At 38.9% G+C, this 72089-nt stretch overlaps 2 protein-coding genes and 1 non-coding gene across 3 annotated transcripts in view; 2 read left to right on the forward strand and 1 right to left on the reverse strand.

The window, feature by feature from the left end:
* The first annotated feature begins 20326 nt into the window (after positions 1 to 20326).
* Positions 20327 to 38937, forward strand: EIF4G2 (eukaryotic translation initiation factor 4 gamma 2). Its single transcript, XM_088145093.1, has 23 exons — positions 20327 to 20410; positions 21421 to 21653; positions 22340 to 22447; positions 22972 to 23037; positions 24948 to 25073; positions 26454 to 26556; positions 27308 to 27439; positions 27530 to 27596; positions 27687 to 27838; positions 28485 to 28595; positions 28820 to 28903; positions 28982 to 29080; positions 29190 to 29331; positions 29440 to 29600; positions 33958 to 34068; positions 34550 to 34675; positions 35253 to 35357; positions 35803 to 36018; positions 36134 to 36392; positions 36562 to 36766; positions 37207 to 37418; positions 37787 to 37908; positions 38124 to 38937. Exons 1-23 carry the CDS (start codon positions 20327 to 20329, stop codon positions 38187 to 38189), a joined length of 3090 nt encoding a protein of 1029 aa, XP_088001219.1. The 3' UTR covers positions 38190 to 38937.
* Positions 34130 to 34316, forward strand: LOC112541759 (small nucleolar RNA SNORD97). The gene has a single exon (XR_003085715.1). It is a non-coding gene; the product is annotated as a small nucleolar RNA SNORD97 (small nucleolar RNA).
* Positions 38938 to 63900: 24963 nt separating the features above from the next.
* CTR9 (CTR9 component of Paf1/RNA polymerase II complex) overlaps positions 63901 to 72089 on the reverse strand; it is a 25686-nt gene continuing 17497 nt past the window's right edge. Inside the window, exons 19-25 of the mRNA XM_007429356.4 lie at positions 71658 to 71729; positions 70577 to 70712; positions 69962 to 70105; positions 68247 to 68401; positions 67570 to 67666; positions 66468 to 66580; positions 63901 to 65005 (exon numbers count right to left, since the gene is read on the reverse strand). Of these exons, the coding sequence (XP_007429418.1) occupies positions 64597 to 65005; positions 66468 to 66580; positions 67570 to 67666; positions 68247 to 68401; positions 69962 to 70105; positions 70577 to 70712; positions 71658 to 71729 (1126 nt within the window). The 3' untranslated portion in view covers positions 63901 to 64596. The remainder of the gene's footprint in view (positions 65006 to 66467; positions 66581 to 67569; positions 67667 to 68246; positions 68402 to 69961; positions 70106 to 70576; positions 70713 to 71657; positions 71730 to 72089) is intronic.

The raw sequence follows: 72089 nt of genomic DNA on the forward strand, positions 1-72089 counted from the left end.
TGTATCAAGTAACCATCCATTGATATCTGCTATATATCCTCTACAATATGAATTACTATTGATTGTCATAGAGATTCCCGATTTGGGCTATAAAATTCTGGACAAATCCTACATGGTAGCAGAAAACTCTACAGAAAACATTTACACCTTGCTACTATTTAGTGGCTGGATTTTGGCAACCTAGACTGGTAGATCTGAGAGAGATAGAAAGATAGACACCAGAATGACTCAATTTAATAATTTTTTTTTGCATTATGTTGAATATTTATAAAATATATCTTTAAATTGCATTCAGTTTAAATATATACATATATAACATTTTCTGTGTTTCTCTAATACCTACATGCGGATATTTGTCTATATTATCTAGGATCCTGATTAGGACATCACACACAGAAAGCATACGCACAGGTGTTTTTTACTCTGTGCAGTGCTAATGGTCTGGTTCACACAAAACGCAGTATAGGTTATATAAAACTATGTTTTATTCAAAAGCCTATAGTTTAAACCATCCTAGTTTAGGACCATATCTGAATGTAGCCAATACCCATTCACTGTGTGAATTCAGAATATTAATTGAACAGTCTTTTGAGCCTTTTAATGACTTTGAAATTGTAACCCAAGTACTTTTAACTAACAGAATTTCTCCAAATTCTAACCCATCCATCCGGTGATGCAAATGTAGTTTATGATGCCCTAGGTTTGAGAGTTTCTCCTGCCACTTCAGTTTTAGGGCATCCATTGTTGATGTTGGCAGTTAGTACTACTCTCAGCAGCAATATCTTGTCAAGTGTTGTCATTTTCTATTATTACACCTTCTTTGTTATTTTATTCACCCTCAACAATCCACAAAACCAAATCATATTAACTGCAGTGAAGCAAACTTACTTGCACGTTGCAGAGATTATCTGACTCTACGATGAAAAGCAAGCAAACCAATATTTTTGTCTTCTCTATGACTGTGTGAACTTTTATACCTTAACATTATGCTTTTGACCTGCACGTTAAGAAACATGATGAATATTCCATCCCTTAACTTACCTACTCATAAATCATCATCTCTGTCATAAATTCTATATACTTCAAATGTATTCTGTAATCAATTTTACAATCCCAGCACAGGAACATTTCCTCTAACTATTAAGAGTGCACAACTGTAAAAATTTTGCAAATGTTATGACTATACTCTGCCTTAATTATGTGTGTTAATAATTGCCTATGCAGAAAATAAATATTCTATAACTGAGAATAAGTTATTTGGTAACATTATATAGGATTTAAACTGTTTAATAAGTGCAGTGTAGGTAACAAGCCATTTTGTTAATGTAAACTTTCTTTGAAGAAAAACCTGGATATTTGTCAGATGTGTCAGAGTTATTTGAAGCTATTTGCCAAACCCTTCAGATTAGATCAGAGATGTCAGAACACTGAAAACTAAAGGGTGAGGCTCCAGAGTACAGATTGCCTAAATTAATTCAGCAGACCAAATGGCACACCCAAACAATATTTTAATGTTTGCTTCATCAATCCTGATACCTCAGAGAAAAATATAAATAGACTAGAACACTGTGTGTGTGCCTAATCTCAACTGTGGATCCCAAACTATTATTTCAATTGTCCCATCATTCAGGATTAAGGAATCACTTCAGGAATTATTAATTCATTCTAATGATGAAGAATTTATTGTGAAATTGTACTGATAGCTCCAGCATTCAGAGAGCATACATATACTAAAAGAAGTTTTCTTTACCCAGGTAGTCCCTGGGTTAAGAATGCCCGGTTTAAGGACGGAGACTACTGTAGCAAAATTCAAGTTAAATACACAATGATTTGAGTTAATTACATAATACTACTTATACAGTATTATACAATAATACTGTTCTGGCTTACATACAAATTCAACGTGAAGACAGACCTTTGGAATGGAACTCATTCTTAAACTGGGGATTACCTATAATGAAAAATACAATAGAGTTAGTTCCAGATATATAAACATAGAAGTAATCAATAATTGCTCTCCCATGGTAAACTATAAGCAGAAATTCAGTTGAGGATTTTATACTTTTTCTGTATGTTCATCCCAATATGGTTCATCCACATTAATGGGCATGAATACATGCTGTGAGGTAAATAGTCCATTCCTCCTGAATAGGTATTTGACCAAAAAAGAAATATTTAAAATCATTTTAAATAGGTATTTATTAGGTATTTATTAAGATGTGTGACTGCTCATTGTTATTCACGAAATATAGGTATTTATTAGGTATTTATTAAGATGTGTGACTGCTCATTGTTATTCACGAAATATAAAAAAGATTAAGCATTTTATCTTGGATTTCCACTGTTCAATTAAGTGAAAATATTACAGCAATGTCAGGGATAGAACTTTGTTTTAAAACAGGCATTCTACTTCTGGAATGCTTTAAAAAAAACACTGTTCCATAAAGGTTTTCATACTTAAAATACTTATCACTAATTAAAATATTTTTTAAAAAAAATTACTATTATAATATCCACATATCATTTTTTTTAATGAAAGTAAACTTCTCTTCCTGCCTTCTTCAGTGTGCCGGACTTTCAACAGTGAAAATTAAAGAGGAAAAAAATCTGTGGAGAAAATGGGAAATATACAAATAAGTAATAACATTTTCCATAACTTTTAAAATGTGAATCACCCTAAATGTTTCCTGTTTAAGCATGCCAAATATTCCACTATCTCTACAGACATACATATTTCCTCACATACACAAGATGGTATATTCATATTTTAACAGCATTGAAACTACCTCTACAAATGTAGCAGCAAAAGTAAATACAGCAGGCACATGTGACATGGGATAGTCTGTTAACCTAGCATAATGGCTTAATAAAATTTCTGAAGGAAGAGAGATAAATATATTAGTTTCAGCAGTTCCTTCAGAAGTGTTTTTACTACTACAGACTCCGTTCGAGTCATCTGCGTTCTTACACTGCCGTCTGTGTTTAACAGCTGAGCTGATTTATTTCTGGCTCAGCTGCAATGTATCCCACCCCAGAAAAAACTTTTAATTTGTAACACAAAGCTCTGCAAAGCTTGTGGGTGGTGAGCTTTTCCACTGGCAGGAACTATTACCTCCCTCTCCCTCCTGAATCATAGGCTTCAGCTGATATAGCCTTCTACTGTATTCATAGGTCTTTAAAGGGGAAAGGTCATTTGATGGTTTCAGAGATCTTCTTCAAAGCGCCGCAAGGGGAGAAAGGATTTTGGTTTTTCACTTGACAAATACATATACTGCCTTGCTGATTCCTCATCCTTTTCAAAAAGGATGGGTTGATTCTTTGCAGAGCCTTGTAACTGATTCTGCAGGCCCAGTAGCTCAAGCAAACAGAACTGTGGTAAGAATTCTGTTTTCCCCTTCTCGTTAGCAGGCAATAAGCAGCATGCAAATATTAGATTGCCTGGGAGGCATTAAGGTCTTATGGGTGAGATGGGTCCTATTTTTTTCTTTCCCTTTTGCAGAGAGTGGGGACATGATGTTATTTTTGGTTGCTCTAGGATCATCTCCCCTATCATTGCTGTGCTTGTAGACAATTTTCAGCATCTTGTTTCTGGGCTGATGGCTTTGGAATGGATCTCCTCTTCTCCAGCCACCACAGAAACAGGCAACTATGCTAATATCTACTGGGAAAAGCACCTGTTTGCATAATTGCCAGCATGCTATCCTTTCTCAATCACAGCTGACAAAAGGCCTTTAAATGCAACAGCGGAATTGTGGTTTGGCAGTTTTATAGCTACTGCTCAATAACAGAGCATTGGTTGGGGTTTTTACAAATACCCATACCAATATACACAATGCATTCTGGGAAAATGGTAGGGGAATTACTAGCCATTTTCTTTTCGCATTGAGTGGAGATGAGATTTTTAAACTTGGGTTTGGTACTGACTTTTTTGTACTGTCCTGTTGGACAGCACTGATTAGTTCATAGTGTTCACTGCACTTCAAGTCAGCAGCGCACAAGACATTGTAGGTTTGTTTCAAACTGGTTAGCGAGGGATTTGGCAGTGAATATGGTATGAGGGAAATGCCCTTAAATTGTCATAAATCTGATTTAGCAGTAAACAATGAATTTGCACCTACTGGTTCTGCTCACAAATTGATGTATCTAATGAGCTGATTGTGGTCTGATTAGGTAAGCCAGCCTTTCTCAAGTCGTAGGATACCTACTACCTGTGGTATGCAGAAATGGTCTAGGTGGCATGCAGTTCCCCTATCCAAATCGTGCAGAAGGTGAAGAAATAACGAGACCAGGCAACAGAGGAGAGAGCAGACCAGCCAGTTTCCAGTCAAGAGAGATGAAACGAAAGGAACTCAGCTTCTTTGTAAAACATCTCTGGGAAATAGAATTAGAGGAACCTCTCAGCACATATCAAGGGGTGCACGTTGACTTATGTCAATCATGGTGGTGGCAGGCAAGAAGAATAGTGTGAAGCTCCCAGTTGTAATCACGGGGAAATGCCACAACCCTGCTGGACAAGGACTGGAAAGAAGGCGGGACTTGAGGATAAGCTGCAAGCAGAGGGATAAAGTTGCTGGCCATGAGGTACCAGAAGATGCAGTCTGGGGTTTGAATAATTCTTAGGTAAGGGATGGTGTTAACAAGAGATTTTATTTCAATTGAAACAAGCACTACTAAATTATATTACTCTGGAGTGTAGGAGTTTATGAAGAACAGATTTGACTTTGGAACACTGTTTCCAATCTAAGTTTGTCTCTCATTATTTAGATGGGGGAACAGTGTGATGTGTATGTATGTATGTATATATATATATATATATATATATATATATATATATATAGTATTGAGAATTATTGTAAACTTGTATATGTCCTTTGGGGAATTTTTGTTTCTGTCTTGTTCACATTCTATGATAGATTGGAAGGAATTAAGATGTGAAAGGTTGAAAGCCACTGAAGTAAACCTGATGTGTGAATGTGGATTCAGGCTTTATTTGCTCAGAATAAACTAGAGAACAAAGTCATGGTTTAATTTTTGTTAGTGAAAAACTTGGTTCTATGACTTCTTGTGGAGAATTCAATCTGAATCCAATGTTTTCAAGCCACAAATAGGTGCTAGTGCCTATGTTTACCAATGGAACCAACCAGTGTATGCTATCATTAACCTACCCTTATAGCTCAGTATGATGTGTAAACTTTGGTACCTTTGTGTGATAGCAATATTGTTAGAAACCACTGCAGAAAATAAAACAAGATTGGAAGTTATTAGGAAAATTTGCCCATGATAAGCATACGACTATATCTTTTCCCAATTTGAACAATACTAATATGAAGAGTTTTATGTTATTTCATGGCTATATACTTAAGGAGCTCTAAACCATTATTGTATTAAAAAGACTATTTTTTACTTTAAAAGTGTTTTAAGAAAAAATAGCGAGTAAGAAAATATTGTTTCACATTTACTCATCAAAGTGAATTACACTAATTAATTAGGTAAAGCTTCAGAATGTCTTATTTTTACATATTTATAGCTTGTTTATATAACTGTTGAGATAAATATAATATCTTCTTAGGGTCATTTCAAGAACTTAAACTTAAAAAATCTATTACTTTTAAGCCCTGTTGTACTACAGAAGCAGAACATACAATAAAGAAGTTATTTAGCATAAATACAATATATCTAGTTATCAAATGAAAACTTACTACTTTTTCCCCCAATAGTTTCTGATTACTCTCTTCTTGTTCACTGCAGCTGCCGGTAGAGCTCTCCTAATAAGATGTGTGCTGTTCTGATATTCATATTTGATCTGTGAGAAAAGAATACGTATAAAATTTTTAAAAGACCTATTCAGGGCAGCTTGTTTATTTACAGAGTCAATAATCAGGCTGAGATATACCATGTTATAGCAGCCATTAGCTTCCTTTTCTCTCTCCAGTCCTGTTATTTTTTGCTGAGATTATGTACTAGCTTAACATTTTATAAAGAATAAACACATTATGTATCTAGGTAACCAATTCCAAGACAGAAAAGGGGAGGGGGACCACAGTTTTGATAAATATAGAAAGGTATAATTACAACATTTCTTAAATATGAAAAGAAAAGTATATTGTTTTTAAAAGAGCAGTTTAAGAGAAGGTGCTGACATTACTAGAAATGCCACTCCATTTTTCTTCCCATCTTCTTTATATCACTGGATCCCACCATAAGGGAACATCTGGCCTTCTGCATCCCATTGTCTCCACCTTTCATCACTGGCAGCAGAGCAAGGCATGATAGGAGAGGGTGGAATGAGAAAGAACAGCAACAGCTTTATGTCTGTTGGCCTTCACAAGCCAAAGGAGGAGAGCATAACAAAGAGAAAGGGGTGCCAAATACTTTAAAACATTTCTAAAGCAGATTATCCACGGGACAGGAACAAGTCTGAGAATGGAGAAATAAAGATGGGGATTTGGAAGCTTCTGTTTTAAATTATCAAAAGTAACATGAAACATGTGTAATTTCATGTCATCAGTTTTGTTGTAAAGATAAAATAGGAATGTATATTTGATTGAACTCCTTGGAAGAAAGGCTGGATATAAGAAACCGTTTACAAACAAATCAGTGCTGCATATGTGCACACACGCAAATGCACAATTTAATTCTATCCACTCTGCTTTACACCATCTCCGTCCAAGAAAACCTGGAAGCACCAAAACAAACAAAAAAAACCCAACCCACCCTCCTTCAAAACTTTTTCTTAGGAAACTAGGCACCTTAGGTGTTGCCTGGTGGCCAAGTTCTATTCCTTTTGCAAGATTGGAGTCTTTTCCCCATGACGCAATCTCATTGCATTGCAGGAATGGAAGGTGTGTGAGAGAAAGGGAGAGAAACACATGTGGACTTAACCTAAAGCGGCCTAAGACCTACACAACTTAAATATACATCACCTCTGATAGGACATAAATGACCTATCAATGTACTAAATGTATGTTAGCATTACTATAAAACTCATGAGGTTTCTCCCTGAAAATCCTGGATATAGAAAATTCTCAGAGGCCAGGATAATAATAGGTAGCCTTCCCTGAGTAGGTCTGATAAGTCAAGTGTAACAAAGCTAAGCTATGCCACTAGAGCAGGGGTTCCTAAACTTTTTGCCATCGCACCTCCCTTGAGTGTCATCTTAATGTACACACCTCCCCCAAAAATCCAAATACCAAAATGAACACAAATGAACAATGAAAATAATACAATGAAACTTTGGGAAAGATGGATTTATTGTAACAATGTAACTAAAAGGTTCTTTGCACCTCCCCTGGACTGTCTGCACTTCCCGGAGGGAGAAACACCTTACAATTTGGGAAACCCTGCACTAGAGAAATCAGCCATCTGCATTCTGTGTGGGTGGGTGGGTGTTTAATGAATGAGATAGTGAATCAGTATAGCCTTCCTCAATCCGAAGCCCTCCAAAAGTGCTGGGACTATGTTCATACTTGCAAAGCAGGAAGGATAATTAATGAATATTTTATTTTTATTTATTCAGTATTATGCAACCCAACTTCAAATGATTCTGGGTGGCTCACAATACACCAAACAAAATGGAAAAAAGATAACAGAAACAACAGACAACAAAATGAGATTCAGACAAAGAAAAAGAAGAGTAGGATAGTGAACCTGGCAAACCACAAAACATCCCACCAAGAATAAACATTCAGCAAAGGGGGCACCAACCACCCTCACTCAAGGCCTGGGAGGACAGCCAGGAATTCTGGCCCTTCCATAATTCTAACACCAACAAGGTAGAGCCATTTGGATCTCAGGGGAACCTCATTCCAGAGGGCAGGAATCTTGACAGAGAAAGCATATTTCCTGCATCTTCATAGATGATATCCTTTAATTGAAGGAATCCAGAGCATGCCAAGTCTATCATCTCAAATTGGCTAGGCAGCCCCCACAGAAGATACACAGTTCCTCAAATAACTGGGCCCTATGCCATCTAGGGATTTATAGGTCATAACCAGCATCTTGAATTGCAGCTGGAAGAAAACTGGCAAACAGTACAGCTTGCAGAGCAGAGGTGTCACATAGGCATACTGAGGTATGCCCATAACTGCCTGCACCACTGTATTCTAGACCAGTTGAAACGTCTTAGTAGTCTTCAAAGGCAGCTCCATGTAGAGTATATTGCAATAGTCAAACCATGAGGTAACTACAGCACGAGTGTCTGAAGGGCTTCCCAATCCAGGAAAGGGTACAACTGGTGCACCAAAGTTGTATAAAGGCCTTCCAGGCCATAGCTGATACCTGCTCATCAAGCAGGAGCTGTAAGTCCATGAAGACCCCCAGATTGCACACCACCCTTGAATGGGGAAATGCAACCCTATCCAAGGTCAAAAATGGAATATCCCAGAACCAGCTAGTTCCAAAACCCAAAGCCACTCAGTCTTGATAGGATTGAGCTAGAGGTGGTTCATCCCCATCCAGATTCACACAGCCTCCAGGCACTGGGATAGGACCACAACAGCCTCCCTCGACCAGCCTGGCGTGGAAAGATATAATTGGGCATCATCAGCATACTGATGATACTGAAACCCAAACTAGTGGATGACCTCAACCAGAGATTTCATGTAGATGTTGGAGGGAAGAATTGATCCCTGTGACCCCTCACAAAGGGGCCTAGGAATGACCTCCCTCCCCAATTAACACCAACTGGAACCAGCCCTGAAGGAAGAGGAGCATCATAAAACAGTGCCCCCATTCCTAACCCCTGGAGCTGGTCCAGAAGGATACTGTGGTCAGTGGTATCAAAAACTGCTGAGAGATCAAGGAGCACAAGGATGGATGCACCACCCCCATCCTGGCTCCACTGCAGGTCATCTACAAGTGTGGCCAACTATTCATGCCCCCACCTGAAGAAAAAAAGTATAAAGACTCAAGAACAAGGGCTGAATTAGCATTTGATTCAGGGAATTACCACATGAGATTCTTCACCAGTCTGAAACCACCTCTGAACCTTTCTATTATCACAATGTCAACAGCACTGGACAGCTGAACTGATTTATTTCTGGTTCAGCTGCAGTGTAGCTGTGTTTGTTTTGGTTTTTAGGGAACTCTTGTCTCACTTTTCTTCTTTCAGGTCCAGGAGTCCAGATGAAAATCTGTGGTGAAACCGACAAGAATTTTGTCCGTTTCCCTCTTTTATTCATGGCCAACCAACAGCCTACAAAGTGGCAGTCTATCCCTCCCTCCCTCCCTCCCTTCCATGTGGAGCACAGATGAGTAGATTTTTATTGCTGCAGGAGCTATGGCAACTTGGGGCGGGGTAGTGATCTCCACTGTTTCCAGTATTTCAAGGCAGAAGTGGAGACCATTGTGATTGTCTTCAAACTGCTTCTTAGCGTTTGGAGATTGAAAACTATAATGGTGTGGCTATGCTGTCAGGGACATACAAGCCTTTTCTCTGCATTAACAGTTCATCCCAACAGTAAGGGGGAAAGCTGAGTGGGGTTTCATTTCTCTCTCACACACACACACGCTATTACTCTGGGAATAGTCACTACAAAGTAACCCCATGAAAAAGGGATTTGGCAGCCCACAACTATCTGTTCCCACCATTTCTTCAAGGATGTTGGTTAGTAATGATCCAAGAATGATTTGTTTTCATCACTTATACAGAGTATAACAATGCTGTTATCAACTATTTGAGCCAGATGGACAATGTAGTTGACAGTGTATGGGTGGTGAATCATTTACTTTTAATAAATAGGGCTTACAATATTTTCAGGGTTTTTTTCTTTTTAATTGATGTGCTACACATAATTGTCTTTATAAAATCAGCAATTCAGAACACTTCAGGAAGTTTTAAAGTAGGACTCATATGGAAGAAAGTACCCTCCACTTAGATTATATATACGCACACAGAGAGACACACACGGAATATATAACAAATGCTATATTAGATTTGTTTTAAAAATCCTGAAGGAGTCATTGTCTGAAACTGTATTTGAAAATAATATTGAGGTCCTGGTTAAAAATCCACTGATACAAGTTGCTGTGGCAAATGGATATCATCTCTGGAAACATTTATTTATTTATCAAAGTTCTGCATTGCCTGACTCCCAGCAATTCTGGCTGGTTCACAAATAAAACAGAGCAATAAAACAATGCAATAATAAAAACAAGGATCAAAAGATGACAAAAATGGGCACAACAAGAAGCAAACCCACACTACCCAGACAGCCTTTAAACACACTCACCAATGGCCTGGGTGAAGAACCTGGTCTTCAAGGCCCTCTGAAACATCAGCAGGGTGAGGGTCCCCCTGATCTCAGGGGGAACCTCATTCCAGAAGACAACAGAGAAGGTGCACTTCCCAATAGATGCTGTTTAATTGAAGGAATCCAAAGTGTGCCAACCCTGACAGATTGAACTGGTTGGGCAGATACAATGGGAGAAAATAGTAAAATAGAAATATAGGTACAGAAGGGTTGTCCCATTGATTTTGTCTAATTTAATTTGGCTTTTGAATCACTGGGATGTGCTATATGCTAAATCAGTAATATGAAGGGGTTTAAACCTGGTCAGCAAGACACTAAAATTGCTCTTTATGTTGATGATGCATTATTGTTTATAAAACAATCAGATATAATGATTCCTAAATATATACACTGAATAGACAAGTTTGGAAAGAGTTCTGGTTACAAAATAAATTAAGAGAAATCTGTAGCTTTACTCTTGGGGACAACCTTCAATACATTCAGTGCCTTGGGATTGGCCATTTAAATGTAATTGGTCTACCATAGATTTTAAATTTTTGGAAATGGTGGTTCCTAAAAGGGCATGTAGCAGAGTTAATTTAAACCATAAAATTGTAGAACAGAGCACCACTAAGATTTAGGCAAGTGGCAATATTATTCCAATGAAAGTTCTGACTGTTTAGAGTAAAAATAGATGATTAACACTGCAAATGGCCAACCTTTTCAAACATTGTTCTTATATCTGTTACCAGTTACAAGACAGGAAGAAATTTAGCAGGAAAATCCAGATGAATAATGATTAATTCATTATTAATTAAGAATAGCCTAATCTGCTGGATTTATAGTTGATACAGATACAAAACAATTAGATAAAAAAATTCAGGGATCCTTCCATGACACTGTATAAATCATAGTTCTAGCTTAGTTGAACAGGAAGCCACAGAAATTTTTCCAGATTTTGGGGGGAGGGAGTTAGGTATAATTTGCATAGCATGCACATGCTATAACACAATTATCCATTTTTCTTGTATGTTTGTTTTGTTGCTTAGTGTTATTTTCCATCCCAGAAACACAGTGAAATAATTTAATAATGGCTTAATAACAATACCCTTTTAATAACATTGACAACTGCATGTAATTGGTGGGGCAAGGGAGAAAGTGACCAGTGACTCTGAATGGGAACATGAAGCTGTACAAGAAGTCCATGTCCATGTAGCTCAGAATAGCCTACAGTGATTGTGTTCTTACAACACATTTAGCCATAAAGTAGACAACTAAATTTTAACCTGTGTTGCATGAACCCAACCAGTATGGTTAGTTCAGAGTTCACTGAATCTCCAAAACTGAGTTACTTGAGTAAACTATGAGTCAGTTGACTATGGATTAGTATCCTGATGACTGTCAGCAGCTACCAGAACTGTAGACAGAAGGTTTTCTCACCCCTTCCTGAAGAATCCAAGAGAATCATTGGTATACACTATGTAGAGAGTAGCAGTGTATCTGGAGATTGAAGGTCCAAGAGGCTAAAAGTCCAAGAGGCTGGTTAAGGATTGTGCTTTTTAAATTTTTATTTAATCTCCAAGGATCATAGGAGGCATGGTATTTATTTATCACATGTATTTTTATAATAATTTCAATAATAATAATGAAAATGGAACACCATTTTTCATTGTTTGAAAAGGGACTAAGGGTCACATATGGCCAGAATAAATTCCACTCAATGAACTCAACTTTAACTTTGCCCTATTACATTTCCCTAAACATTGGAGAACCACTGGATTTCTTTGCAGGGTTTCCATAAATTATTTTACTTCCCCCTCCCCTCCCCAACAAAACTGGCATAACAACACTACTATGGATTACTTTGTAAGAGTTTTCATAACTAATACAGTGTTTAATAATGAAAGATACTAACTAGATTTTTTTTTTTTAGAAATATTCAGTTCATGATCCTTCAAATCCTTATCTTTATCCAAAACACTAAAATCCTGGATTTCTGTATTGCTGTTATGGGACAGAGTTTATTTCCCAGTAGGGAAGATGGGAGGGAAAAAGACTTGATTTCTAGGAAAAATGAACAAAGGATAATCTTACTGGTAAATATGTTAATTCTCCCTGTATCTGCATCTAATCACTGGCTAAAAATACCAAAAAGCAGGAATAAGTCTCTTTTTTAAAATGAATGGACAGAATATCAGCTTCTCTTTTGCCTCCTATCTTGGTTTCTAGAAAGCCAAGATAATTGCTGTTTAATAAATAAAAAAAATAACTAAGTGCAATCTGGGAATATGTCAGACTTGCGAGGTAGTTCAGACAAGAAGCATACCCAGGAGTACTAACTCTATCTTTATTGTAAGGTTACATTAACAGAATCTTGAAAGTCTGAAAGTACAGTACAGTGCAAAAGTTTTAGGAGGTGTGAAAAAATGCTATAAAGTAAGAATGCTTTCAAAAATATATATTGTAATTGTTTATCAATTTACAAAATAGAAAGTGAGTGAACAGAAGAAAAACTCAAATCAAATCAATATTTGGTGTGACCACCCTTTGCCTTCAAAACAGCATCAATTCTTCTAGGTACACTTGCACACAGTTTTTGAAGGAACTCAGCAGGTACATTGTTCCAAACATCCTGGAGAACTACCACAGATCTCCTGTGGATGTAGTCTGCCTCAAATCCTTCTGTCTCTTCATGTAATCCCAGACAGACTTGATGATGATCAGGGCTCTGTGGGGACCAAACCATCACTTCCAGGACTCCTTGTTCTTCTTGACGCTGAAGATAGTTCGTAATGACATTGGCTGTAAGTTTGGGGTCATTGTCCTGCTGCAGAAGAAATTTGGGGCCAATCACATGCCTCCCTGATGGTATAGCATATACGTATCTGCCTGTATTTCTCAGCATTGAGGACACCACTGATCCTGACCAAATCTCCATTTGCAGAAATGCAGCCCCAAACTTGCAAGGAACCTCCACCACGCTTCACTGTTGCCTGCAGACACTCAGTATTGTACCGCTCTCCAGCAAACAAACTGCCTCCTTCTGCAGCCAAATATTTCAAATTTTGACTCGTCAGTCCAGAGCACATGCTGCCATTTTTCTGCACCCCAGTTCCTATGTTGTCATGCATAGTTGAGTCACTTAGCCTTGTTTCCACATCAGAGGTATGGCTTTTTGGCTGCAATTCTTCCATGAAAACCACTTCTGCCCAGTAGACGGGTGTACCTGGGTCCCACTGGTTTCTGCCAGTTCTGTGCTGATGGCACTGCTGGACATCTTCCAATGTCAAAGGGAAGTAAGTATGATGTGTCTTTCATCTGCTGCATTAAGGTTCCTTGGCCAACCACTGAGTCTACGGTCCTCAGCATTGCCCGTTTCTTTGTGCTTCTTCAAAAGAGCTTGAACAGCACTTCTTGAAATCCCCGTCTGCTTTGAAAATTTTGCCTGGGAGAGACCTTGCTGATGCAGTAGAACTACCTTGTGTCTTGTTGCTGTGCTCAGTCTTGCCATGGTGTATGACCTGTGACATGAAACTCTCTTCCACAATCTCACCTCAGTAGCAGAGTTTGGCTGTTCCTCACCCAGTTTTAACCCTCCTACACAGCTGTTTCTGTTTCGGTTAATGACTGTGTTTCAATCTACATATGAAATTGATGATCATTAGCATCTGCTTGGTATAATTGGTTAATCATACACCCGACTCTAATCCTACAAGTTCCCTGACTTTGTGCAAGTGTACAAAGTATGCAAGTGTAAGAATTGATGCTGGTTTGAAGCCAAAGGATAGTCATACCAAATATTGATTTGATTTAGATTTTTCTTCTGTTTGCTCACTTTGCATTTTTTAAATTGATAAACATAAACAATTACAATATATATTTTTGGAAGCATTCTTATTTTTCAGCATTTTTTCACACCTGCCTAAAACTTTTGCACAGTACTGTACATCTCGCCTTTACAGCCCCAGAAACTAGGGAGGGTCCCTTCTGAGATGTTTGCCAAGCTCCCATTCCTTCTCCAGGCTCAGCTGCCTCTTATCTGTGTTACCTAGTCTGTGGCTCATTCTCCAAGGTCATTCCCTCATACCATTACATGATATGGGTTTTCCTCTCTCCAGACCTCCTTGCTTAGCTATCTTCTTAACTGCCCCAGAGGGTGGAAAAAAACCTTGTAGAACAATATTTGAAAAGACTATAAATTCTCTTCGATAAGAGGTATTGGTCTGCTTCTTAAATCTTTAAAAAACATGTGTAAACATCAGTACATTTGTAAGGAAAAATATATGAATGATTTTAAATATCCTGCTGAGTCATTCCACCAGGTTAATGTGAAGTATTTGGGACTGACTTCTTGGATCTTGCACATACATTATTACCCATGTTGCTTTCTGTCCTATATATAAATAGATAAAGCTTACACTGATACTGTCTGGGTACGTACTTCCTATTTGTTCAAGTGGATTATTCTATATTTGGGGTGAAGTCCAAGCAAACTGGTTACTTTCTAAACTGATCAATAAATATACTAATTACATTGTAAAATGTTAGTGTTTAAAGTTTATAATTAAAACAAACTTCATCTTAGGGTAATCCACATTGCAGCCTAAGCTTTTTGTCTCCCATGATGCTTCCTGCTTTTTCTTAAGCCAATTTCAGAAATTCCAGTCTGGGTTGCAGTGGGCTGGCAATGGGGCTGGGCTGATGCTCATCCTGGACCACTGCAAGACCTGATTTTGCTTCTTGCCCTTCCCATCATTCAGAGAAGGTAAGCCTCACTGACTGGCTCCTGTGTAGACCAGTCTAGTAGTGCCTGCCTTTTCAGTTTAGAGATTGCTGTCCCCTCACTAGTGTCTTACCTTTGCTTTCTCAAGTTTACACAGATGGATCCCCTTACCTCATCCCTTCCCACATTATCTCATTTGATACCTCTGCAGACCTTTAATATTTATATTCTTTATAGTACTATGGTGGCTCCAATGCTACAATAACCAAAAGCAATAAGGAACAGGATGTTCTTTGCTTTCTACTTTTCTCTGTAGTCCATGGAAGCTTTGTAGCAAGGTAGAGCTGACCATTTAGCTTCATGGAAACAAAGTGGCAATGTTTCTATTAACAATTTAATGAAATAAAGGGGAAGGAAGCTTTGCAGTACTATGGACAAGAGGTGGGAAAGCAAGGGAGGCATGCTTCATCCAAATGTGCAGAAACCAAAGGAGCACTCACTGGGAGATGTAAGGGTTGAGTGAAGCATGAACTTCTAGGGTTGAAGATAGTTCATTGACTTAATGGGCCATCACTGGATCCACTGCAAGGTTATTTTTAAAAATCCAGCAACTGCCAACCAGCAGAGAACATAACATAACTGCCCAGCAGGCCAGGACAACGTTGCTGCCCAGGGCAGAAATCAGCTGCTGGGAAGGAGGGACATGCCAGGCAGTGCGGGCAATTGGAGCTGGGGCTGCTACTAGAATGGAATATAGCGGTGGAGACCTTAGATTCTGAAGGACTTAAGATGGATCGAATCAGAAAGCTGCAGTTTTGAGTCAAAGCTGGAAAACATGGGCGTGGGGTGCATTAGCAATGGGCTGGGAGTGGGAGGACAGTGTCATTCAATCCTACAGTCAGGAAGTAGTGAGCAGCCCACACTGGCAATGGGCCAGGCAGAAAGTGTGGATCTGCCTAATGCACTGCATTTGCTATTTTTTTCCTTAACTTCAGTTCATATATTTTGTAAACTTATTCAGTTGCATTAGTTTCTATAGAAACCTTTTTATTTTAAAATCAGCATGTAAGCATGTCATAATAGCAAGTCATACCCTGCCTTTCACCTATAAATACCACTCACATTTCTTACATATTAAATCCTTAAATCCAATAAATAGAAACACCAACCAAAGATCAAACCTCTTATCCTCTTTTCAGAACTGTGCAAAGTTCCATGGGTGTAGAACTTATCTGAGTTCAGTTTCCTTTGGAGGAGTCACTGAAGGCTGACAATGTTTTGTAATACTGAATTACATGGCTGCTATCCCAACAAAGCCAAATCCACTCTCTCTCACTGGATCCTTAGAAAGAAGCACACACACATGCACACCCAAGGTTTATCAAGTTAGAAATGAGCTCCCTTCCTATCTCTCTACCCCTAGTCTCAAACTAGTGCCTCTTCTTAGATTATCTTCTCCTCCTCTGATTCATTTTTTTTCCTATTCAAAACCTACTAGATGAGTCTTGTGCAAGAAACAGTAGTACAACACATTGGGTTACCACAATATCTTGGGCTACTAACACTCCATCAGGTATTGACTTGGGCTAGGCATGTAGTCAACTAAAAGTTTAGGTGGGCCACCAGATAAGGAAAGAGAAAAGAAAAGAGGAAGATAAGAAGACCGTGTACAAGTAGTCCTTGTTTAGAAATTACAATTGGAACTGGCAACTTGGTTATTAAGTGAAGTAGTCGCTAAGTGAAACTGTGACTGTGCTTACAACCTTACTTCAGCTTTCCTTTGCTTTACAGACCTGCTAAGGTCATAAATGCGAGGATTGGTTGCAAAGTTACTTTTTCATCACCATTGTAACTGCGAATGGTTGCTAACGAGGCAGTCACTAAACAAGGACTACCTGTACTTAATCTCTTAAAGACAATTTCAGTAGCTATTTTTCATTGTAAAGTATTACAGGGCTGCAGACCCACCAAACCCACCCTGGAACAGGTCTGATTGAGTGTAGTGATCCTTTTACTTAGAGTTGTACTAGCAAGCCCTTAGCAATACAGCCATAATATTGGGCTGCCATACCATAAGGGTGCCTCCTTTCTACTGTATATTGCCTGTGCAACTCTGTTTTCTCTCAACTCATCTCTACCTAGTATGGCTATTTCTAGCTGAAAGATCCCCCAGTTCCTCTACAGTTAAAATTGTAGAGAATTCAGTCAAGATAAAACTTACGTAAAGTTAACATGAAATTTGGCTTTGAAAATGTAGACTTGCAAATATGTTGAAGGAGACACACACTTTTGACAAAGATAAGTTAAAACCAGCAGAGCTAGACATTTCTTGCCATTACAGGTAGTCCCTGAGTTAGGACCATTCATTCAGCAACTGTTCAAAGTTACGACAGTGCTGAACTAAGAGATTTAAAACTAGTCCTCGAAGTTCTGGCCATTGCAACACCCCCGCGATCATGTAAACAAAATTTGGGCGCCTGGCAACCAGTTCATGCTTACGCCCAGTTGCAGTGTCCCTCAGTCACATGATTACCATTTGCAACCTTCCCTGCTGGCCTCCCCCAAGCAAAATCAATGGGAAGCTGTCAAGGAAGGTCACAAGTTGCTGGATAAGTCTCTCCCCAACCTTTCTTCGCTCGCACGGACCACACCCTCCTTCCCCAGCCTCCCTGTGCTTGCACACACATATGCACGCACCCCATGCCCTCTTTCCTTGGCCTCCCTATGCTCATACACATGCACCCCACACCCTCTTTCCCCAACCTCCCTGTGATTGCATACATTGCATCCTGCACCCTCATTCCCTGGCCTTTCTGAGCTTGCACTGCACCAAGTGCCCTCTCCCCCAAGTCATGCATGGCCTACACTGAGCCTCCTAGGGCCACCCCACCCCCTTGCAGCACCCCTGCACTCCTTACCTGAGACTTCCTCCACTCCCTGCTTATCAACCCACACATCTTGGGTTACAGTGACAACCGGGACTGCCTGGATTGCCCTCACTAAGTGATGCAGTCACATGACATCATGCTTTATGACCGCATCGTTTAGCGACAGCAATCCCAGTCCCAATTGCAGTCATAACTCAAGGACTACTTGTGCCTGAACTACTGTTTCCACATAAAGATACTTTTTTTTTACCTTGCTTTTGTCTTTCACTCAACAGGGAACAGGGAACAGGAACTGGTGGTAACAGAGAAGTGAAAAGCAGTTCCCTCAGTGTCTCATAAACTACTTTATCCAGGTATCACCTTTTGGTAAGTATGCTATAATCAAATTCACTTTACATGACAGTGCCACTCAAGTACATACTATAGAACAGGGGTCCCCAAACTCTTCAGCTCATCAACCCCTTCATGAAGTTTCAGATTGTTCATTGACACCCCCCCCAAGATTTATTATATGAAAATTATTTAATAAATACTACTTTAATAGTACTATGAATAACAACAACAACATCAACCCCTTGGATAGTCACATTGACCCTTGGGGGACAACATTGACCACTTTGGAGAACCCTGCTATAGAACATTGGCAGTTCTGATTGTCTGGGTATGGCTTTGTCAATCTACTCATAGCCAGCACTTCAGATCCTCCATTTGTTGAATTGGGCCATAAAGTCAATTCCAGAAGTCTGTGTCTGTGTCATACCTGAAGCTTTGGCTGGAATCAAAATTATGTGGCCAGATTATAGTTTTTAATTATTTCAAGGTAACTGTTTCACATGCATAATGGTTACTGAACTGTATATGTATGTGAAATGTGGATGAATCTGGTAAAGCAAGCAAATAAAATTAGACTGTATAAGAGAGTTTATTGTGTAGGTGTTCACTCATCAGTGCTGAGTCATATGCAAAACTATTTCTGGTGATCCAGAATTTAACAGAATGGTATCTCAATTTAGTGCATACCCTAAAATTCAAACTAAAGAATTAGACTGTGGTTCAGGTCATGATGTAATAGGTCGTACCCTCTCTATATGCATGTGCAGTATCATTGTAAAAAATGCATGAGACCTCTGGGAAGATCTTTAATGGAGTAAAAGGTAGCTAGATAAGTGAAATATTGTATTCAGCATGTCCATATTCCTCAAGTGACAGGACATTTTAGAGGCAACCTTCTATATTTTATTGCAAAGAGATAGAATTGAAGGGCTATGATGGTTCTGCAGTATTATCAAATTGGGCACAGGGAAATAGGAAAACATCCAATGGAGGATGTTTAGCTTCTCTAGAAGCAAACTATGTGCAGTGAGAATCCTTCCAAGTTTTTATTGCTAACTAAATGCAGTCTTTCCAATTATTATCTCCTTTGTTAGTTCCCCTTTTTCCTCCTCAGATCCTACATGGTAAGATATTGTTATTAGCCAGGAGACATCAGCCATGAAAAGATTATCTTCATATCTTGCCTGGTCATAGCAATACAATATAACAATACTTTATGAACTGTAGTTTCTCCAAAATTCATATTGGATTGTGACATGCACATATTTCATTTCATATGATTTATTTATGTGTTAAATTTGTATCTTCTGGAGTCATGTGAGGTAGCAAGTCACTAACTATTGCACAAGTATGATTTGGAATGAATGATTGTGTAACTGCTGCTAGTGGTATGGGCTGGATTAACATACCCCAATTCTTGAAGTTAAAAAGAAATGTTTAAGTAATAGGGTTTCTTTTTCTTTTCCTATCAGGAAATCATGAACTATCTAGTCATATAATATAAAATACCAGATTCTTTGGTTTCAGTGGCATTTGTTCAAAATGTGTTCAAAAGCCCAGTGTGAGAAATCAAGATGTGTTTTATGTGTGAATGTTTACATCATGTAAAAGATGGATATGTAGCAAGCAACATTATGCCCTGTAGGATTTTCAGCACTTTGATTGTGAGCCCAGATAGATGTGCTGAGTCTTGCTGAAATTATTTTAAAAGTTCATTTATTATTCAGTTCACTTGCTGTCAGAGCCAAGAGGTAAAGCCTTGAGCTGTTTTTCTGGAACATTGTTCTTCAGTACAGCCTGATAAAAATGGATTTGGAGCAGACGACTACAAGGAATGGGGGAAGGAGAGGAAACGTGTAAGAGTTTTCACATCGGAAAGAGCACAATCACTGCACTTCCTTAACAATTCCCAGCCCTGTTCATCCCTTCTTGGAATCGGCGTCGTGATTTTTCGGGTACCCTTTCTAAACACTAGCTTCACCTACGTGCCCTCTGCTGCTTCCTAACCTCGCGTCTTCTTAAACGTACCATTTTTATCAGAACAAAGCCCCGCAAATGGTTCCGCCGGGAACTATATGGGGGCCGTCTGTGTGCCATTGCGAAAGACACACGCTATTGAAGCCGACCCACAGAACAGCTGCATCTGAAACTCAATGAGAGTTGCCTTCCAGCTTCTGTCACTGGAGGCAATACGGCGCTGGGAAAGGAGCGGCATACAGGCTGCTCCAATTAACCCGGTACGCCATTTGCGCAATCTACCCTTCCAGTTGGTTTTCTACGCAGGAGAGAGGAGGTGTTCGTCTTTGTGAATCCGATGCTGCACTGCGGCGCTGCTTCCCGTCAACCAACCTCTCCTCCTCCCCCTCCTCTGCTCTGGGCCCACCTCCCTTGTTCGTTGTGATTGGCTACTCCGCCAAAGTCTCTGCCGGCGATTGGAAGCCGGCTTGTTGAGGAGGGCTTAGCTGCACGCTGTGTAATAAAGTTAGTGGGGCTGTCTCAGTACGCATTAGAAGCGGCGGCGAGTTGGTCCGATCTATATGGAGGTGACGGAGGGAAGTGCTCGGTGGCTGCTGTGGTGATTCAGAGATCCGTCCTGCCGTTCGTTCTCTCCCCCTTCCCTCTCCCAGCCCCGATCCCCGGCTCCCTCTCCCCCTCCCTTTTCTCGCCTCTTCCCAGCCCTCGCCGCCGGTCCCGGGGACGCTGACGAGGCTCTAGGGAAGGTGAGGAAATGGCAGCCGTTGGCTAAGATGATAATCGGGGGTAGAGTCGACGACGCTGGTTCTGCTTGGACTTAGGAATATTTGAGGCGAGTGACGAGCGAAGGCGGCTGAGGAAGAATCGGCAGCTGGTATGCAAAATGGCGGCTACCTAAAATCGCGGCCATCTTGTCCTCGGTTCTGCACGTTCGCCGAGCCATAAAATGGCGGCCGACACCGGTCTTTGCTCAGCCGGCGTCTGAGGAGAGACGGAAGCGGCCGATTAACGCGTGAAGGTCGTGGCTGTAGTACAATCGAGTCCGGTGTCGAGATACTCCGATTCTTACGTTGCCTTTTTCCCCCCCTCGTGGCTGGACGAATAGAGAATTTACTGTTTTTCACCGATGGCTCCCATTATTCCATGGGAAAGGGAGAGAAAAGTGCATCTGGCCTCTAAGTGGAATAGTTGTATCAATTTCGGCTCCACCGCTCTCCGCCCCGCCCGGGAAACTTGCAACCATACCGCATCTCCGTTCCTGGGGGCTGGATAGCCGGCGACTGCGGGTCGGGCTGTGAACCAAGAACAAAGGCTGGGCCTAGTGTCGGGGGTGCGCCTGAGCCTGGAGTCGGGCGGTGCCCAGTGGCGGGTAGGAAGGGATCGAGAGTGGCCTAGGGATGATGCTTGGAGCAGGCTAGAGCCTGTTCGAGGATCCGCGGAATTAAACGGAGAGTTTTCTTGGGTCTTTTGTTCGGCTGCGACACGCCATCTCGCCCGCCTTGCAAGGTAGATCGGTGGCGGGAAGAATAAGAACCATGGATGTTGCAGATGTGGTGGTCCTCGGTAGGACTGGACCTCTTGTGTTTTTAGTTTAGTTGGAAGAGGTCTCATTAAAGCAGATAGAGCTGCAATTTGAAGACTTAAGTTTGATACAAATAGGATCCTTCCTGAAAAAGTGTGTGTGTGTTGGCTTCCGCTTTCTTTGCTATCAGAAATCCTGACTGTTGATGTTGGAAGTGTTATCAATATTGGGTTGAATTTCATCAAATTACATATGTTTGTTGATCAGGTTTATAAGTACATGCTATGTTGGGCAGCAAAATATTATATGCCCTATTGTGGATTTTTTTTAACATAGGTAATAGACAATTCAGATTTTGGTTATGTACAGCATTTCTTGTGAAATACTTTAAATGTATATAATATTTAAGTCCTTCATGGATATATTATGTGGAGTTAGCAGGAGACAAGGTTGACTGGGGAGATGCAGATGTGGAAGGAACTTGGGCTTAGATGCCAAGTAAGATTCTTGGCAATTCCAGAGTGGCAAATTGTATGAGATTCCAGGAAATTATAATTATTTAGACTCTGAATACCAAAATCTTTAGGAAACTATTTCAGTTTTAGTCTTGGGGGGTTAGTATTATTGGAGCCTTAATCAAAAACTTACATTATAAACTCTTGCCTTTTAGGTTTTGTTTTTCCCTATCCTGTCAATTTATTATTCTTTTGAAGATTCTTCATTGCCAAGCCGCCAAAGTGGAGAGTGCGATTGCAGAAGGGGGTGCTTCTCGTTTCAGGTAAGTAAAACTTTTTGACAGTGAAACAAATGGGAAGACAGAGCATCTCTGTCTGAAGAGAATTTTCTTAGCCCTCTGCCTGAAGAGAATTTTCTTAGCCTTTTAAGAATTTCTTCAGTTAGTCATAAATAATAAAATTAAGTACATGCCTTAGCATGTGTATTCCACTAATACAGGAAATTCTGGTAACAGAGTTTCTAAGCAGATTATATATTAAAATGGAACAAACAAGTGTTTCCTGTGTATTTGTAGTATCCTTCATGAAGATTATGTCCTTCATAGAGACTTGAGAATAGAATAGAACTTTATCTGTTTTAACATCATATAAAGAATACTAGTTGATTCAGATAAATGATCTGGCTACCAGAAAATAGTAACTTGTCCAGAAGGAAAGAACTAATTCTCTGGGAAGTTTTGTATCACAAATCATTAGGTTGTTTACAAAATAGTTCTGGTTGAACTACAAAATCTTGCTTTCCTGCATGCAAAACAGAAATTCTTTAACAGTTATTCTTTATTTCTAGTGCTTCTTCGGGCGGAGGAGGAGGTAGGGGTGCGCTTCAGCACTATCCCAAGACTGCCGGCAACAGGTAAATTGGCATGCTAACTGAAGAGCTGTCTTGGCTATTATATGAATTTCTGATGCATGCTTTAATTTATAAAGTTAAATTCCATTGTAAGTAAGTGATAAATTGAAGGACTGTATGAAACTAATCAGTGATCAGTGTTTTGTTCTTTTAACTACTTCATGTCTTAGTATTTTTAGGTTTTTGTCTAGTACTCGTTTATTTCTAATGGGGCATGCATGAAAGCAAGAATGTTTCAAAGGGGCTGTGTCCCAGTGGAATGAAATTCAAGGCATTTTGAGTATTCCACAATAGGGAACAGTTGAAATTCAAAACAGCTTCCTTGCTTCCTCATTTCTGTCTTAGGACCGCAAGCATAAGTGTATGGTAATCCATGCTGAGTCCTACTTACCAGCCAAACTCCAGGTATGCAGCAGTCATTGGTCTAGTGTAATTTCTGATGCAGAGTTATGTGGCCTGAGAGCCATTGCATCCTATCTGGCCAACGCATATCAATGACTCTGAATGTTTGGATAGCTGCTGGTTGACTATAGACTGAGGAAAGAGAGTTCAGGCACCCTCCAGTAGTAGGTCAATAAAGTTAAGCAGAAGGAGATTAGCCTTGAGGAAGATCAACTGTTCCAGCAAATCAGCATTTGAGATGAATTATAGGATGTCACCTATCCTAAAGAACTTCCCATCACATTAGAATTTTGGTTGGAGGATGTGTTACATGCCATTAAGCAATCTTTGCCCAGTCTGGTCAGATCCGCATATTAGCCACCCAACCATCTGCACACTAAAAGAGTACAGAATGTTGTACTTTGGAGGAGGAGCCAGCAGGTGTCTTGCTCATCCTTGATAAGCCAATAGTTTCTCCTCCCCCCCAGTGTGCCAAGGAGAACCTAGTGCTAGAACTAGGCCCTTAGCTGGTATTGCTGGAAATAATGCAAGTGCTAAACATTCCAATATGCTACTGGCTGTACCTAGTCTCTTCCTTCTGAGCCATCACTGCAGTGAGAAAGCCTCTTTACCTTGGGAGGTTACTGACAATTACCTTCCCTGTCTAGCATATAGGTACCATTAGTAAAAGGACTTCAGGTAGTGCACGGTGCCTGCTCTCAGTATGCTTTGCCGCCTTTTGAGTCAAATTTATCCTGGAGCTTAGCCATTCAGAAAAAACAAATGAGCTGTGCTTATAGGGAATGGAATAGAGGATTGCTTGAACAGGCAGCAGTGGATTAGTCCATTAATATCAGTTTTGCAAGTCTACCTGTGTTTTCCACAAAGTAGAAGTCCAGAGATTCCTTAATCTTTGAACATGTAATTAACTGAATCTTCCCCACCCTCTTCCCTTCAACTCGATCCAACCAGTGAGAGCAGAGATGGAATCTGCCTGCACTCCAAACTATTCTCCATAATTTGGAGAATTAAAAACATGCAAATTGTGGAATATTTGAATACTCAAAATGATAATTAACTATCCCACTTTATCTCAAATTTGGAACAAAATGCCAGAGCACAGGGGTGTCTTCTAAATTCATAATACTTGAAATGGTGGTTCCATATATGGAATGCTCCAAGCTCACTGTGTTTTAATTGCTGTTTTAATTCATTGTTAACTATGTTATATTTTGTTATCTTTGCTATATGGTGGGGCTTTTTTTTTTTTACTTCTGGTGAGAATTTTTAGCTGAAAGAACTGTAAGAGAATTGTTCGAATGAATTCAAAGCTTCATATTTCTGCAACAGAATCCAAATATGAATGATATGCAATTAAATAATGGCTATAAAAAGATTTGGGTTACTAAAATTTCAGGCATTATTGGGGTTACAGATTTGAAAACAAGTTTGAAAACAACGGGTTCAACTTCAGTTTATATGGGAACATACTGTAGGACATAACAAATGGATGTTCTTTTTCTAAAATAAAGCGAGTTCCTGGGGAAAACCCCAGGGCAAAACGCTCAGAAATGGATTCCTTCACGAAGCACTAGACGAGATGACGACTCCGCAAATGACAAAGAACGACATGATGCAATCTTCAGGAAAGTAAGAGGGTAAGTTTTGAGGTAACAGAATAACTCTTACGATGTAATTGTGAGTGGAATTTTATAATCCAAGAATTGTCTGGTTGATTCCGATCTGAGGCAAAATACGTACTTGTTTTCCCAGCCATTAATTTCCAATTGATATATTCTTTGTTACAAGGCCATGGTTACTAAAGGTGTTCTTGAGCCCTCTTTGGGAGCAGGATATAAGGAGCCTGCATGGTATAGTGACTAAGAAGGAAGATTGGACATGGATATAGTCTGGTTCAAATCCTCTCTTAGCTATGGAAACTCACTGGTGGCTTTGGGCCAGTCACTCTGTACATCTAAAAACATTGTTAATGGAGATAAAATGAAAGGTTCAATAAATAATGTGAGATGTTCTTTCTGGATGCTAAATCTGGTCCATTAGACTTGTGACTAAGGAAGCTGTGTTCAGCCCACATTGAATTGCATATGTGGCCTTAAGAATGCTTGATAGCCATTCTTAAATTTGTGATTCTAGGCAGAAGTAAAAAAAAACACCAAGTTTATTAAGCTTCTGTATTTTATTCACTTGGATTATGTTTTTGGGTTGAATTAGCATAGTCTAGGCCAGGAGTGAGGAATTAATGGTCATCCAGATGTTGAATTATAGTTCTCAGAATTCATCACTGTTTGTGCTGATAGACCCATTGGACTCTTGACGCCAGTGCCTGCATTGCTTAACATTTTCTCATGTATTTCCTGACTGCTGTGAATCTAGTGTCAAGGTTTTGCATTTTTACTGTGTCCTGCATTCTCTTGCTTTTCACCTTGTATTTGACACCCATTGTTTATTCAGACTCCTACTTTTTATGGCTTTACCTATTCTATCTCATTGTTTAGTCATCCTATCTCTGTATATTATTCTCCATCTATCCTCTTTCCCCTTTGCAGTACCTGTAATTCAGTTCTTCATAGCTTGGTTTTGTCAGAGGGCTCCTCATGCTAGGCATTTCCTACCTTAATACCTTTATTTATTTGTTTATCCCCCCCCCATGAGTTCTCCACTTGTCATTCTCTCAGGTTTCATTTTTTTTCCTTTAGTTTGCTTAACACCTTTGTTTCAGCATCCTTGTTTCTTAGTTTTCTGGGACCTACTCAGCCTGTACTAGTGTATTGTTTTAATTGTTGCCAAACTGACACTTATAAACGGCTTTTAAAGAATATGGTCTATAATCTACATAAATTTCTGAGTAACCAGTTACACAATTAGCCATTTAGAGTCAGGCTTAATTTCCAACAGATTAAAATTAAAAGCTGCTTGCAATTTAAGATTAATACTGACAAAAGGTTTTATAAGTTAAACTGCAATAAACAAGTCAAATCTTGACTAAGACCTGATGTCCTTGTTTTCTTTTCCTTTAGCATACTAAATAAGCTTACTCCTGAAAAGTTTGACAAGCTATGCCTTGAGCTCCTCAATGTGGGTGTAGAGTCTAAGCTCATTCTAAAGGGGATCATACTGCTGGTAAGAGAACATGAATTTATTAGAAAAATACTGTTTTAATAAAAATTATATGGTATGTCAGGTATAATTTGTTCAGTGTTCTTAAAATGTACAGTTTACAGGGTTGCTTAATATTCAGTGTACTGTGAATATGGACATTATACGAGTTGTAGTACAGAAAAGAGGAACTTAGAGAATGAATGATTCTCAAATACTGCACCATCTAGAGACATTCTTTTCTATGTATACTTGTAAGATTACATAAGTCAATTGTGCTTTCTCTTGTATTATTGATAAAGTTGTGGAAATTTCTAAGTGTAAGAGGATACTATCTCTTAGCAAATAGTATTTCTCTGATGTGGGCTGAGGGAAAATGCTGGGCTGGTGTATTTCAGGTGTTCATGATTGTTCAAATAACCATCAACCAGATTCCAAGTTATATAGAAATCAAACATGGAGATGCAGCTTACTTTCCACTATTGTGACTGTTAAAACACATTTGATTTTTTTTAAACGGCCATCAGTACAAGGTAGATTAATGAAATTGTCTCATGTTACATAATTGTTTAGAGGAAAAGCAGGAGAAGGAATCTTAACTACATAGTATTTAAATAAGCTTTTGTACTGCATAGTTGTCATTATTAACTTTTTCATTCCTGTGAACTTCTGAAATTCCAATAAAACTGGATAGGATTACCTGAGATCATTTGAAAGTGCAGCTTTTAAATATTATACAACTTCCACATAATTCATGAAGTCTCTGCTCTCTTAGATCGTAGACAAAGCCCTTGAAGAGCCAAAGTATAGCTCGCTATATGCTCAACTATGTCTGCGACTGGCAGAAGATGCACCCAACTTTGATGGCCCATCCACAGAGAGTCATCCAGGACAGAAGCAAAGCACAGTGAGTATAATTTTCTTTTGAACTAAGGCTCTTATGAGAATTGGTATTTAAGAATGACAAGACATTAAATGTTTGCATTCTAAATCCTAGACATTCAGACGCCTCTTAATTTCTAAACTTCAAGATGAATTTGAAAACCGAACCAGAAATGTTGATAGTAAGTTTTCAAAATACTAGATAATTCTTGATTTGCTTGTGTTTTGTGACAGTAGAGCAGCATCTAATATGTACTTATCTCTATTTTTAGTCTATGATAAGCAAGATGGCCCCCTCCTCCCAGAGGAGGAGGAACAGAGAGCCATTGCTAAGATCAAGATGCTGGGAAACATCAAATTCATTGGAGAACTTGGCAAGCTTGATCTTATTCATGAATCTATCCTTCATAAGTGCATCAAAACAGTAAGTAGTGTTTTTTAAAATTTTTACTATGTAAACTTCTTTGAGATCATAGCTGGTAATGTTGTACTTTGGAAAATGATTAAGTGGTACCTGCTGGTGAATATGTGGTGGACAAACATTTTTAGCAATAAATTTCCTAAAGCAGAAGTTTTTCTGTCTTTTTGCCTTCAGAGTACTATTTCCACATTGCCTAGCACCTTAAGGAAAACGTGTACATCTGTTTCAGAAATCTAGGCAAGTTGTAGGAAATTCCAGGTCATGTTATTGCCAACGTAAAGCACAGGCCAGAACTGAAGGGTCCTTATTACCTTATGGGTAGTTTCATGTGGTTGGATCTCTTATGAGAAGGTTGCTAATCAAAGTTGCCAATTCTGTTGATGTTCTTTTTGAGGAATCCCTAATACTTTCCAAGAGATTCTACAGATGGAATCTAATGTTGGATTCGTTACACGCTAGGCTGAAATGGAATTTGTTTGGGCCTAGCTTCTTAAGTGAAAGCAGCATTTTTCTGCTACCTGTGTTTTGCTACCTGGATGTATGATTTAATGTTATTGTACATCCATGTTACTAATACACATCTGGTGAAAATAAGTTGTAAAAAGGCAGTAAAAATCTTCCATTTATTCTATCATTTCAAATTACCCAGCTTTTGGAAAAGAAGAAGAGAGTCCAACTCAAGGATATGGGGGAGGATTTGGAGTGCCTCTGTCAGATAATGAGGACAGTAGGACCTAGACTAGACCATGCAAAAGCCAAGGTAAGCTGTATAAATACATTTCTGTATTTATGCTATTAATGTTCATCTTTCTGTGCTAGGCTATTGTAGATAAAAGATTGTAGTTCTTCAACATTTTTAACAGCTAGTTTTAATGGAACTTTTAATTAGCAAATAAAAATAAGAGCTATTGTACATATTTTTTTAAAGTTTGTTCTTTGTGATAAGCTATCAGCTTGCCAAACACAATGATTTTTTTTTAACAGTCCTTAATGGATCAGTACTTTGCCCGTATGCGCTCCTTGATGATGAGTAAGGAATTGCCGGCAAGGATTCGTTTCCTGCTGCAGGTAAGAGTATAAAATTGCTTACTGTGACAATTCTAGCATATGCCCTGAGGTTAATGTTCTTCTGTTTTATCCTTGAAGGATACTGTGGAGTTGAGAGAACACAATTGGGTTCCTCGCAAAGCTTTTCTTGACAATGGACCAAAGACTATCAATCAAATCCGTCAAGATGCTGTGAAAGTAAGTATTTCACTGGATGTAAATTTAGCTGTATGGCTCATTAACAGGCATTAATGTGTATTAGGAAGTGCTGCTTTTAATTTGATTTCCAACAAACTTTCTTTTTAAGGATCTGGGAGTTTTTATTCCTCCTCCTTTGTCTCAAGGAATGAGAAGTGACTTCTTTCTGGAGGGACCGTTTATGCCACCCAGGATGAAACTTGACAGGGATCCACTTGGAGGGCTTGCTGATATGTTTGGACAAATGCCTGGTAATTACTGTTATGTCAATAAGGAAGTGGAACTGTTTTTTACTTTCTTTAAACACGTTGATAAAGATATCCTGAGTTGTATATCCTCTTGTTTTTTTATGAATTCAGGTAGCGGAATTGGTACTGGTCCAGGAGTTATTCAAGATAGATTTTCACCTACCATGGGGCGACATCGGTCAAATCAACTTTTCAATGGCCATGGGGGTCACCTCATGGCTCCTGTTCAATCCCACTTTGGAGAGCTAGGCAAATCCTTCTTGAAAAATCCAGTAAGTGGCTTTGATAGAAGCAGAAATACTATTTTTTTAATTTATAAAGTATACATGGCTGCCCATCATACATGCCATAATTCTGAGTGACTTCAAAGCAACAACAGTAAAACATAAGCAATAAAATATCAACATCCCCCTCCCAAAAGCACCCGGCACCCTCAAGCAACACTCCCTACTAATAACAGCAGTCATGTAAAACCACTGTTCCTTATCCTGTTTTTTGGAACACCACTAAGAAGGTCTACTCTCTGTGATTAGCCTTTAAATACTTGAAGACATATGTCTCCTCGCTTTCTTCTCCAGGTTAAACATACTCAGCACATCCATCTGTTCCATATAAGCTTTTTCTTCCAGCCTCTTAACCATTCTCAATTACTCTCCTTTTGACTCATTCTACAGTGGTACCTCGGGTCACGAACTTAATTCATTCCGCGACTCTGGTCGTGACCTGAATCAAATTTTCCCATAAGGTTCAATATAAATACGGTTAATCCATTCTGACCCCTACGAATTTGGTCGCCAACCGATTTTGGCCGCGACCCGAATCAAATTTTCCCATAAGGTTCAGTGTAAATACGGTTAATCCGTTCTGAGCCATATGTATTTTTTTTTAAAACCACAAAAACATGAAACAAAGTACAATACAGTACAGTACGAAGAGAGAGAACACTAACCTTGCTCGAGGTGACTTCTGGCGTGGAGGACAGGAAGGCGGGTGGGGAGGCGGTTATTGTTTGGAGGGAGAGTCCCCCTCCCTACAGGAAGCCATGACCACGTGTCATGGCAGGGGAAATGGCTGCGGATCCTGTTCGTCACCCGATGCGGAGTTCGCGAACAGAAGCAAAGTTTTGTGAACGGTGCTGTTCATGGCCCGAATTGTTCGTGAACAGAAGCATTCGTGACCTGAGGTACCACTGTAGTTTGTATTTTTGGAAGGATACTGACAGTACCAAGAAAAAGATGCAGTATTCTAGCTGTGGTCTAACTAACACAGAATAGAATGAAATAATTACTTCTCTTGATCTGACACTGCACTTCTATTAATGCAACCTAAAATTGTTTTGTTTTTCTTGCAGCTGCATTATGCTGTTAGCTCTTACTCCTCTTGTACTTTACCACTCAAATATACTGTGTATTACTGTTGCCCAGTATGGTCTCCCCCATCTTATACTTGCGTTCTGGATTTTCCATACCAAGATGTACTTTACATTTGTTCTTGCTGAAATTCATCTTGTTAGTTTCTGTCCATTGTTCCATCGTGTCAAATCCTCTTGAATCTTGATACTGTTCTCTAAGTATTTATGTTATTATCCACAAACTTGATAACCACATTTTGTTCTTTTTAACCCATCTTATAAGTCATCCATGTTGAACAGTACAGAGCCTGGAATACTCTTCCATATGTTCAGCTAGTTCTATATCCATCTAATGGTAACAGACAGCCTACATTTTGTCATTTGGGGTTCTTGGTGAGTTGTTGTTCAGTCATTAAGTTGTGTCAGACTCTTCGTGACCCCATAAACCATATCGCGCCAGGCCTTCCTGTCCTTCACTGCCTCCCTGAGTTTGCTCAGTTTCATGCTCATTGCTTCAGTGATGCTATCTAACCATCTCATTCTCTGCCATTCTCTTCTCCTTTTGCCTTCAATCTTTCCCAGCATCAGGGTCTTTTCCAAGGAGTCCTCTCTTCACATTAGGTGACCAAAGTACCTGAGCTTGAGCTTCATTATCAATCCTTCCAATGAGCAATCAGGGTTGATTTCCTTTAAGATTGACTGGTTTGACCTCCTAGCAGTCCAGGGGACTCTCAAGAATCTTCTCCAGCACCACAGTTCAAAGGCATCAATTCTTCGGCACTCAGCCTTCTTTATGGTCCAGCTCTCACAGCCATACATTACTACTGGAAAAACCATAGCTCTGACTATGCGGATCTTTGTTGGCAAGGTGATGTCTCTGCTTTTTAATATGCTATCTAGGTTTGCCATAGCTTTCCTCCCAAGGAGCAAGCGTCTTTTAATTTCATGGCTGCAGTCTCTGTCTGCGGTGATCTTGGAGCCCAAATAAATGAAGTCTGTTACTGCTTCCATTTCTACCCCTTCTATTTGCCAGGAATTGATGGGTCCAGATGCCATGATCTTAGTTTTTTTAATGTTGAGTTTCAAGCCAGCTTTCGCACTCTCCTCTTTCACCCTAATCAAGAGGCTCTTTAGTTCTTCTTCACTTTCTGCCATTAGGGTGGTATCGTCTGCATATCTGAGGTTGTTGATGATTCTCCCTGCAATCTTAATTCCGGCTTGTGATTCTTCCAGCCTGGCATTTCTCATGATGTACTCTGCATATAAGTTAAATAAGCAGGGTGACAGTATACAGCCTTATCGTACTCCTTTCCCTATTTTGAACCAATCGGTTGTTCCATGATCGGTTCTAACTGTTGCTTCTTGGCCCGCATACAGATTTCTCAGAAGACAGGTAAGATGGTCTGGTATCCCTGTAGTCAAGTAAACAATAGAGAAAAATCAGATTGCTTTGGCATGACTTGTTCTTTCATACTCATGCTGGCTCTTGCCAAGTGATGCATTGTTTTCTAAATACTTAAAAGTCAACTGCTTAATATTCTGTTCCAGAGTTTTACGCAGTATCAGCAGTGAGTTCACAGATCTCTTGTCACCTGGGTCCTCTTTCTTCCTACATTTGCCCTTCACTAGTCTTTTGGCATTACAGCCATCTTATATACTTACTCTAAAATGACATGGGCAGATTCTTTCAAGGCTCTTGAATGTAATCATCCTGGATACTCTAATTTGTTCATTATACCCTTCTTCCCCTTGCTCTGACATAACTGAAAAAAAACTTTTAGTTTTAGCATCCCTTGTGAGCTTAAATTACTTCTGCTTCTGGGGCCACAGCCTTTGACAGGGAGGAGTTTTGTTTTGTTTTTTAAAAAGCTCTTTCACGTAACAGCCCAGTGCTTCATAGTCTTCTAGTGGCTTCAATACTGTGTGTCATTTGTTCTCACCAGAATCAGTAAAAAAGAATATTTTTCAGTGGGCTTAAAGAGTCTTAAGACCTTTTCTGTATATCCCAAATGTTAGCCCCTGGAAGGCATCACATTTCTCTTGATAGGCCCACTAGCTCAAGAGGTAGCTGTTTTAGTCCCTCTCAGTAGGGAGTCTCAAATTACCATCACCTGTTGCTGCTGCTGCTGCTGCTGCTTCAAGGCAGGGACAGGAATCCTCCCTTTTGCAGAGCCTGTGTAGGTAGCCCTCTTTGGCCCCTGCGGCAGCTGCAGTTCATCCAGGAGTCCAGAAACAATATAATGGGGAGTCTGGAATCTGTTGTCAAACTCCAAAGAAACAAAGCTCTTTTTTACAAGCTTGGTCCTTTGTGTCACTTTCCTCCCTCTCTCCAACCTCTGCCTGGCTTTCTTTTCTCTTCTGGGGCCTTTGCACTATTGTCCTTCCTCAAGCGTTTTTCTTGTCCAATCCCATCTTTCCCAGCAGCTGAAGGGTGGGCTAGTTCACCTCTAGTATCTAGCTGCTCCGAAAAGGCAGTGTGTCTGCATTTGCTGCATGTATAGTTCCTGCCATCTTCTGGGAGGAAAACAAATATGGTACTCCTGTAAGCAACAAAACACTTTGTCCCCATATTGCGATTTTTTTAAGTGCCTCCCCAGCATCAGTAGCGCCTAGGAATCAGGGAGCAGAACTGATCAGTTGGTTCTGCCTTTCTGCCTCTCCTCTTTCCACAGGCAACTTCTCTTGCTACACTTCTGCTTAGAATACTTTCATCAGTTTCTAAAATTTAAAATAGGTGAAGAGAGTAAATTTTCATTATTTTCTTTTTTCATTATTTATATGAAAACCAAAGCATCAGTAGCAGCCCCCAGATACTGTAACTAATGCATCTTATTTATGAGCACTTCTATGATGTATTTGTTGGGACTGAGCCATAAACTGAAAATTAATACTTTGCCTTTTGATTAAATCATCTCCAAATCACCTTGCTTACAAGATAACTACTATTACTCTATTATGGTTAAGATGTTAGCTTACAGATAGACCCTTAGCCAAGGAACATCAGTGGACAACTTGGGGCCAATCACATTCTCTGAACCCAACCTACCTCACAGGGTTGTTGTGAGGAAAAATTGGAAGATGGAGCTCTTGATGGAAAGGTAGAATGTCAGTCTAACAACTAAATGAATAATCTTTTCATAATGGTAGAAGGAATTCTAACAAGATAAAAACATGCAATATAAATAGAATATATGAAAAATGTTTTTACGATAACATTGTAAAGTGCGAGAATATACACTGTGATAGTCTTTATTTTCTTTTCACTGTCTTGAAAACAGGGGCAAAGCCAACTATACCATAATCAAAATCAGGGACTTCTGTCTCAACAAGGACAGTCCAAGGATATGCCTCCACGTTTTTCTAAGAAGGGACAGCTTAATGCAGATGAGGTATGCCCTTGAAAAGGAATAGGATTAGGGTTTTTTTGTTTGTTTGTTTGTTTTTTAAAAAAAGCCCAATGATTATAACAAGACGCGTTATTACGAGGATCAGCACTGGAACTCTCCTTCTACCTTCCTGCTATTCACTTTTTCCCCAAATTATCTTTTCAACTTCACTCCTCTTCTTCTCTTTCTTTCCCCTTCCCTTCTTGGAGTTTCCAGTATCCTGTGAGCAAGATTATGAGATATGAGGGCTATCTCTTAATCATAAAGAAGGAGCTGTTGAAGTAATTTCAGATCCTGGATGGAGATATAAAAGACCATGATAAACTTGTCATAACTAATTCCATTCTCAAAAAAAAACAAACTGTTGCTATAATTTCTCAGCGCTTGGGGATAACATACAACCCTGCTCTGACTATGTGTAGTTTTCACTGCTACCGTAATAGAACCATACTCCAGATTTCTAATATCTAACTCTTTTTTATAGATTAGCCTGAGGCCTGCTCAGTGTTTTGTAGTAAACAAAAACCAAGTGCCAAAGCTTCAGCCCCAGATAACTATGATTCCTCCCAGTGCACAGCCACAACGTACTCAGACACCACCTCTGGGACAGGTAAATATTTATCAATAAATTGTTTTAATAAAACTTCCTAACAGATTATAGCAGTATTAATTACATAGGTTGCATTCTAGATAGCATATGGATTATTAAGGCATTACAATAATGGGGAGGGAACAATTAACTCCGTAGCCTAATTCCATTGCTGTGGCTGTATATTTGAGAATATTGTGTCCTACAGAGGCACTTCAGAGCATTGCAGCACATGTCTCCAGCAAGTCATTTTCTTCTATTTAAGAGTTCAGAAGAACAAATGCTTAGCAAGATCCTGGAATTCTGCAATATTTGCTTGTTTGGGAGTAAATCCAGGTAAACAGTGAGATTTGATTGGACAACTAAGTATTTAATAGCGTTTTTGCAGATTGTATGTGCTGAAGGGTGATAATGAAAGTGAAAGCCTTTGCTGGGCTATTCCAACACATGATTATTGTCAATTTGCCACAGTGCCAGTGAGCTCTACTAATTAAGAGTTGTTTGATTAAAAGGATGCTAAATGTTGCAATTTTTAAGATTCTTATGTTACTGTGAGTAAATATACCTTCTCTAAATTTTGGCCTATTTTTTTTTTAAGCCACCTCAACTTGGTCTCAAAACAAATCCGCCACTTATTCAGGAGAAGCCTGCAAAGACAAGTAAAAAGCCACCACCTTCTAAGGAAGAGTTGCTCAAGTTAACAGTAAGTTCAGTTAGTTTGCTCAGTAACTACAGTATGTGATACAGGTAGTCCTCAACTTATGACCATAATTGGGACTGGAACTTATGTCGCTAGTCAATGTGGTTGCTAAGTGAGTCATGCCCTTTTTTGCCATGATTGTTAAGCAAATCTGGCTTCCCCCCCATTGACTTTGCTTGTCGGAAGCCCCCTAGGAAGGTCACAAATGGCGATCATGTGACCCCAGGATGCTGCAACTGTTGTAAATACATGCCAGTTGCCAAGCACCCAAATTTTGATCACGTGACCTTGGGGATACTGCAGCAGTCATAAATGTGAGGACTAGCAGTAAGTCACTTTTTCAGCACTGTCATAACTTCAAACGGTCATTAAACATATGGCCATAAGTCAAGGACACCTGTACTATAAAGAATTAGGGGAAACAGAAAAACTTTCTCTCCTATTTTAGGAAACTGTTGTGACTGAATATTTGAACAATGGAAATGCCAATGATGCTGTCAACAGTGTGAGAGAAATGAGGGCACCAAAACATTTTCTTTCTGAGATGCTAAGCAAAATAATACTTCAGTCACTTGATCGATCAGATGAAGATAAAGAAAAAGCAAGTGCATTGATCAATTTACTTAAACAGGAAGGGATAGCTACTAGTGACAACTTCATGCAGGTAATGTATGTACATAGATATGTATATTCATAAGTGCAGTTTGATGGCTTTGCATTGTTTGATATCAGAACCAGACATGGAAGAATGTACTTAATGCTAGCAACTTTTTTTTCAGGCATTCCTAAATGTATTGGACCAGTGCCCTAAACTAGAGGTGGACATCCCTCTGGTAAAATCCTATCTAGCACAGTTTGCAGCTCGTGCCATAATTTCAGAACTAGTGAGCATCTCTGAACTAGCACAACCATTGGAAAGTGGCACCCATTTTCCCCTCTTCCTACTTTGCCTTCAGCAGTTAGCCAAGCTACAGGATCGTGAATGGCTAACAGAACTTTTCCAGCAGAGCAAAGTGAACATGCAAAAAATGCTGCCAGGTAAGGAACAAGAACATTGGTACATGGAGTGAATTATGAAGTAGATGACTAAACATAACAAATGTAGAGTTAGGAAATATGGTTAAATATTATGGACCTTTTAAAATGTTAGCTAAATCATGAATATCGTAGTATATTAGGTTGACAATTTTATATCTGCATGTTACAGAGATTGACCAGAATAAGGATCGTATGCTGGAGATATTGGAAGGGAAAGGACTTAGCTTCTTGTTTCCACTTCTGAAGCTGGAAAAGGAGCTACTGAAGCAAATAAAGTTGGACCCATCCCCTCAAGCAATCTATAAATGGATTAAAGACAACATTTCACCAAAACTACATGTAGATAAGGGATTTGTTAATATTTTGATGACCAGGTGAGAGATGCAACTGAAACCAGTTTGTTGAATATAATACATGAGCTAAATATGCTATAATACAAGCTGATTTTAGTAATGGTGGAGTTATTTCCCCATCCCATTATATACAGGTAGTCCCCGGGCTAAGAATGCCTGGTTTAAGGATGATTCATAGTTAGAACGAAGCCTATTGTAGCAAAATTTGAGTTAAATACATAATGGTTCAAGTTAATTGCACAATACTGCTTATACAGTATTATACAATACTGCTGTTCTGGCTTACGTACAAATTTGACTTAAGGATAGACCTTGGGAACGGAACTCATTCTTAAACTGGGACTACCTGTATTATGTATGTTAAGGGAAGAAATAACTCTTCCTTTGGCTTTTCTGTTGCTTTACATGGATGAGCATGTTAAACATAAACAATTTACACGATTTCCTTCCAATTCCTTCAGTTTCTTGCAGTATATTTCTAGTGAAGTAAACCCACCTAATGATGAACCAGATTCTTCATCTGCTCCTTCTAAAGAACAGTTGGAGCAAGAAAAACAGCTGCTTCTTTCCTTTAAGCCAGTTATGCAGAAATTCCTTCATGACCATGTTGATCTACAAGTGAGTGCCCTATATGCACTCCAAGTGCACTGCTACAACAACAATTTTCCAAAAGGTAAGAATAAAACCACCTCTCTCTCTCTCTCTCTCTCTCTCTCTCTGTTTCACAGTCATTTGATGTGACCATATGTGGGTGAAAGGGAATTCTAGCCAGATCTGTGGATAGCAGTTATCTGACAAAGGGAGGGTAGTGTTTCCTAACTGTTTCTATAGTCATAGGCTGATACTTTGGGTACAGATAGAAAAATGCTTATATAAATTGGTTTGTTTACAACCTTTTGTAGGACCAAGTGAAATGGCTGAATAGTAAATGTTAGTGCCACTGATGCTAAATAAATGGCCACCTTAAAATCGTGGTGCTTTCTAATAGCATGGAACACAAATCTTTCTGTATAAAAAAGCAGCATATTCTCTTTGTTACAGGCATGTTACTGCGCTTCTTTGTGCATTTCTATGATATGGAAATCATTGAAGAAGAAGCTTTTCTGGCATGGAAAGAAGATATTACTCAAGAGTTTCCAGGGAAAGGCAAAGCTTTGTTCCAGGTGAATTCCTCATTTGGGAAAACATAGAATATACTGTAAAAATCAGATTTCTGTGAAGTTTAAAAATAAGACCATGAGAATGTGCTTCATGTTTTCAGTAAGTTTTATACTGTTAATAGTGTGTAATGGTTTCAGATGTCGTTAATCTCAGATACATTTGAATTACATTTCCTCTTTTTTCTCATTCTAATAACAGTGTTTGGGTTTAATTGCAGGTAAACCAGTGGTTGACCTGGCTGGAAACAGCAGAGGAAGAAGAATCTGAAGAAGATGCTGACTAAACCAGCCAAAGCCTTAAATTGTGCAAACATACTGTTGCTATGATGTAACTGCATTTGACCTAACCACTGCGAAAACTCATTCCGCTGTAATGTTTTCACGATATTTAAAGCAGTAGCGGGTCAGTAGGACTTGCTTCTGCATAAGGGTTTTTGTAGTATGTCTTAATCATAGTCTACCATAAAAATATTTTAGAGTATCTTTAATGTTTAGATAACAGTGTATTAGCAGCATGCAATAATTACATCATAAGTTCAGAAGCAGTCTGTGTAAGGATCTTCTTTGATGCCAGTTACCATAGGCTGTTTGTTAGAAATCTGAATAGCAACACTGAATACTGTAGAAATGCACTTTGCTCAGTGTAATACTTGAGTTGTTGCAATATTTGATTATCCATTTGGTTGTTACAGAGAATCCTTAACTGTAATTGATGGTGGTTGCCGTAATAGTATATTGCCTGTATTTCTACCTCTAGTAATGGGCTTTATGTGCTAGATTTTAATATCTTTGAGCCTGGGCAAGTGCACAAGTCTTTTAAAAAGAAACATGGTTTACTTGCACAAAAATGATCAGTTTGAAGAGGTGGATAGATGCCCTTGGAAGTGGTCTTTGTGGGTGTGAAACAAAATGGTGAGAAACTGAATTGGTCCCTATTATAGTATTGGAATTAAGTCTACTTAATTTATCAAGACATGTTCATGCCCTGATTTTATATACTTGTATCTATCAATAAACATTGTGATACTTGAATGTTTGTTGAAATGGCTGCTCTTTATATTTTCTTTGAAAATAGATTCTGAAGCAGTAATTATGTGACTTTCCCTCAACCCCATTTAATTAGGTGTTATTTCCCAACTGTGAATTATGAAATCACCTGTCAAAATGTGATTCATATGTCAGAGTTATGATTCTCTTTGAGATCTATGTAAATCTGGATAATAGCTCTTGTGAAAGCGCTTGATATTTTTTGAATTCTTTATGAGGTCTTCTAAACCAGGGGAAGACAACTGAAAGAGCCAAGTGTCAAAAAGGTACATTGATAAGATTAGTTGTTTGCTGTTGTCCTCAAAATTTTTAAATATTCCCAGAAATTCTGTGAGCTCAGGTTCAAGTTCAGTGCATCTGGGGGGAAAAGGCTGCATAATGCTGTGTTAAGTTCTGCAGTCATGATTTTATGAATTGTAAGCCTTAGGGAGCAGTGTTAACATATTTTTTCCAAAATTATAAAATATGGCATCTGAAGAACTAGATTGAACTCTTAAGTAGCTTGCTATTTTCAGATACAAATAGGCACAGTTAAGAATCAATGCCAGATATTTTGTTTGCATTTATACTACCTTGAAAGAAAAGTATTACATTCCCTTCATCTAGGTTTTTTAGCATTTGAAATGTTAATATAAAGCCTTGATTACTCTGCTGGGAAAAATTACAAAAGAAAGGGAAGCTAAAATGATTTAGGTATTGAAAGACCTTTCCTATTGTATTGGGGAGAGGGAGAAGGTAACGTTATATAATCCTCCTAAAATTTAAGAATCTTGCCTCACAGCTCCAGAAATTGGCATCACTGGAATCAACAGGTTAGTGTCAAGGGAGCAGGACTACATAAATTATGTACTTAACATTGTGTCAAGTGTTAGCCTTGATTGATGTAAATGTGTTCTTAGCTATTGTCTGCATTCAAATTTCTATGGACAAATATTATTTTCCAAGTATTATTGTCTGAAGATAATCATTATTTTTTTATTCTGCCTGTCATGAGCCACTTCATCAATTATTGGTAGGAACTGAATGCTATAGCATTTTCCAGAGTCCAAAACACCCACAATATTCCAAATGTTGGCTTTATTATTATTAAAGCAGTACCTTTCTATCACCTGTTTATGTCCAACAGAAACTCTTTGCACTTGTAGGTAAACTCCAGGCTCACAGGTATGAAGGTGGAAGGAGGGCTTATGGCAATTTTAGCCTTTACTGCCCTTGGATTCAGTGTTGCTATCATCAAATACGCTGGAGAAAATATTAAAAATACATCTATTACCTAAGGTTGGGGGACAGTTAAAAGTCATCTTTAAATTTTGTTACTGGTGAAGAGGAATTGGTGTAGGGATATGCTGTTTTTTTTTTTTTTGTTTTTTTTTTGCAGGCACTGTTAAGTCGCAATCTTAAATGTTCTGTAGTTTGACTATTATGGCTTAGTTTATGCATTACACTTAGCCATGGCTCATTCAGCCACTGTAATAAATGGTAATAGTTTGGATTTACCTAATATACAAAGCCGAAACTAAACAAACTGCATAATGGATTAGCATAATCTAGTCTTGTCTGCAGTTAACCCTTGTGCCCCTCCAAGTCTCTACCACATTTTTTTACAGAACATGGTTTAATATTGATAATATAAGGCATTGGTAATTATGATTTTTCTTTCATATGAAAGATATAGTGTGTTTTTGTCATGTTTTTGCTATCTTGGTGGTTCATATTCTTGTAATTGTTGGCTATGAAATAAACAGTTATATCAGCAATATAAGAAATTTGGTGAGATCTCGGAGAGACCTGACAGTTTTTTGAACTGTAGGTTTGAGAATAAATATTGTGGCTGTGTGGATATTGAATAAACTATAGAACAGGAATATGTACAAAATGGAAAATGGATTTGATTCCATGCACAAAACAAATATGCTGGGTTTTTCAGCAAGACTGTTTTGTGAACATCGTGGTCCAACTGAACTGAAAGTCGGAACCATGCAGTTCTGGCTTTCACCTGAAAAAAATACAGGAATCTTCGGGGCAAGTAGGGCACCTTCCACATGGCCTGTGTGTCAGCCTGACTACCTGATCTCCCTGCTGCCATACATGAATTAAAGCACAGAATATGTGACTGGGACATCCATCCATCACTGATTTCAGCATCTTCATACCCAGTGACTGCTGCCACCTTGTCCAACCAGCCTACCCGCTACCCCACCATCTTCCCAGCATCTTCCACTTACCTCCCCGGCCAGCCCACAACAGCAGCTTTTCATTTTCCCTGCTGTCCTCATCCTGACGCACCTTTAGCCAGAACGTATGTTCCAGTGCGTTCCCAGGCCAAGTTTTGGTCCAGGCACAAATCACCTGATGCTGCCTCTTCTGTGCACCATTTGATTCATATGCAGAATATAAATTTGTACACAAGTTTAGTGTGGCCAATTTTCAATGTGAATAGTAATGTAGAAGTAAAAATAATGCTTTAGAAATAAACCCTTTCTAAACCAGACTGCCCGTAACTTCCTTAATTATGATTATGTTTCATCTGAAAATAGTAATCACTACTTGGGTCAGGTTGTCAGATCTGGTAGCACTAATTGCTAATCTAGCCTTTATTATAGATGGTACCACTTTTTCAGCGTAGGGGACGCGGTGGCGCAGCGGCTTAATGACGCTGAAAGTTGCCGGCCAGAAATGGTCGACGCTTTGGCGGTTCGAGTCCAGCCTTCGCGTTAAACAGGGTGAGCTCCTGTTTCCTCCCCAGTTCCTGTCAACCCAACAGTTCGAAAACTTACGTGAGTAGATAAATGGGGACTCTCACGCCGGTGGGAGGAAAAATGCTGGCAGCGGCTTGCAAAAAAGGAGTTGGAAGCGGTTGCCGGTAAGCGCGAAAAACCGCGCGCGCCCGAAAAGGGCGCGAAGCAACGGAAACCCCACCTCCTGCGCTTGCCAGCTGGGCTCTGCCCTAGGAAGGAGGCTCTGGCAAACCACTTCCGAAAACAGTTGCCTTGAAAACTGCAAGGACTCGTCCAAGCAGTCACTGCAGGGTCAGCAATGACTGAGCGCAGACAAAAAAAAAAACTTTCAGCCCATTGAAATTAGTTAAGTAATGTGTATCCCAATGCACATCTGCGATTCCCCAAATATGTGAATTGTTGAAGAGCAAAATCATGGTATTCGATTATCAAATATCACAAGAAATAATAGAAATGGAAAGAAACAGCAAGAAAAGTCTAAAAGTTATGCAGAAAAATTGCAAATTGTAAATGGATAATAAGACTGTATAGCTATATTGAGAAGAAATAAGACTGTTACATAATGTATCAAGTAACATCAGACTGAGAACAATACTCTGTTCAAAATTAGAAGAAACCAGAAGAGTGTTAGAACAACTTTTTCTAGCTTCCCTCCAGGATTTTTTGGACCGCAATTCCTATCAACCTTCCAGGTACCTTATAATAGTGGTGGCTTAAAGTATACTGTCTGTCTAGATCTGCCTTAGGCAACTTCTAGCAACTAATGTGCAACATCATATAAAAAAAAAATTACAAAATGTGAAAACTACACACAGCCCAGTAAAAAAAATACTAAATTAGCAAACCATAAAAAATTATTTGAAAAGTCTAAGGACTTTTCACTGCCAAGTTGGAGTGCTATCCACCAGTCTTAGAGCTGAATTAAATGAGCATTAATTGTGCTGCCCTCATTGCCAATCCCTATTTTGCCACAGGAATAAGGCCAGTGAATGGTATTCATACTTATGCTAGGCCAAGTCAAGGAAACAGATTGGTGGATACCCCCAACTTTGTTTCACCTCCCACCAAACATCCCTTCCCTTTGGCCCCCCTCGTGAGGTAGGGATGGGGTGAATGTAGACCAAAGCTGGATTTAGGTTGCCCAGCTAACGTTGCAAGTTCTAAGAGGAGCCTGAGATGAAGTTGCAGGAAGCTCTCTCAATGCTCCTGTTTCACACAACATCATCCCCATCTGTCCTTTGGGCGATTACTGAACACAACACTTTTCTAAAAGTGCACTAAACACAAGTTCAAGAATAGCCTTCCTGGCTGACAAAATGCACAAAGCGGGTGTGTGGGATGAAATGGGATGATCAATAGCAAGCAAACTCCATCCTGGCTATCGCTTCAAGAGGATGCTGGTGCTGGCAGTGAGTGACTGAAATCCATTCTGACCTTGTTGCCTGCAGAAACCAGAAATAGGGCACAGCCATGGAGAGCATGTGCTCTAGAGCAGTCTTTTGGAATTACACCATTCTTAATGATACCTAGTGCTGTCAAAGCAGGAAGAGGGTGTGCAAAATGGCTCATGCATACCTACAGTGATACAAGTAACCATGTTTATTGTACAAAATAGCACAAGAACTGTAGCTGCATGGTACAAGTTCCAGGAGGGCTGACCAGTCAAACTGATACTGTAATGGTCATGCACAAGTTCTTAGAAATAATAAAAACAGTAAAAACTAAACGTCTGTCAGAAGAAATGATTTGTCATAAGAAACAGGAGAAGACCTGTAATGAACATATTGGCGAAAGAACTAACCACACATTCCTGACAGCTTTGTTCTGGTTTAAATCAACCTGTACAGCACACCAGTCAAGCATTACACTGGCATATGCCTCTGCAGAAGCCAGGGGTACAATCTCCCCTACATGGCCATGAAATTTCTCCTAAATAGCTATGGAGGACAGTTCCCAGCAACCTAGAGATGTGTCCTTTCCTGGGCTTACATGGTAGCCATGAGATCCTAGGGAAATAAACATTTGAGCCAAAGAAGAGGCAACAGAGTATGGAGAACCCTCTCTCCTGAATGGAACCAGCCCATCCTATCATGCTGAGGACCCCCAACCTATGAAAGGGCTCCAGAGGCCACTCTTCTCAAGGATGACCCTGACATCATGGAACAGCCTCACCTCTCTGGTTCAGTTGGCCTCTTTAGGGGCTCTTCAGAGAGTGTTGAGGAGAGCTCTCTGTCTTTTCTGTTTCAGGAGGGATTGTATTCTACATGCCAATTGCACTGGATGGGATTCAAAGAAGGGCATTTATGATGGGTTCATTTATGTTTTTGACTTGTAAACCACCCTGAATCAATCCGACTGGACAATACAGTATGAATTTGTGCATTTATTTCATAATATTTATTATCATAGTATTAATAGCACACTTCCCTCTTGCTTATTCATCCCAAATGCAGTCATGTCATAAATGCTTAATAAGAATGTAAGAATAAGTAAAAAATAAAATTTCTGTTCAATCTCAAATACTTTATGCTAAATACAAAGCTTATTCTTTCAACTTTGTAACACTTGCATGCAGGAATAACATAGCTTGGCCTTTTTCTCAGATGGGCTGTCACAGCATCAAACTGGGTTATGCAGCAGCATCAGAAGGATGTATGTAAATTATGGCATAAAAGAACTGAGATCCCATTCAGGCACTTAAGCAGGTCTCTTGGACAACTTGTAGCTGGAAGGGTATTTGAAGGAAGTAAATGAAACAGACAGCTCCATTTTAATTTTCTATAAACCGGATGACAAGTCATATTGTTGATTGTCTGTGAAGTCACAGACCTCAAACAGACATCATTGCTGATCAATTGTTTGGTGAGGAGTGCAGAGCAGGAAGGAACTGAATCCTATTTTTATCTTCCATCTCACTGGCCTCCTTGGTCACTTTGGCCAACTAATTATTATTGATTTATCTGATAAATGGATGAGAAGGCATGGCTGAATCAGGATCACAGGAACAATTGTAATGACCTAAATTGGTACCAGTAAATCTGTTGATTTAGTAGGCCTATTACAGCAGTGAGCATCTTATTTACGAGGTACTAATTTACCCATAATATTTCATTGATCGGTGGCCTGATATCATTAGAAATTTTCCTGTTACTAGAGAATTAAGAAGAGATTACAATCTGTGTAAACAGCAAAGAGGAATATTTCCCTGTTAGAAGATTTATTTATATGAACAGTAGAACCTGCCTGAATTTGAAGGGTCTGTATTCTGCTCTTTTTCCCTTACCTGTATAATACAGTATATGAGTAAAAAGGCAATACAAATGAAATGAAAGGTCCAGAGGAGTAGAGAACGCTGGGCTTCATTGATTGCTAAGTCAGTTTTTTATTAAATTTATTTATTTATTTATTTATTTATTATTTATATTTTGAATTTAGACACTACCCATCTCACAAGGAAGTGACTCTGGGCGGTTTACAATAAAGCAACAAATAAATATTAATTAAAATACAATAAAAACAGTATAAAAATACAGTAAAACCAAACACATACATAAATAATAATATCTTCCAAGATGCTGGTGATCAAAAAGATATTAACATATGGGAACATCTTCAAGGTGGTAGCCACCCCCAGGGTTGGTTGCCCATTTTCTCACTCATGCCAGTTGGCAGAGCCATGTCTTGACTGCTTTCTGGAAGGACAAGAGAGTTGGTGCCTGCCTCACCTCTGTGGGAAGGATATTCCACAGGACGGGGGCCATGGCAGAGAAGGCTCTCCTGGGCCCTGCCAGTCGACATTCTTTTATTGATGGGGTCCGCAGCATACCCTCTCTGCTTGACTGGGTGGGACAGGTTGATATAATGAGGGTGAGATGGTCCCTCAGGTAACCTGGTCCCATGCCATGTAGGGCTTTAAAGGTGATAACCAACACCTTGAATTGGACCTGGAAGCAAACTGGGACCCAATGCAGCTTGCGCAGCAAAGGTGTAACATGTGCCATCTTTGGGGCACCCAAATTGCATGTGTAGTTCTGGATACTCTTCAAGGGTAGCCCCATGTAATAGTCTATACGGGAGATAACTAGGGCATAAGTGACTGACTGGAGGGACTCCAGATCCAGGAAAGGGTGTAACTGGTATACAACATGTAGTTGAGCAAAGGCCCTCCTGGCCATGACTGCCACCTGCACCTTGAGCAGGAGTTGTGAATCCAGGAGGACCCCCAGATTATGCACCGGGTCTATCTGGGGTAGTGCAACCCCATACAGAACCAGAGATGGTAAACTTCCGGTTACAGAGGAGCCCCCAACCCACAGCCACTCCGTCTTATCAGGGTTCAGCTGAAGCCTGTTTTTCCCCATCCAGACCCCCACAGCCTCCAGGCACCACAAAAGGATAGTCACAGCATCATTCAGATCACCTGGGATGGAGATGTATAACTGGCTATCATCTGCATATTGATAATACCTCATCCCATGGTGGCAGATGATCTCACCCAGTGGTTTCATGTAGATGTTAAAAAGGAGCAGGGAACGTATTGAACCCTGCGGCACCCCACAAAGGAGGGGCCATGGGTTGGACATCTTGCTCCCTATCAACACCAATTGTGATCGGCCCTGGAGGAAGGAGGTGAACCAGCACAAAACTATGCCACCCACCCCCAACTCCCTGAGCCGACCCGAAAGGATACCATGGTTGATGGTATCAAAATCCACTGAGAGGTCAAGAAGAGCAAGGATGGATGCACTACCCCCATCCCACTCCTGCCAGAGATCATCCAAAAGTGCAACCGATGCTGTTTCCTTCCCAAATCTGGGCCTGAAACCTGACTGAAAAGGGTCCAGATAATCTGTTTCTTCCAGGGTCTTCTGGAGCTGCAACGCTACCACTTTCTCAACCACCTTCCCTAAAGAGGGAAGGTGGGAGACTGTATGAAAATTGTCCAGTATGGTGGGATCCAGTGATGGTTTCTTGAGAAGGAGGTGTACCAGTGCCTCTTTAAAGACCACTGGAAACACTCCCTCTCTCAAGGATGAATTCACCATCGCCTGGACCCACCCACATGTCACCTTCCAAGCTGCCTTATAACCATCCAGAAGGAGCATAGATCTAACTGACAGTTGGTGGCATTTACAGCCCAGAGGACCCTGTTCAGTTCCTCAAGTCCAACAGGATCAAATTGTTCCCAGATAACAGGGTAAGTACAAACCCCAGGCATCTCCACAGGCCATGCCACACACTTGGTATCCAACTGGCAATGTATCCGAGCGATTTATCCTCCAGATGCCAGAAAACTCCTGTGTGCGACCCTGTAGGTGGGTCTCTGGGCCCACCTTTCCCAGAAGAGATCAGGTGATCTTAAACAGGAACTTATTGGATAATAAGAGAAATGTTGGTTTTTCAATGCTCATACTGTCACAAGATAGGCCTTAATAGTGGCTCTAGCCTGTGTTCAGTCAGATTCGGTCCTTGTTTTCCTCCAGCGGCACTCTAGACATCTCTTAATCCTTTTCAGAACCCTCAACTCCTCTGTAAACCACAGGGAGTATAAGGCTCGATGGGTCAAGAGAGGTCGCACGGGTGCGATCTTGTCCAAGGCCTTGGCCACCTTCCTGTTCCAGGTGGCGGCCAGGGCCTCCCCTGGACTGTGCAGGAGATCCTCGGGTGTAGTCCCCAGCTCCCTCTGGAACCCCATTGGGTCCATCAGTCACCGGGGGCGGACTAATCAAATGGGTCCTGCCTCCCTGCAGAGGGGGGTGGCATAGGAGAATCTCAAGGCCACCGGAGCATGATCGGACCATGACAAGGGGGACAGATGTAATTCCCCCTTCGGATCACAATGTTTTCTTTATATTTTGGTAAGGTTTTGCATAATGGTACTGCATCTAGTTCAAACTCCAGTCAACCACAGATGTACGAACTTTGTCTTATTGAATTACAGAAGAAAATGCTGGGTAGACAAGGCAAGAAAATAATGCAGTATTTCTGGTTTCCAGGTGATGGTCTTAATGAAGAAAAATGGGAACAGACATAAAAATAACACACCAAATGTACTTATGAGAAAAAGAAAATGGTACTTTAACTATACAACAATAATGGATGATCTCTTCTGTCTTATATCTATCTTAAGTAACTTTACTAATGCAATGGCTGCTCTCTGCCCTGGGTAGTGGCTTTCTCTTGGTTCTGCACTTATCAGCCTGTCCCATAATAAGCACTTAACATGCTGATCTCATCATATATGTATGTAGGGCAATAAGGGCCAATTCCCTCAACTACTACTCTTAGAGTCAACAAAATGCTCACTTGCCCATTGTCCTCTGAAATGTGCATCCCATATGTGCCATGAGCAAACATGCAATATGTGTCTTAATCTGCCAATTTCAATGAAACTGATGCCAGAATAACTGCATTTCATTTGAGGACTGAACTGAATTATGGACAGGGAATGGAACGAATGGAAGGGCCCATTAATTTATATGGCATCAACTTCAGTTTCATAGCTTGTTAAAAAAAATGTTTAAAACTTTGTTATAACTTCAGGATTGCACACTATGAAGCTGTTTGAAGATTAGAACTGTTCTGAAGGAAAGAGAATTTCTCCTTTAGTCCTGAAAAAAATCGCTTAAAGTTTCCTTTAGCTTCAGTTTAAACCACTCAGGATAATATTTATTTTTCGTTGATTTGATGAAGGTAACCAGCATTTTCATATTTTGTTACAGTAAGAATATTTTCTAAATAAATGCAAACTAAAATGTATTTATAGCTTTCTGGCCTTTGGAAGATACCCTCGAACTGTTTCCAGCAACACTGACACAAGGCTATCAGAACTGGTGAACAGATACCAAGACCAATGATCGATAGGAACCCCTTTCCAACTGTCAAAGCCTCCGACCCTGCAAATCTTTCTTGTTGTTGCTCTTTTTAAGTATTATTTTTCTGTGAAATATAAGCACCAACAGAAGAAACAAAATAACATAACACAACAGTGATTATGAAGTCAAAAAAGAAAATAATACATAATTGTGATTAAAGTGAACAAAAGTAGAAAGGGAAAAGAGGATTGATATAATATGAATCTAGAACTAACTCAGTGATTTAACTAATCTAGACCATATAGAAATTTATTGCTCCATCTTCTAATTTTTACAGTGTAAAGACATTTCAAAAATTGATAGGCAACACATTTCTTAAATTCAGTTTTTAACACTGGGGTGTAAATTTCTCTAATCCTACATAAAATAATTCTTACCAAACCCCAACAACTAGAGCTAGAGTTGTTCATAAAATTCAAATAGGTAGAGAAACAAATCCATTTGTAATCATTCAGGCAATAGGGTGAAGATACCAAATTGTAATCTAATGTATAAAGATGATGGATAACTGGAGCTTTTTAAAATACACTCCTAAAACTTACAATGGATCATGTCAAAGGCCTTTTGAGGACTCAGGCAGATTAGAAAGCTAACTCCAGCTTATCAGCTATGTCCAAAATATCATCATCAAGCAAATTTTATTTGATACCTGTCTGATTTTTATAAATTCTGACTGAGTCAGATAAATTATAGATAGTATCACACTCTATAAATTTCTAGCTAATATTGTTGTTAATATCTTGGCATTAAGATGGCTGGTGTGGGTCTTCCGGGCTGTGTGGCCGTGGTCTTGAAGTCTTGTTTCCTAAAGTTTCGCCAGCACCTGTGACCGGCATCTTCAGAGTGGAGGAGCACAGACAGGAGCAGTTCTCTCTGCCCAGGGTGAACCACATGTCCTGGTGGTTGAGCTGAGTTCGTTGACCTTTTGCAAGCTGTATTTTTCAGGATTGGTAGCCAGGTTTTGTTGATTTTTAGACTCTCCTCTTTTTTATTGAAACTGTGCTGGTGTTTGTGAATCTCAATGGCTTCCCGGTATAGCCTGGTATAGTGGCTGTTGGTGTTGTCCAGTATCTCTGTGTTTTCAAATAGGATTTTGTGTCCAGTGTGCTGGCTCAGTTTCAACCACCAGGACATGTGAACAGTTCACACAATGAACTTGCTAATCACCCCCAGCAGCCCCTCGTTAACAATTCAGTAGAAGAAAAAACCCTGCCTAATCCCCAGGAAAATACACACAGATGCTGACTCCAAAACAAGCAGCCACTCAGTAACCCAACCCCCCCCCCCACACACCCCCCCCAGATCTCTATAAATACCCACAGAAGGGTCACTTCACCCTGGGCACAGAGAGAACTGCTCCTGTCTGTGCTCCTCCACTCTGAAGATGCCGGTCACAGGTGCTGGCGAAACGTTAGGAAACAAGACTTCAAGACCACGGCCACACAGCCCGGAAGACCCACACCAGCCATCGTATGCCGGCCATGAAAGCCTTCGACAATACATCTTGGCATTAACATTAAGCAGCAACATCTGTCTCTAACTAGCACATCTAATAGAGTCTTTCTGTGTATGTTGCCTTGAGCTCCTAGGGAAAGGCTGACTATAAAGTGAACAAATAAATAATTGGCATCTTTTCTATCCTGAATTATTGAGCATACCAATAAATATTTAAATTCTCTGCACAGGCCATTCATTAGGAAGGCAAATTTTTAAGAGATGGCAGGGATTATAAAATTTCTACCTATCAGCGCTCTTGGCCTTCTCTTCATTGTCAATCATGGGAATTGAAGGGTTTGCTTTTCTTAATTCACTTCTTCCCTCTCTCTGAAGATACTTTTTTATTTAATGTATTGTGTCAGGATGTCTTTTAAAAAAACTCAGTAGTTGAGCAAGAACATTTTCTGTGGGATTCCTAAAAATAGCCCCTTGGTAAAGTGTGTATATACTGTAAATCAAAAGCTCTATTGTCTAGCTGCAATTCTAGGATCACTTCTTCACAATACAACAGGGGCCACCAAGAGACAAGTGATTAGCATCTCCTCCCAGGAATTTAAAAATATGGTTAAAATGAATCCTTAATATATTCCTTAATTTAAATGTTTCAGATAGAAAGTTTCATACAATACCCAGTTCTTTTATTTTAGATTTAACAGTAAAATTAACCAGTCAGATTATCAGGGCTGCCTGAGTTATGACAGCCTTCAAAACCATATTTTATAAAGCTACTGTAGTGTATTCACAGTTTGGCCTCCTCTGTACAAAAGGAGTCAAATCCCACAGCAGCAAGGAAATGGATGTCTCTTGTGAAACACAGAGAATAGCCATGAATGCAACCCACACAAAATGATATTCTGAAACTCTCATATGAGAAGCCTCCAAACAGAACAACTTTTGATATAAAATATTCTTGGCACTTGTCCCACACAAAGTAAAAAGTAAACAAAGTCAAACATTGTGACCAAGGTCTCCATTTGTCAAGGCTAAGTGGCACAGAGGTACTAGTAGGTGGTCCACTGTAGGATAAGCTGCACTTTTTGTTTTCTCTTCAACCTCCCCCCCCCAAAAAAAAACATTTACCACAGATGATTTTGAGCCATCTCAAGCAGGTTTGAGGAACTGCTGGGGGAGGAAGAAAAAAGTAAATTTAATTCCCAGATGAAATTTATTGAAATTTACTCTACAGAGAATGGCTGAATAACTTCTTCCTAGAGAAAACATAAAACTTTATCGACAGAATGAGATGAGAGGGAGCAGAATTTGTGTGTGTCATGCTAAGCTAATCTTTGCTCTCTGCCCTGCTTATCACAAATCTGTATAGAGTTCCAGCTTTTTTTCTTACTGCTGTGATGCATTGATTGGTTTCACTGATGCACAGCACATAATTCTTCAGCTTCACCTGGCACTAAGAGGCAGGGGAAAAGGCATGAAGTTGGCATGACTGAAAACCCATTATTTGGAGAGCTTTATGGAAAACATGAATTTTGGAATATCAGAAGCCAAAAAGACATTTTGTACTATAGAAGCAAAATGTAGAGAAGAGCAGATGATAAAGTAAGTGGAGGCTTATGCTGATAGAACCCTTTTCAAGGACACTGTCTCTAAGTGAAGGAAGCATATCCTGCATTTTACCAAACTTTATACTTTTAACCTGTCCATTTCAAGGAGAGGAGCTGGACTCAATCCAGAGGTTTCATAATGTCTGCCAATAAACTGCTTATCTCATAAATAACCATTTATTTATGTAAGAACTAAGGGAATGCTCAGGGTCAAACAAGATGTACCTTTAAAAACACTTAAGTCTCTTTTAAATCACTTGAATCCTGGTGACTTCTGGGACAGTGATATTTTCTTGTCAATAACACAGCAGTGGTTTGCATTGCCTTCTTCCAAGATGTTTCGGCACGGTATTTTTTTTTTTTTAACTGCCTACTCTAGGGTTTGTAGGTAGTCTCCCAAAGGCAGCTAGGTGTCAACTTTTCAAGATCAGTCAAGGTCACTTAGTTGCTGAAAAATCATGATTAAAACATGCTTAGGCTAGTTATGTGTCTTATGTTATGAAAAGCAGCAGAATCAGTCCATCCAATCTGTTTCAGGACATTAAAGAAAGAGTTGTTTTCCTTAAATTTAAAATGAAAGTGTAAATGGTATGGGGGGTGGGATCTGGGTTAAACTCTTCCCCGTGTGTCTCAATACAGGTTGTTTCTCTAGAAAAAGTACACCCATATTCACAGTCTGACTCTTTGAAGAAAGCCTACATCGGTATAATCTGACTGTTCCTCATGACAACATTAATGTACATTCCTCCAGTTCTTGAGCTAGTGGAAGAGTATGCCAGCTAAGTTGCACTGCCCTGAAGGCCACATCCTAGTCTGCCTCAATAATAAGGGCAGCAAGTGGTGTTGCCCTTAAAGTTTTAACTTCAGACAGTTTAAGAGTGGAGATCGGTGAATCGCCCTGACTTCCTCTTCCACTCACCATCCCCTATGTCTGGGAAGAACCATCACCCACCACTTGCATCAATGAGAAGTGGAATGGGGTTGGGTAAGCGTTGGGTGAATGGAAGTGGGTGCCTGGCATGTACTGGGGGGGGGGGGGATGATTACCATTTTTGAAGTTGTCCAAGTGACCGGTTAGAAGCACAGATGTACTCCACACTTGTGACCTGGCATTTTGGTTAATTTTGAACCTGGGTCCAGCATTCTTTTGAAATGGTGTAAGAGAATGGAAGTGCTGGAAATGGCTTGGAAGTAACCTAAGATGCACACAAAATGACATGAGGAGGGCGAAATGATGTCCCACTCCAAAATAATAAAGAGAGTATACTCAAGTGAAGAAGCAGAAGCAGTAGAAAACTGTAAGATACTCATTTGGGACAGAACTAGCAACATGCAGCTACCACTCTCCATACCTTTCCCAATTTAAATCAACCTTCAATGCAGCAAGAAAGCCAGTTTGGTGTAGTGGTGAAGACATCAAGCTAGAAACCAGGAAACTATGAGTTCTAGTCCTATCTTAGGCACGAGGCCAGCTGGGTGACCTTGGGCCAGTCACTCTTTCTAAACCCTAGGAAGCAGGCAATGGCAAACCACTAAGATCTTGCCAAGAGAACTGCAGGGACTTGTCCAGGCAGCTGGCAGGAGTCAACACGGACTTGAAGGCACAAATACAAAATGCTACGCAGCAAAAGACAAACAGCATTTGTCTTTAAAAAAAAATAAAAATACAGGTCTAGTGCTCTTTGAAAAGAGCACAACATTTGTGTATATAAGAAGCCCACACGATGCCCCACCTGTGCTTTTCAAAATGCCATTTAAGCATTATATGCCCAGGTGCCAAAGCAGAAGCCAGGTGTTCAATCTTCCCAGCAACTCAAGCCCAGAATGTGGTCACAGCAGACTTAGCTTTCCTCTATTAATAAGGTCTTTTCTCCAAATTGTTCTCTTTCTTTTTCCTTCTACCTCCTTAGCTTGAGAAATGGGTGGAGTCTAGACAGGGCAGATACTTTGGCAGAACATGAACAACACACGTTGCCAAAGTATTGATTCTTATCTAGCCAAATCCAACATATCTATGCAATATTCATCAAAAAGGTTCCTGCAGTGCAGCTTGTACTACATGTGCAGATCGCAACCCACTAAAAGTGTAGGATTAAATAGAGGAATCACCAGACTGAAAAGGTGGAGACTCAGTGGATTTCTATTATTGTAAGGGGACATCAAATTGGCGTGCCACCAGGAATTAGTTTCTTCTCAAACAACTGAACTTCTGATGTTTCTTTATCTACAACATGGGTTTTCAAACTTCTTCAGGCCATGGAACCTGTTCATCATTCTCCTTCTCCTTCCTTTGCCCTTAGTCTCTCATGGAACCCTAGGGTTCTGGGAAACACGATTTGAAAAATCCTGATCCACCAGATGGGACTCCAGCAAAGCCTTTATGAGAGGATTTTTTTTTATCTCTCTGGTATCAAATAGAAAGAAAGTTACACAAAAACAGGATGCACTGGTGAATGATCTGAAGCAACTAGAATTAAGACACAAGTATAACTCAATTTTGAACATAGAACAAAAAATAAACATGATTCTCAATCATCTAGATTTAATGGAAGCAAATGAGACTTATAAGAAGCTGGATTTTGTTAAAAATGTTTTTAAAAAGACAAAGTCAAACTGCTATCTTATAAAAGGCATAAGGAACAAAACAAAAGAACTATCACCTACAGTTTTTGAGATGAAACCAGACATATTTCTACAACAAAGGAGATGATGGAACAAGCTGTTAACTAATATTAAAGATTATATAGACATCTGATATGGAAAAGATTGAGAGTATTTCAACCTAACAATGCTTAAGAAATTTACAAATCCACTAAAGGAAGTTCTCAATAAACCTGTAACAGAAGTTGAAACTAAGAAGCCTTAAAAAACTGAAATTAAAGAAAGCTCCAGGCCCTGAATGATTATATTTTATATAGTTACATCATAATGATGTATGTGTTGACTCCAATGACAACTCTGTAATCCACTGTGTTACTCTGAATCCAGACCATTGTATTAGATAAAAAAATGTGGCTAAGCTGGTTTAACAGGTCTGTAGGAAAGGCATAACCCCACTATTAGAAACAGTTGTTCTTACAATTTAGAGGAGTGCAACTTAACATTATGAGTTATCCTTCATTCCTCAAGCTGTGCCCTATTTCAGTAGCATTTTCTGCAGTTAATTAGAACTCTTTAATGTTAGAGCTTCCAAGCATTTCGTTGTCCATTATACAAAATTTATACTCTTGTGTTTACAATTCTGTGTGTTCTACAATACACAAAGTATTTGCTCAGCAACTCAGGGCTCATTGAGATGATAAACCATAGCAATGGAGGCGAATATGTGTAGCTCAGGGTTGAACTGTGGAGTCCTTGGGGTTCTCTGAGCTTGGTTCTTTTCTTGCAAATGTTTCATTACCTGGCTAGGTAACATCTTCAGTGCTAAAATGGGATGAGGTTTGCTCTCTATTTATCTGCTGTGGCCTGCCTTGCCAGTGCTGGTGGGGGTGGGGGTTCTGTTTTGCTCCTCTGGTAGTTCATTGATTAGCATATGTTGACTGCTTGATTGTGTGCCTGTCAGGACTCATAGCAGAGATTGTAATGCAACGCCTAGAAACTATAGCACTGCCACACATACAGCCTAAAATATGGATCCGGTATGTAGATGACACATTTGTTATAATAAAAAAGAAACAACTAGAGAAGACACATGAAACCATTAACAACATCTTCAAAGGAATAAAATTCACCAGAGAAGAAGAAAACAACAACAAACTTCCCTTCCTAAATAACCTCATCAGCAGAGGAAACAACAGGAAATTAGAAACCCAAGTTCATCGGAAGACAACCCACACCAATCAAGTACTCCACTACCAAAGCAACACCCCGACCTCCCACAAGAGGAGCTGTGTAAGAACATTATCCAAGCGAGCTCAAACGCATTGCAGCAATCCAGAACAGCAGAAAAAGGAAAAAGACCGCCTATACAACATCTTCCAACAAAATGGATACCCACGTAATTTTATCAAAAAGTGCCTGACCACTCAGCCTACTACAACACAACCCACACAAGCCATGAAAAGGATCACACTGCCATACATCAGAAATATCTCAGAAACCACCAACAGATTATTACAACCATATGGCATCTCTGTAGCACACAAACCAACAAAACCACTCCAAAATATCCTAAGTAAACCAAAAGACCCAGTTGCCCAAGAAGAAAAAACGCATCCATGAGCACCAACTAGCAGTCAGGAGACATGATGAAAATTCCTTAATTGCACAACACATGGACAGACTCAACCACAGTTTTAACGGGGAAACTGTCAGCATTTTAGACCAAGCTAAATCCAAAAATACAAGAGAATTCTTGGAAGCTTGGTATTCAGACAAGGCAGCAATTAACAGACACATAGAGATAAACAGCATCTACATACTATTCAAAAGAGACAAGACAGAAGATTGCCTCACCAGCAATCATCACCCAGATAAGCAAAGGTCACCACCAGGCACACAATCAAGCAGTCAATATATGCTAATCAATGAACTACCAGAAGAGCAAAACAGAACCCCCACCCCCACCAACACTGGCAAAGCAGGCCACAGCAGATAAATAGAGAGCAAACCTCATCCCATTTTAGCACTGAAGATGTTACCTAGCCGGGTAATGAAACGCATGATAAACCATATTTGCCAACTTTGATTTGGCAGGATAGTCAAAGTTTTGTGGGACTACTCCCACTTAAAAAATTGTCCCTAGAAAACAGTTTCTTTAAGCATGGTGTTAACTAAGCTATTATTGCCTGGGATCAGACTTTATGTTAAGCCATAAATAAGGTTTACAAACCAAAGTGGTTGAATTCACATAACATTTTAAGCCAAAACTAAATAGACAGCATTATGGTTTAGTCCATTGGTTCTCAACGGGGGCAGTACTGCCCCCCGGGGGGCGGTGGGAGGATGCTGAGGGGCAGTGAACTTGTTTTGGGCGGTAGGGGGGTGGTGGGCATGTTTTGGGCGGTAGAGGGGCGATGAGCATGTTTTGGCATTCGAACTTAATTTTAAAACTCCCCAAAAAATTTATTAAATCAATTATCCGGTTTACACCATTTGTACCACCAATAAAATGAACTTACGCGATGGCTGCCCTCACACACTTCTAAGAATAGTGAGACGAATTTGTATTCTAGGTAGGCTGACCTTGAAGAACTCGACACTACGATTCTTCTCCGATCCCAACCAGCACAGCACATGCGTCAGCTGTTTTCCAGCGCGATTAATTGCAGCGCGCGCATCAGCTGTCTTCCCGCACGATTAATCGCAGTGCGTGCGTTGAGTGTCCTTTCAATATGAATGTTTGATTTGACCCGTGTTTCTTGAGTTGCTTTTCGTTCGCTTCATTTCTGTTTTTTCCCCTCAGTTTCGATTTACTTTCATTGTTTATTTGGCCAGTCGGCTAGGTAAGTGCGCTTATTAGTTCTTTATCGTGGTTGTGAATTATTAATTTTGAGAAATAGTTATCTTTCCCTCATCATATTTTGCAGCCGCCAACGATGTCGGTTAATAAAAAGAAGTGTTGTCAATACAATTCCACGTACCTGAAGTTCGGATTTGTTCCTTTGCCATCGAACTCGCAACTGGTGTTTACTTTGTAACAAAGTGTTATCTAATGAGGCAATGAAACCGTCTCGTTTGCAGGAGCATCTTTAAAAAATTCATCCTGACAAACGAAATAAAGATTTGTCGTTTTTCACGAACATCAGGGACAAGTTTCTGAAGGCACCATCTGTCTCAGGCTTACTAGCAACCTCATCAAAAAAATGCGACGATGGTTTGATAGCCTCTTATATCAAAATTAATTGCTAAATCGGGGAAAGCTCATACCATCGGCAAAGAGTTGATACTGCTGGCTGTCAAGGAAGTTTTAGAAACGGTTTTACACCATCCAGCCGCATCCAATGTTATAAAAAATGTCCCATTAAGCAATGATACAGTGCAACAATGAATTGATGAGATGGCTGAAGATGTTGAAGCTTCCTTATGCAAACTTTTGATACCCACCGAATTTTCTCTTCAGGTTGATGAATCAACCTTGCCAAGTACTAATGAGGCTTTACTGTTAGCGTATGTCCGGTTTGTGAAGAAAGGAAAAATTATTCAAGAGATGCTTTTTGCAAGAAGCTGGATTGCAGATACTAAAGGTGAATCTATTTTTAATACTGTCAAAGATTATTTTAAAGAGAAAAATATTCCTCTTGCGAACATTATGTCTGTTGCCACCGATGGAGCTCCTGCAATGGTGGGTCATCATCGTGGGTTCATCGCCCTTTTGAAGAAAGAGGTAGCAGGTATTTTAGCTGTTCACTGCGTGATTCATAGACAGCATTTAGTTGCAAAAAACCTCAGCAGCCGTTTGCATCAGTCATTACAATATGTCATCTCTGCTGTGAACAAAATTCGCAGTAATGCTCTCAACGATCGATTATTCGGGCAGCTGTGTAAGGACAACAATGAAGAATTCAATCGCTTGCTTCTACACACCGAGGTTCGCTGGCTTTCCAAAGGCGCCTGCCTCAATAGGTTCTGGAATCTTTTCGACTCTGTACTTGAGTTCCTCAAAAAGAAAGATGTAGCTCTGAGAGACAGATTGCTACAATTTAAGATTGATGTTGCTTACATGGCCGATTTATTCGCAAAATTCAATGGAATTAATTTGCAGCTTCAAGGCGAAGAGCTCAATTTGATCACAACAAAATCTGTTATTTCTGCCTTCCTAAAAAAACTCACTTTGTGGAAGCAGAATTTTGGTCGCAACAAGTTCAGCCAGTTTCCAATCTTGTCGGATCTGCATAAGAGCAGTGAAATCCCCTTCGATGAAACACAAGTTTACTGTCAACACCTTGAGTCTTTGCACAAGGACTTTTCTGAGCGTTTTGAGGATATTTTGTCCCTGGAAGTCCCTCAATGGGTCATGAACCCTTTTATGAATATTGAGACAGCAGAGGTTCAGATTCAGGAGGAACTGGCCGAACTTTCAACTAATGAAACTTTGAAAGCCAGCTTCCAGAATGGTGATCGTCTCACAGAATTTTGGCTTCAAAGTAACATCAATCGCCTCTACCCAGGACTGTGGACTATCATCAAAAAATTTTTAATTGCCTTCCCTTCCTCCTACCTTGTCAAGTGAGGATTCAGTGTTGTGACTGATCTAATTACAAAAAAGAGAAGTCAACTCCAAATCGTGGAAAGAGGGGACTTGCGCCTTCATCTCTCTAACAATATTGAACCGAATGTTCAGAAAATGGCTTTGAATCATCAAGCACAACCGTCCCACTGACATAATCAAGCATGTTTCATTGATATTACTCTTTTAGCGTATTTTTTTGCTTTTTTTTAATTATCTAATTAAGAATAAAGAAATCTTAAACATTAAAAAAGCATTTGCAAAAAAATAAAATTAAATTAATTTAAAAAAATTTAAAAACGAGCATCAAAAAAATAAACGTATTTACAGCATTTTGAAATAAATGTATTTACATAAAAGAGCATTTAAGCATTTTTTTTTTTTTTGCATTAGTCATTTTAATTTTAATAAAAGGAATGCAATTACCTTCCAGGGCAAAAGTATTGAGTTAAATCGAACAAATTTGGTAAGTCTACTGAAAAAAAATTACTTTAAATTTTTGCCTTTTATAATTCAGGAACTCCCCCCCCCCCATACCCTAAATTACAGGATTTTCACAAAGGGGGGCGTTGAAAAATTTTCCGCTCCTTAGGGGGGGCGGCAGCTTCAAAAAGGTTGAGAATCACTGGTTTAGTCCAATGTGTGACCCTTCCCCCCCCCCCAAATTTACATACCCATATATTCAGGCAGACAGCATCATCCCCCTAGTATCTTCCCTCAAGTCTTGCTTCGGAAATTTTTTGTAGCATACACAGTTTCACAGAGATTCTTGAAAAATAGATGGCTTCCTTAACAGGCATTTTGCCCATGTTCTCAAACTCATGTGGATAGTTTTTCTGATTTGTACTAAAAATATTCTCAAAGCATCTCATAAAATTAGATTACATTATGTCATCAGGTCTTCAAAGACCCATCTGTAAGGAATAGATAAGGATAAAGGGACCCACAAATTAAGATTGTAGAACCTCAAACAAATCAAGAAGGAAGAAAAAGAAGCTGATTTTTCTAGGCATGTGTGCAGAACAAGGTAATCCTGGACGACTTTCGGATCAAACATTTATAAGAAGAAAATCACAAAAAGCAAAATGGAAAGCTTCAGAACAGGAATAGAAAAGAAATATGAAGAATTAAGCTTCATGGTTGTGTAGGTAGCAATAATGAGAGTTTTATGTTTTTATTGGTTCATTCAGTTGACTGGAATTTGTGACATAACGGCAGAAACTAGTTTTACTTGGTGGTGGCAGATTTTCACAACTGAGACAGGAAATACAGGCACGCTATCTTTGAGAAGCTATTTTAATGAATTCTGTATCCTATTTTTAAGTTCCTTGAAAAAGACTAGGGTTTTAATTTTACATATATTTATTAAACTGTTAAAGTACATTTGTCAAAAACTAATAACTTAAACCAAATGACTAATTGAAAATTAATTAGTAGAGACTAATTAACTTTTTAAAAAATCTCTAATTCTTTTTGTCTGTCATCCCAATATATTTCATTATATGAATTCCCTAGCTCTTTAATGTTTTTTTCATATTTAATGACTAAATAACACAATAAAACTATTGGCCATGTAATCTAATGCTTAGGATTCAAGTTGAAGATAATTTGTATGCTTCACTAGTAATTATAGTAGCATAGCTTCTATTTAAGCCCCCCCCCATTACTTTTAATTGATTCTCTTGATAGTTTAATAGTTTAAAGCGGGGGGGGGGGGGGAGAGACAATAACACTCTTAGCAGTATAGACTAAAATGCAATGTTATAATCCTTTTTATGTGGCATTGCTCTTGTTGGATTGTTCTTTTTCAGAATGGATGGTAGAAAGTGTCCAGTACCTCATCTTTCCCTTAGGTACAAAACTTGAATGTAACTCAGTTCAGGCACATACCAGATAACTTCACAATGTAAACAGCTCCATATACCTGACTCCAATTTCTCAATAAATGTATCTGTTGGTTGGGAACCTTCACACATATTTGCAAAAACTTCCACAAGTGTTTGTACTATCAGGATCCTTACTTGAATAGAAACTTTCACACACACACTTGTACATGTGCATCCTATGGGCAATCTCATACAAAGGGTGGGGCCAAATTGCACTGTTTACCTGTTAATCTTATGTAATACGTATGATACTAAAATAGGGATTGAGAAACTCTATTCAATAATTGTTGATACCTTTGTTTTCTAGGTTCCTTAGGTTACATATGAAACTGACTTTAATCTTCTATCAAACATAGACAAACCCTACAGTATATAGAAGGAGCCACTGTAAAGCCTGTAGAGACTAAGGTTAGCAGACAAGATGAACATTAGAAACTCTGAAAAAGCTCTCAGCTTTGCTATGCATAAAACCTAATTATAATTAGGGTTGAGGTTACTCATTATTCTCACAGTTCAGTGAATACTGACAAGATCACTATGCACTGAACTGCATAAGAAATCAACAAAAACAGATAATCAGAATATTAATAATTCAACATTTAATGCCTCAAAAATTCTCAAGCACAATGCAAATAAGTAACCAATACCTCTAGTCAAAACAGGCATTTATACCTTTCCTGCAGCTCTTAAGATCACCTTGGCACTTAATGCACTATTTTGGAGAGCTTTTTTTTTTCTTTTAAATTATTTAATAGAAAAGGCAATATGCCCACAAATAATAGCTGCTAGTGATAATGAGTCTGTGGGAGATTCCCCGCTTTGGGCTTCCCAGATTTATCTAATTGGTCACTGTAGGAGCAGAAGCTTAGACTCTTAGAGTTTTAAGAATAGACTCGTTATATTCTTAATGTTTCATTAATAAGGCAAATGAAAGCACTGTTTATATAATGTTCTCTGTATCACTTGTTGAGCGAGAAAAGGGAGAGAAATTATTCCTATGAATATGGTATGACAACCATTCTATTTGGCTGTTACATAGACTGAGTTAAGGAAATCTCCCACTTCTTAATGTCAATTTTATGAAGAGATACTTTAATCACACCCTGAAGGTCTAGCTATAACTCCGATTCAACAGATGAAGCTGCAAGAATTCCAACAATAAGTTTAGCATTCCTTGTAGACTGAACTTGTCATGGCCTCTCCCTTTTTGTTAGAGGACTTTGGTATAACTTTGCTTAGCTTTGTAGGTTAACTTTGTAGGTAAACTTCCAACTCAACAGACTTTGCTGAACCACAATTCCTAACAGCCGCAGCTGGCACGGCCAATCATGATTTTTTAATCCTACATCTTTGTTATAAAATATCAGAAGCCAAACTCACTGCAGAGAATAGCCAGAATATATCATATCAGATATAGTCATCATGTCATCACTCTTTAAGTGTGAAAATGCGAATGAAGTAATGCTCTTCAGTGTACTTTTACATGAGTATTTACCCGTCTCTTCATTACCTAATTCATTTGATCAAATCATTCCCATATTTCTGGTTTGCTGTTGCTGGATAAGATCATCATTTATTGAATCATAATAAAATTGGACTGGCTATCCAATGCAAATATTATCTAGTTCAGCTAGTATTTCCTTTGATTAAATAATTTTGCAGTATGTTAATAGCAAGACTACATGTGGTAACCTTCTTGTTCTTTATAATCAAAAGCATTTAATGAGAGTCAGGAGGCCCACACGGTCCTGAGATTCACAAAAACAATTTCTGAATTTTTTACAATCAAGATTTAGAAAAGATGAAAAACTGCAATCGTACTAGAGGAAGAAATCATTTTTCTTTAGACGTACAAAATGTTTTTCTTCCTGAACATTATTGCCACATGTATTAGTGACAAGCCTGCCCACATGGTGACAAGGAAGTTGAAAACATCACACGTTTTATTACGTTGCAAATTTTATAGGGATATAAGGTTTATTTATATTTTGCCCCTAATAGATAAATTTCCAGGGAATTCTCCAGAACTTAAAAACCACCATGACCTGTGCAGTAGCTAAATTTTGTGTTGCTGCAATGAATATAAGGCAAAAACAGTTAAAGAAGCAATTGGTTTAAGATCACTTTTATTTTTACTCCTAATATCACTTTCAGATTGATATTACTTAATTAATAAGTTGCTAGGGGATATTTACTCTAAATCTTAGTTTTTAGTTTTAAAACTTATTAAATATTATGTGATCTGTTTTTTAGTATATTGTTGTCTCAATGTGTTTCACTCTGTCACTGTTCTCTTAAATTTGCTGGTCGCTGAATGAATAAAGATGTGTTCTGTTCTATATTAGTGACAAGAATGCAAAATTTATTATAGTCCTTCTAATGTGTGATATATTGTTTTAGTAAAGCTGCAATTCTATACCTTCTTACCTGGGTTTAAGCTGCACCGAATTCAATGGAACATTTACATGAATACTCCTCCAATGAACTGCACTATAAATAAGGGGATTAAAACATATCAAATTATTTCTTCTATTCTGAAATTCCAGAGCTTTGTTGAAAGATTATAGTAATAATAGGACTATTTGCACAGGCATGAAGTAAAAATACAGAGTGTCTCAATATTCAGTTCATTAATTAATTATACAACAACTTTGTCAACAAATGAATATTACTTCTTTTAGGGCTTATTAGAATGATTCAAGAGTGAAAATACAAGAATACTACATGCACGCTTTTTTCATGTAAGATAGCATCAAAAACTAGTCTGTTATCATTTCTGCCTTGTTTCAAAATTACAGATCAAAACATGCATACTACTAAAATTGGCAGGCAGACTTCATGTCGGCTTTGCTGTTCCTGTCAGATATTGTTATTGGCAACTGGGGTTTGAATAGAAAAGGTATGATAATTGTAACCTTCTAAATGGTACTGAACTATAGCTTTCAGCAGTCCATAGCCCTTATAGGAGATGATGGGAGTTGTAGTTCAGTAATATCTGCCCATATGCAGTTTTTGCACCTCTGACATAAAGGCATAGATTGGAAATGGGCATTCAAGGAATATTTTCCAAATCTAGGTAATTTATAATTTGAAATTTAACCTCATAGATGCCCAAGTTCAACCATTCAGGATTACTAGAGCACAACAAAATGTTAATACTGCATTCAAAAGGATTTGTTTCAGAATACAGAATTGTCAAAAGCTGTAATAAAATGGACAACCCTGAACAGATGATAACAACAACTTTTATTAGATGCCACAAGCAGATCATTTTATTCCAGAAGGGCCCTTGTTCAATATTGTGATTTGGCCACATTATAAACCTATCATTCGTCTATGTACCTGTAGCATTTTTTAAAATTTAAAAAAAAAATCTGTTTCTAAATTTATAATTTTACTACAATAGGCATGTACATAACAAAAAGAGCTAGCCAGCCAGAATGACAGCTTTGTAGACCCATTCTTTGCACCACTTGAGAAAGTACTGGAACATCTAGTAAGACTAGGCAAGGCAGGACGAGCTACATTCTTCCATCCAGATCAATGGGCTTCAAGGCATTTACTTCAGGTGGTTCAAGCGAGCAGAACTGGATGCAATGTTACCATTTGACCATTTGGCTCATCTTCAGATCATATATACATTTCAACAAAATAAGCTTTTAAGTGCCCTATGGAGCATACTTAATGCCAAATATGGTACTTAAGTAGCTCACGTACGGTAAAGGAACACTCAGATCTAGTGAATGTGTAGTTCAGTAGAAAAAGGTTGTAGGAAAAGTTTCAAGACTTTTTTCCTAAAGCATAGCTATGCATGTATTAAAATCAATTTTCAGATATAAATGATGGTTGTCTGTCCTTCTCATTACTCTCGATCAACATGTATTTACAAAGGAGTTTATAAAAACAGGCTGCAACTGACATTTAATCACTGTCTTCGGATCCATGATAAGAGCCTCGTTCGGAGCCCTCATTGTTGGATGCCTCTGGCTCAGACTCGTTACCCGAGGCTTCATTATCAGAGACTCTCTCTGAATCTCTGTCAGAATCAGCGCTGCGGGAAGCTGGATGAGATTCGTTCTCAGAACCGCCAGACTGGCTTCTTCCCGACTGCACAGACCCATTATCCGACTGTTCCGAATCAGACTGTCTCCTCTTGCTCACCGACCCATCACTGTCTGAGTCTTCATCCGAAGGGTGGGCACTGGATCGCCGGGGACTGCCTCCCTCGCTGCCAGACTTGTTACTGTGGTCCAAATCACTGTCAGATACAACGTTTTTGTTACGCCGCTGCTCTGCATCGTCTGAGTCACTGTTGCTGTTCCTGGCATTGCTGTTCAAGCATAGAAGAGGAAGTCAAATGCAAACATCTGAAGCAGAACATTCAACCGTTTAACAAGTTCCTGGGAGTTATATTAATTCTGTCCAGCAATAAGAAACCTTATGCCAAGAAAGTTAAATGAAACACCATTTTGTGAACATTTGTTCTTGTTCCTGGTTTTATCTATCAAACCTATACAGTGTATTAAGATTGTCCTTAAGCTATTATTACTGTAGCATCTGACATGTCACCACACACCTTTTCATGTACTTTTGTAGCTAGGAAGGAAAGTACTGATTAACCACATTTGCCAATTTTCAGGAAGTTTAATTGTGCATAATAGCACTTTAGGCATTACTGAAAATATTTTGAATGAACTTCTCAAATACTTAAGAACATTTTTGATCTTGAGACAGTTGTTTCAACCTCAAAACACTTCCCAAATGCTCTAAATGACTAGCTTGGAGTGCAAAACAGCTGCTTCCCATTTGAAGCAAAGTATTTCTTACTTCAAATAGCTTGAATCCAAACATTTTGCACACCATTAGTGCTTTTAGTGGATTTTCCACATAGATACAGAATTATCCCATGCACAGAATAAGGATTAATTACATTGAGAATGAAGGCCAAACAGAAGCTGAATCCCATTCATTAAGGAGGCAACCTGAAATTTCCTTCTTTAGCCTAATACTTCCTTGGGTCCAAACTGGGGGCTCCCAATGAAAAGGTACAGAACAGTTCAATATCACCAACCCATTACAAGTTATTCTCACTTAATGACCACAATTGGGACCGTCAACTCCACTGTTAAGTGACCCAATTGTTAAGTGAAACATCACATGACCGTGCCCGACATACTGCTGCAGTTGTTAAGTGAATCACCCACGGTCAATAAGTGCAATGTCATGTCACCATGACTTGCGACTTCCCCATTGACTTTGCTTGTGGGAAGTCAGCTGTGAAGGTTGCAAATGGTAATCACGTGACTTCAGGACACTATGACCACTATAAATGCCTGCCAGCTGCCAAGTGCCTGAATTGTGATCACGTGACTATGGGAGCACTGTAACCATCATACATTTGAGGACTGGTTGTAAACCTATTTTTTTAAGTGCCGTTGTAAGTTTGAACAGTCGCTAAACAGGGCAATTGTTAACCATGGACTACCTGTATCTGTGAAGCCATAGAAAACACTCACAGATTTTGTATTTCTCATAAGAAATATAAAACACTATATCAAGAGGAAACAAAAAGAGGAATCACTTGATTTATATGGATTTTTAAAAAGTTTCTTAATGTTTCACAATTTAGTTCTATTATCCTGCAGTTAAAAGTTATTTAGCATGGATTAGGGTATATTCACTCCGTATTTTTCAGTTTTGAAATGGAAAAGAAAATACATGTTTCCTGTAACTCCATTTTTATCAGAATAAATGAGTTGATATTACTTCCAAAGGGATAAAAAAATACATACCCATCATCAGCAATTTTGAGTTTATCTTCATCAGATGAGTCATCACTTGATGAAATAATGGCTTTAGATTTGATTTTTCCCTTCATTGAAAGAGGCAAACGTTCTGGCTTGGACTACAGAGAAGAAGAAAAAGCGATAAGTGAAAAACTGAACTTGTAAAGAAAACTGACTTTCAGCTGTTTAATAAAAAACTATTAAATATTCCTATTGCAGATGCTTATGCTGGAAAAGTAACACACTTTAGCTATTAGGTGGCTATGCTTTTCTCTTTGTATCTGTGTCTTATTAGATTACAGCACATCCCATGAGTCTAGAATATAAAAGTAATTTCCAGTTGCTAAAGACTGAACTAAAAAGCTATGGAGAAACACTATTCAAAATTTCAAAAAATTCTGGCTAAGCTCTGTTATAACAAAGGAGGTTATTATACGTTCTAGGGCTGGAGCTTCCATTGTGGTGTATGAAGGTGCCAATATACACATGGAGATCTCCTTTTGATGCCTTTCTGGCTACTTTCTCCACTCAACTTTTTGTATTAAAAATATTTTAAATTAAAAAACAAAACAGAACCAAAAGTTGTTATGCTGGGGGGAAAAAAGCTCCAACTTTCCACATCTTCATTTCTAAAGAGGCATGTAAGCCCTAGAAACTTACTTAGAAAATAAAAATGACTGGTACTTAGGATTGCAAGTGCTTTGAAAGAAGTGTGTCCACCTATCAGATCAAGGTAAGCACAGAAAGTAGGACATTCAAGGGGGTAGCAGATCACATTTTGGTACATCAGTGCTTTATAACTGTACTGCATCTCCCATTGAAGCTATTTTGTGAATGGGCAACCTCCTCTCTCATCAGCCATTCTATAACATGTTCTCAACATTCCAAATATGTTCATTAGCCTAGGAAAGTTGGAGACTTCTGCTCCAGGCTTTGGAGAAGCTTTGGAGTCTTCAGTTTAGTTCAGATCCAAATATGTGAAACTATGCTATGTGCAGATGAGAGTGAGTATTTTCAGTACTTTCTAGAACATATAGCCATGCTGTCTTAAATCAAAGATTTTTCATTAGAATCAAATAGCACTTAATAAAATGGTTATAAATCACACCATTTTTCTCTTCTCAGTTTTGGCTGGGCGGCGTTTCTTCTGTCTGGGTGCACCCTCATTTTCATCATCATCAGTATCATCATCTGCTTTATGAGGTCTTGAGAAAAAACACACACACACATACACAATCAGCAAAGTTCAACTCAATGTTCTGTAGCTACTGTGTCCTGATCAGATCTCTACAAAGAAAAAAACCTATATATTTTTTACTTTTCCTTATATAAACATAGTTCCAGAAGATTATGTCAAAGTTATTTAACAATATGGACATATGGTAATGAGTGCAAGTGCCATATGGTTGGTCTCATGTTAAAAAAAAAAAAGCACACTGCAGGTCTAACTCTTGAAATGATTCCAGAATACTTTTAAACATAAAACAGGAATTAAAAACTTGTATTTGCACACCTAGTCTAGCCAAAAAAAGACACTTACAGACAACAGATCTTATAATGCCAATAATTGCAGTTCAGATACCATGGATAGGCTCTGAATGTTTCTATGACCACACATGAAGAGTTCTTTGGTTCCCCACTATCAAAAGCTGCTGTTTTTCTGAATTCTAAGCATTGTGAAATCAGGCAGCAAGGCAGGCTAGTAATGGAAAAGAGGGATTGGACTTCCCTATGTGTTTATGAAATTCGCCGTGTACACCCTCATTTCCCACCAAAGGATTTTACCTTCGTCGCTTCTTCTTTTTTCTTTCCCCGTCTTCTTCTTCGCCATCTTGTTCACTGCCACTGCCCTTCCTCCTCTTTTTCTTTCTAGACACTGGAAGATCTTCATCACTGTCATCATTGACAAACTCATCAAATTCTCCAGTTTTTTTGGAACGCTGTCACAAAATCAGAAGCCACAATACATTGTTATTTTTAGCTGGAAATCCTCTCCCAAGCCAACCATTTTAGAAGTGAGTTACCCTCCAGTTAAGAGAATACACAACTGGAAAGCTTTGGACGTTATTTAAGGAATTTCTATCCTTCCTTTCAGAATTGTTATTCTCAGGATCCATATTATACAAACACAGATTAACACAAATCACAAACTGAAAAAGTGAATAGCAGAATAAGCCAGTTGGTCTTTAATCTTCTAACGCTACCTTTGCCTAACTGCCATCAGTCATTTATAACTAAGAACACCTCAAAATTAAGAGTGATGGAAAAACAAAATGGAAGACATGAAATATTAACATACTAAAATTTAATAGAGGAAAACTATGTGGAAACTGGAACACTTCAAAGCAGACAGCAGAAGGTGTTAATGCTTTTCTCAGAAATCTTGTAAAGAACTATTTTAAGAGATTAAGAACTCTTGGAAAAGACCAAGAGGCATTCAGGGCAATATAGTGTAATCAAATGGAACAAAGCATAGGGTAATTAGATGCAGATACAGATAATAATCATGCTCATAATAATGTGAGCATCCGAACATGTAAAGGCTATGAATATGGGAGATCAAATGATAAGATCACACAACACTGAACAATTATACTAATGAAGAATTAAAATGAAGTACATTTTGAGCAATGATTATAAAAGTGCAAATTAACACTGCTAGGCGTCAGCCTGCTATACCCCTATTATCTCAGAGGATATCTGACCTTAGTGCTCATTCTGATTACCATTTTAATAGCAACTAAAGGAAACGGTGTAAATTGATATGAATGGAAAAGAATTGATGAACATTCATTCAGGCTGAGTTTAGGAGTTAGGCTTTCTTAAGATATTTATCAAGGAGGCAAGGAGCATGATGTATCATTTTGAGGGAGCAGAAAGGACACATTGTATTATCTGGATGCAGCAAATGGGTGGAGAGGTAGCTGGACCAAATTAATAATCAATGAGAGAGGTATAAGAGGAGCCTGAATTTGACAATGACTCTGATTATTGTTAGAGGGACATGTGAGGAAGATAATCAGCATGAGACAACAGGCTAAAGGTGAAGGACCAATAAGGCTAAAGGCGAAGGACCAACCAAAACCCAGAGATGTTGGATGAATGAACAGACAAAACCACAAAAGGTAATAAAGAATAATTAAAACAGAAGATGAAAAGTTTGTTGAATGACAGAGTACTTGAAGAAGAGATGCAATGGAAATAAAGATGAGATGATCAATGACAGACAATAACCATGAATTCTTAGGTTAACAGAGGAGTAGAACCAAAAAGTCAAAATGGGCAAGTCTGTTACTTTCTGCCTACTTTTTTTTAATCTCCCTTTTTTTGCACTCAAGGAAATAAGGCTTACAAATAAATTTCTATGTATCTAAATCAGTACAAAACTGATTTACGTATTTCTTATGCAAACAGCTTTTCAAATCTGACCAAATTCAGCATTTCCTTTCTGTAGCTTTACGTACTAAAAATAATTTTAAAAATCCTTTATTTCTATTTACCCGGCCAGCTCCACCACGTTTTTTCTCTTTTGAGCCTTCAACTTCTCCTGTGAACATGAGAATATTCTTGGTCTTCTCCACATACTGTGCTCTCTGTTCCAAAAGTTTCTTCTGTTCTTCTATTTCCCTGAGTCGTTTTTCTTCCTGGAAGAGTAACAGCAATCAAAGCATTATATTGTACTTCTAGAATTGGATGTAGCTATGTAAAGCATCATTCCAACATAGAGAAGTTATTTTTCAGATTATTGTTGAAGACTTTTTTGTGACACAATGACACGGTATCTGCCTTTAAATAGTCTGCTCTGAAACAATGATATGAAGAGAACCCAGTGCATGTAGCAATACTGTAAATAACCCAGTGGAAAAAAGCAAGATGCTTCTAGGTTACAGACTGGATGAGGCATATAATCTTTTATTTGCCCCATTCTTCATTATTTGCAGCCTAAAAATAAACCACCCTTCCAAATCTAATTTACCCATTTACATACTCAGAGCTCACATTCCTGTATCTGTTCATCCTACATCTACATTGTATTTTGTTGTAGCATCATGGCTCATAGGTCGGCAGCAGAAAGTGATCCCAGCTCTGTTTTAGGGGTATAAGGAATAAAGTACCTGTTCTTTGAGTAACTTCTGACGCAGTAGTTCTTTTTCTTGCTCTTGTTTTGCTCGCAGCTCCCGCTCTTCTTCATCTTGCTTGCGAGCCCGAGCTACATGATACTGAGCTTGGCTCAGCAGATCTGAACACTGCCTACAAGTTTGAGTTAAATTTGCAGACAAAAGCAGAAATAATGATGAAAAACACATTACATGCCACTGGCCAAATCAAAACCTCTCAAGGACAACACTCATGAATGCTAGTAGTTAGCAACTAGACTGTCATAAATACATCTACTGTAAAGAAAAACAGATAAATGCAGCTGGGGCGTCACTGTTTAATTTCCTAGAGGATTTTTAACCATCAAATCACTTTTTCAAACACTAGTCTGGCACCTCAAATTGTTTTGCTCCTAGGAAATATTAATTTTTCATCCAACTAAATGGATTGCATTGCTCTTGCACATCAGTACATGACAAATATCTGGTTTTCAGTGCTTAATATATTTAGCTTCATCACACTAATCTTTTATATTTAGATTTAAAATTTCTGAACTGATTTTTCTTCCAACAAGACTAAGCATTATTTTTAGCTTTCACGGACAAACCCCCGCCCCCAACAGTTGCTTCAAACTACTTTTTGTTTGACGACTACTAACTTAGGCAGCAACAAAGGCAAGCCTTTTAAGAGTTCAGTCCAGAAGACAAAGGCAGCTTTCTTCCTTAAAGAATATCCTAGGAGAAATATAGTTTACAAAACATCTAGGCTACACTCTAGAATTATTTCAAAATAGCTATATGAAATATTTAGAAAAATCTCGAGTTACACCTGCTAGAACTAATAATAAAAGAATACAAAACCCATCCTAATCATCCACAGAAAATACTACCTCCCCAACAGTACACCTCAATACCTGCCAATATGGCTAGTCAATATTACTTCCTATTATAAGCTGACCCTCCCTCCCTGTGGATTTAGGTTACAGATGTGCATCGTTCACCTTAAACATCTGTACTAAAATAATCTGAAACCTGCCATTCAAATACCTGCTTATTTCATAAGGTATTGGTTCTTGTAAGCACTGGTTACATTTTTTACCTGGCTTCAGTTGCAGCAAGTGCCAAATCAAACCTCATTTTATCCCCCACTTTACTCAAGTAACTGAAGTATCTGTATGGGAAATAGAAAGTTAGGGATATCTTAAAATTCTTCCAAAATAATCTTAGTCTTTTTTTCCTATGTGTGCTTTTGTTAAAAATGGTACATAAAAATGGTACATAAACCAGATGATGTCAAAATTAAAATACTACTTTTTAATTTTACATCCTACTCTCCATCTTTATCTCCCCACCAAATCACTCTTTTGGTTCGTACAGAAGAAAGCGTTCTCAAAGTATTTTAATTACAAATAACTTCTCATAAAAGTCAACAACAATTTCTACTTCTTTAATGAGTTCAGATTGCATCCTTTGAAAGTGGAACGGAATCATCTTACAGATGGCTCAAGACAAGTTTTGGAGAATCTGTCTC

This window comes from Python bivittatus, unplaced genomic scaffold, assembly GCF_059951505.1.
Source record: "Python bivittatus isolate LINGU-HERP-01145 unplaced genomic scaffold, Pbiv_v1 ctg000480_np1212, whole genome shotgun sequence".
Classification (NCBI taxonomy): domain Eukaryota; kingdom Metazoa; phylum Chordata; class Lepidosauria; order Squamata; family Pythonidae; genus Python; species Python bivittatus.

What these genes read in the sequence shown, in the direction of transcription:
- EIF4G2 (XM_088145093.1), top strand. Translation starts at nt 20,327, where the DNA reads ATGAGAGTTGCCTTCCAGCTTCTGTCACTGGAGGCAATACGGCGCTGG. An exon ending in GGGGGTGCTTCTCGTTTCAG is followed by an intron (nt 22,448 to 22,971) that starts GTAAGTAAAACT and finishes CTTTATTTCTAG; the next exon opens with TGCTTCTTCGGGCGGAGGAG. An exon ending in AAGAGTTGCTCAAGTTAACA is followed by an intron (nt 35,358 to 35,802) that starts GTAAGTTCAGTT and finishes CTCCTATTTTAG; the next exon opens with GAAACTGTTGTGACTGAATA.